At 43.2% G+C, this 72,089-nt stretch overlaps 1 protein-coding gene across 12 annotated transcripts; it reads left to right on the top strand.

Moving 5' to 3' along the window:
• Positions 1-30,221: 30,221 nt before the first annotated feature.
• tle3a (TLE family member 3, transcriptional corepressor a) lies at positions 30,222-52,850 on the top strand. 12 transcript variants are annotated; one of them, XM_037767247.1, is made up of 22 exons: positions 30,222-30,772; positions 31,212-31,371; positions 31,876-31,976; positions 32,133-32,196; positions 34,186-34,230; positions 38,358-38,420; positions 38,662-38,766; positions 40,434-40,463; positions 42,231-42,432; positions 42,851-42,858; positions 44,369-44,491; positions 45,695-45,745; positions 45,834-45,986; positions 46,453-46,585; positions 46,690-46,865; positions 48,065-48,138; positions 48,215-48,464; positions 48,958-49,205; positions 49,321-49,468; positions 49,577-49,727; positions 51,145-51,221; positions 51,494-52,850. In XM_037767247.1, the coding sequence occupies exons 2-22, from the start codon at positions 31,348-31,350 to the stop codon at positions 51,599-51,601; spliced, it is 2,334 nt and encodes a 777-aa protein (XP_037623175.1). In that variant the 5' UTR covers positions 30,222-30,772; positions 31,212-31,347; the 3' UTR covers positions 51,602-52,850. The 12 variants fall into 12 exon arrangements, with proteins under 12 accessions (XP_037623175.1, XP_037623176.1, XP_037623182.1 ...); XM_037767248.1 differs by having other exon boundaries at positions 40,437-40,463; XM_037767254.1 differs by having other exon boundaries at positions 38,662-38,736.
• Positions 52,851-72,089: the final 19,239 nt, after the last annotated feature.

Raw genomic sequence — 72,089 nt, forward strand, 5'->3', positions numbered from 1 at the left:
TGCAAAGAAATTGAATCATGTCCTTAAAGCTAAACACTTGAGGATGAAGTTTTTCTGAATCCCCAACCTGCTCGTGTGATTACAGACAGATCGATACCTTGTGGTGTCCCCAGCCAGCTCACCCTGCTGGCACAGGAAATGATGCGATCCATCCGGCTCTGACATTGACAGGCCCCAGAGAGGCGACGGCTTCACTTACTAGAAAAATGCTCTCCATTAGCTCGGCTGGGTGGCTCTGCCCTGTCATTGTTATGCTAGCGAGGCTGTGACATTTGTGTTACGTGGACGGCAAATGCCTTTCTAATCATCCGCTTGCAGCACAATTTGAATTTTCATCAACTTTGACGGACAGCTCCCGAAGAATTATCATCAAGAAAATGAAAATCTTCCCTGACCCTAAATGCCACGGCTGCTGCCACTCCCTGACGGCGTCCCACGGTGCTGGCGACAAAAGCTGTAGACGGTCGCACAGCGTCTCCCTCCGGACTGCTGCCCTTTAGCTGTTGTGCTGCGGCTCAGAGGTTGAACCTCCTGACTCCTGAGGCCTGCATGGTGATAGGCCGCGTCCTTTCTCAGACCTCACAACCCAGCCCCTCTGCCCAGGATGTGGTGCTTATATTCATGTCAGAGAACAGCAGCACTTTAGGGCACGTGTTTTTTTTTATGGCTGAGCCAGCGTCTCTTAAACCCAAGCACTTGTATTGACCCACCTCCCATCTCTCTCCTCTCTCTCATCCCCCACTGTTTCCTTGTTTGAAACAATATAGCCTGCCTGTTGTTATTGATTCCAGAAGATTGGGCCCCGGTAAGTGCTCCTTTGAGTCTGGTGTTATATTAAGCAATTGTTCCAACAGCAGATGACAGGGCTGGGAAGGTTTTGGCTGGCTCTAATAGGCCTGGTATTACCCGTGTGTTAATTGATTGGGCAGCAGAAGGAGGGAGGAATTGGCTGCACTGAGAATTCAAGGCTAAGCAGCTGATAAATAAACACTAACTCGGAACATTCGCTTACGTATTGTGACAAAATAGTTGCTGCCCAAACAGCTAAATGTGGTCCTTTCATACTATTAATATGCCTCATCACTTTATAATCATGAAAGCACAAGACAACAAGAAGCATGACTGTGAATAGTCCTGCTCTTAAAGGAACAGTGTGAAACATTTCAGGGATCTATTAGCAGAAATAGAATATAATGTTCATGTTTACGTCAGTGTATAATCACCTGAAACTAAGAATCGTTGTGTTTTTGTTAGCCAGCAGGGGGCGACTCCTCTGGTTGCAAAAAGAAGTCAGGTTGAAAAGAAGTCTATGAGAAAGTGACCCTACTTCTCACTTGATTTATTACCTCAGTAAACATCGTGAACATGAGTTTATGGTCTCAATCGCTAGTTTCAAGTCTTCTTCAATACAGCATGATGTTCATTTAGTAAATTATGGTCCCATTTAGAGTCAAATAGACCATAAAGCAGGGTATGCTTTAGAGCGTGGCTTGTGATTGACAGGTCGCTACCACGGCGTCGTCCGGTCTGGGAGTCGTCTATATTTTTATCTTACAACTTTAAGTGTTTTAATAGTATGTTTTTATTTCATGAAAGTTAATATTAATATTTTGGTTGCATAAAAATGTCTTATTCAGCATTCAGTTGTACTCAGTTGTAGCTCCACCCTCTCGTGTCACCTCCGGTTGCAAAAAGCCAAGATGGCGACAGCCAAAAAAAAGACGGCGACGGCCGAAATGCCTAATTCGAGGCTTCAAAACCACAGTCCGCAAACCAATGAGTGACGTCACGGTGACTACTCTACTTCTTATATACAGTCTATTGAATAAGTTTTTCATATCTACATAGGGAGCAGGTCCTCTTCACGGAGTCTGCCATGTTGTTCCGCCATGTTTCTACAGTAGCAAAGAATGGACAAACCAAACCGCCGTCTGACTTCTGTTGCTCTTAAAGTACTGTTATTATGGTAAGGATGGCCACTGAGCGATGTGTACGGCGTTACCATGGTTTTACACTCGGCGGCTCACGTTACCGCAGTTTCACAAGCGTGTCGAGAACTATGGTGGCCTTCAGGTAACATAAAAACACAAAAGGCTCTCACCAGAGCCAGCGTTTGGTTTGTCCGTTCTTTGCTACTGTAGAAACATGGCGGATCCATTCATACTCTGAATTGTGTTGGCATTAGTGAAGCCTTACTTTATCTGTTTGGCCCTGCAGAGTGTATTTGCTAAAGTGTCTGAGCTGCACAGTCAGTAGCCAGACATTGTCAGCAGTACGAGGGCAGTATTGCATGCAGGGCTGTTTTATGGAAGCCACCCGAAGTAAATGCTCCATTCATCCTGTCTGTCTGCCCTGGCCTCCATCTCCTCCTTTGTCACATGCATGATTAAGACCAGCTTGAAGCATTTATCACAAGGCCAGAGCATTGGGGGAGGTGGAGTTCAAGCAAAAGGAAACAGAGCCCACCTCACTTTTTGTTTATCTAACATCCAAACATCTCTCACTTCTCTGAGTTGTCAGTAAAACGTCAACAGTGAAATCCCCCCTCAGTTCTCCTGTCAGAGCTGCTGCACAACGCTCCAGCTCGACGTCTGTGGAAGTGATGACATTATTTTGACAGCCATAATGCATTATGCATCTAATTCCATTAGCAGTGAGTGGTCATCAGTTGTTTTCAATGAATTCATTGTGTATGTGTGTATGTTTTTATTTTGGTCAAGTGAATCCCATTAGATTCCATTTCCAATAACAGCGTGTTCTGCTGCGGTTGCATCTCAGTGGAGAGGTAATTTGCTAATGGCATGGCCCTTATTAGAAAGCAATTATTATTAATTACCAGTGGGTGATACAAGAGCTGATTTAGTCCTTAAAGCCCACAGTTTTTCTGCCAGTGTGGCCAGTGTGTGTGTATATTTGTGTGTGTATGTGTCCATGCTGTCTTTCTCAGAGATGATTGCCAGCCCCACACCATCGCCCTCACCTCCCACTGGCCTGCTGCCAAGCAGCGACATTGTCATTATCAGTGTGCCAGAGGGCTGGGTAAATGTCATTATTGTAGCTTGTGGATTCCTCCGGGGAATCAGCAGCTACCCGATTAATTTCTCTAACAGCCCGGGAAATATTTGTTGCATCACCAGCCCGGTTCACGGCAAACATCTATCGCCGCTATGCAATTAACGACATAGATCATTTACATAGTCACAGAGCTAATTTTCATAATGTTCCCTTTATTATCAGAGGAAGAAATTAACCCAGGAATTTATTTACACACCCACTGCAAATGGTAACAGTGTGCTAATTGGCTGTTAGATGATTAATAAGCTTATAGTACATGCTAATGAATGGTGCACTCACTGTTTCAGAGGTGCTCCAGCACTGTGCTTGTGTTTTGGCAGCTTAATTAGACGGATAATTATGTACTTGTTGCTTTCGCTTTCAAGCAAATACCATCAAACATTAAAAAAGATTAAACTGGCTTGCATCGCTATGAGCTCGTGTTGGTTCTCTAATTTCTGTTTTGTTATAAATGGTCACGTTACATCAAGGCTCTGATTTGTTAGCACCTTTGTGTCTCTAAAGTAACACTGGGCTCTAGTATATAGGCCACCATTCAGAAAACTGGTGCAGTTTAAAGGGACTGTGTGTAACATTTTGGGGGATCTATTTGCAGAAATTTAATATAATATTCATAACTATGTTTTCATTCGTGTATAATCACCTGTAACTAAGAATTGTTGTGTTTTCGTTAGCTTAGAGCCATTTATATCTACATAGGGAGCGGGTCCTCTTCACAGAGTCCGCCTTGTTGCTCAAACCAAACACTGGCTCTAGAGAGAGCCTTTTGCGTTTCTACGTCACCTGAAGGCCACCGTAGTTCTCCGACACGCTTGTAAAACTGAGGTAACATGAGCCGCAGAGTGCCAAACCGTGGTACAGCCAGCCGTCGTCTGACATCACTTGCTCCTAAAGGAGTATTATTATTGAAATGATGGCCTCTGAGCGAGGTGAACGGCGTTACCACAGTTTTGTCCGATAAAAATGTTATCTAGAGTTCGGTTGTAAATTCAGCATTCGGTTGTACTTGGCTCCAACCTCTCGTGACACTTCTGGTTGCAAAAAGCCAAGATGGCGATGGACATAAACCAAGATGGTAATGGCCAAAATGCCAAACTCAAGGCTTTAAAATGGCAGTCCACAAACCAATGTGTGACGTCTTCTTATATACAGTCTGTGAAATAAGCCTTTAATTTCTATATTTCAGAGTCCGCCATGTTACACCGCCATGATTCTACAGTAGGCCACTGTAGTTCTCCGACACGCTTGTGAAACTGCAGTAACGTGAGCCGCAGAGTGCAAAACCGTGGTACCGCGGTTGTTATGGTAAGGATGGCCTCTGAGCGAGGCGAACAGCGTTACCACGGTTTTGCACTCGGGGCTCACGTTACCGCAGTCTTGGAAAGAGAGGAGTCTGCGGAGGGGTACTCAGTTGGTTGCAATCTGCAACCACACCCGAACTGTACCTTTTAATTAATTAATCAAATGTAAATAATTAAGAAATTTGTGAATATATCCAATAAATGAAACGGATGTTCTTCTCATTGTTGCATAATTTGTATGGAAAACAGCTGAATCACTAAAAACACTTACATTTCAGGTTAAATTGCCTCTATAATTTGCTGATAGCACTTGAAGGACGTCTAGAGACATCTACAGCTCTAATCCCTAAAACTTTTTTATTGTTTCACTTTGTTAATACAGTGATCATGTATTATTCATTGTGCTGTTGCACTTAAAAGACTATGTCCACTCTTAAATTATGCCTCAGTTCTTTGGAGGGAAGACCAAACACTATCTGATGACAAGGCTGAATTTGTCTCAGGAGACTGCTTTCATTGACTGTATAATACTGTTGTGTAACCGTGTTTAACATGTTGTTGTCTCGCTGGTTGCAGGGGGAGGATGGCAAGAAAGAACAGTTTTTTCCTGTTTAAAGTTCTGTTTTCTCAAAACATAAAGCAGCACTTTGTAGATAATTACTGCAGTTTGCAACTTTCCTTACATAAGACACAATTTGGAGCAGCTCGGTCTTTACAGAGAATTCACTCTGTGGTTTTGTTTTCCATCTGCTCGGTATAGAATAAAAGTCAGTGGTTGTCTGCGGTGGTGAATCCTCTGGGAAAGCTGGCTATGAATATTTGATGTAAATCCTCCTTTTTTATCACTGACACGGCTCAGAGCAGCAATCCTCATTGATCTGGTGTTATAATCACAGATTAAAAGAACTCTCCCCAAACAATTCCCTGATTAAAGCCCTGTTTATACGCTCCGCTCATGTCCAAGAGAGATTCACACACAGGCACTGAAGAAAGCCCCCGTAGGATAGCAGAGCTGGGAACACACAGTCTTTAATGTGGCTCCCACTGGCTATTGTGAACATCAAGTCTCTGGATCTGCTTCAACTCATTAGCTCCAAAACTTGGCCTGAATCTAACATGTCATGCTTATGAATTGAATCCGCAGAGAGATGAGGGGATAACAACAGAAAAAAAAGTGAAAGAAACATTTTTCTAGGATATTCAACAGATTTGTTTACTGTGGATTTTTATGCTGTCTTTTTCACACGATATGTAAACTGTTCAACAGATGATACCAGATCTGCAGATTAGCTTCTCTGTCACATGTACAGAGCAGGAAGACGAGATCTAATTTTAAGGGTGCTCTATACGATATTCAGAGTAGCTTCAAACAACTATTTGCTATGTAAAGATATAGAGGAGTAATGTCTACCTGAGCAGAGAATGAAGTCGCTCTCCTTCTGTGTGTGTTGTAATCTGAGTTTCTCGTTGCTTTGTTGACGTAGCCGGGCTGGCTGCGCGTGCTTTTAATGTGAGCTTGCCAGCGTGCCCCACTGGCTAGCTCACAACCGCCGCTCTGCGCTGCTCTCATATGGTTACAGCATCCTGACCGACGGCGCCGTTGTGAAAACGTAGCAGCCACCCTACGGTTCCCCCCCAGGTTAACACTGTTAGCTCTGTCAGCACTGTTGCCTTGTTTTGACTGTTAGCGCTGTTAGCACCGTTAGCTACGAGCTACCAGCTGAGCTGTCGTCATGTTTAGAGCTATGCAAAGGCAATAGAAATGCTCCCGATCTCGCAATTAGCACCTTAAAGGCCCTGACACACCAAGACGACGGTCAGCGAGCGTCCGTTGGCCTAGTTTTTGCAGTGTGTCCCACACCATCGGCTTTAGTCTGCCCCGAGTCTGAGTTATTTTGGCCGATTCAGCATGTTGAATCGCCGTTGAATCGTTCGTCGTGAGAGATCTCAATCTGATTGGCTGTTAATCTTAAACGAATCAGTGCACGAGAAGAGAAACGGAAGTGAGGAAAGCAAGCAAATGAGTAAAGTCAAGAGGAAAAACACAGAAGCTAATTTTTCATCTTCATCTCATCATATCATTCCAATACACGGATATTTTCACAGCGACATGGCCATCTGGAATGAAGCTAAGTAGTGAGTGAGAGTGGTGTGAGAGTGGTGTGAAAATGGTCAGCAAACGGCGCTTTGTTTCATGTACGTACGTATCATAACAACGGCTTGTATATCCGCAGTCCTCGGTCTTCCGGGTTCCCTTTTTGAATGACATGTACAGACTATCGCCACCTGCTGGTGTGGAGAGTTATGTTCAGGTGCATCTTTTGTGCCAAGACAAAGGCGACGTGAGGCGACCCAACAGGCGGCCTTCGTCGCCTCTAGTTTCTTGATGTTGGGTAGGTGTGTCTGGGCCTTTAGATTAATTTACAACTACACAAAAGTGATGTATTTTCCTGCATCTAATTTCAATTCAATTTCAGCGTACATGTTTTCTGCTTTCTCTGATATATTACTTTTACTCAAAGGTTCACTGGAATCCCAATCCTGAATGCTGATTGGAGAAACTGAAATACTTTGTCCTGCAGAGAGAGATAAATGTCTAAACTGCAAGCCAATGGTATTTCAATGGGCTCTTGGCCTCCTGTCAAACCTCCATTTGTGAGCTTAAATGATTGGTGAATTTCATCTTAATTACAACAAAGACGAGCCAAGCCCAGAGTTCATTCTCATCTTGTTCCGTTTGCCAATTATGGATGTGGCTGGCAACGCCGTGGCTTCCACCTCTCATTTCTCAAACCCGTATTGTCCCCGGAGCAGAGGAGATTGGTGCGTGCCCGACATCCCGCTGCTGTGCTCAAAATGAAGCAGATGAGATTACTCCGTGTGCATGAAGACGGTTTCACCTAATATCAACTCCGAGCCTGCCCCATGCATACTAATCATATGGATATGTTCTTTCATACGAACTAGCTCTCACCTTCATTAGTGTCTAAAAGGAAACATTGTTTTTTTTTTTTCACACGATTGATATTCCAGAGAAGTTTACCAAGAGACTTCTGAGACTGATAACTGTGACAAAGCTAGACTCACTAGCTTCTCCTTCACAGGTCTGTCTGTACTGAAGAATAAGCTGGCTGTAGAGCACATTAATACATGAGAAATCAGGACAAAGAGGGGTATTTTTGCTTGCATTTGGTTGCAGTAAGAGGGACTCGTGTTTTCCCATATCAGATTAAATTTGCTTTCTTCATGCATGTGCTAAAGATAATCTGTTCCAGTGCTCAGAGTTATGATTATCCTGGTGGCAAGGACAGAAAGATAGAGAGGCTATAGCAGCCCCAAGTAATTAAATTAGCCCTGAATGGCTAATTGGATCAATTTGGAAGGCAGACACTGTCAAGGATAAGAGTAATCATCTATGCAGTAGCAATCTTTTATTGCCCAGACACGTCTTGTAAAAAGACAAGGTGTGATCCCGAAGGTTAATGTAATTACTGTCCAATTCTCTCACTCACTGTGCACAATAATGCTAATTAATCTAAGATCTCTGGACTATAATGAAGCGCGACAAGCCAGGTAATGCTGATTATAGTATTTAGGACATGGCTGAATATTCTCTGCTATTTCCTCGTCCCAGGCTCGGTGATGATGCTACAATTAGCCCCCATCATTTCTCACACTTTTTTACAAGACTATTGGCTTCAAAGTGTTCGATCTACTCCAAAGTGAGTATATTTTGTTCTCATCTGCATGGCGTTTTAGTATGATAGTCATGCATTTTACCCCAATAAAGCAGTGATTTACATTTCATCCAAGGCGAGCTCTCCGGGCTCAGCGAGGTGTAAAGCAATGTAATGAGAGAGAGACTTGGCTTATGAACAGAGCATTCATATTCATTAGCAGCAGGCATTAACATATGATGCCCGTGACAGATCTGTGATGCATGTTTTATGAATGCAGTTAATGGCACGCTGACAGCACGGCAGGCCATAAAGGACCAGAGCAATCCACCAAATGAAAGCCACAGAGTAGTGGGATGATTATTGATTCTCCCCTGTGTCCTATTGATCTCTGACGTTTTCATCTGGCACAGAGCTGCTAATCTGCTGTGTATCAGAGAGACACCCACAGTGCAGCCCATTGACTCTACTATCAATAGCCACAAAGCTGGATATCATTAAATCCTCATCACTTTGTTTCCCCCGGCCAGCCGCCACAGACGACTGAGCACTCTGCGTGACCTCTGAGTAACCACTGTCCACTGGCTTGTTTATGGCCCCGGCTTCTGGCGTGTGACATTTACTGCCTCTTTTTTTAATAGGCCAGTGTAACGGCTCCGCTGTACACAGAGCTGATATTGACCACCGCCTTAAAGTGTGTGACTGGACACGGTTTTATCCCATCAAGGGAGCACATATACTGTAGTATGTCACCCACCGTCAATAGGAAAATACACTCAAGCTTTGTCAGCAGACGTGGGCTGCATCTTTCTATTTGTCATCAGGGCAAATGTTAGAAATACATTACAAGCGTATTGAAAATTGAGCAGGCTCTTCTCATACACCGTTCGTAGCTATAGCTGTAATCCACGTTATTGGGAACTAGGAAGTATAAAGAGTGATAAAAGCCGTGTAGGGTCCAATGTTATTTTAACCAAAACCACAATCTTTTCCTAAACCTAAGTAGTTTTGTTGCCTAAACATACCTAATAGAGTTTTTCCATACACATGTGTTGGCTTGGCCCGACTCGGTTTGACTCGGCATATCAGCCCAGCACGGCAGGGATTTGCATCTCCATTACAACAAGGATACCCGCTTCAGGTTTGCTCCATGGCTAAAGGAGCAGCTGTAAAACGGTGGATCAATAAGGCTACATTTTCTTTCCATAATTCTTCACAATAAAAGTCCCTCGTTATTTTTGCTGCTTGTTCTCTTCCTCTCTGCAGTATTAGACGTGTTTTTATTAAGAATAGCCGCTAACAAAGCTCCTCTAATTCAGAGATATTTAATTTCCTATAAATTGTTCATAATAAATGTCCTCCATTATTTTGTTATTTAAAAGCTTTTATTATGAAGCAAAAAAAACATTGTTGGGTTTTCATCAGCAGCAACTTAACACGACTCTTACAGCCTATAGCTGAAAGCAAAACGGTAAAATAAAGCAGATATGTGAAAGTACAAATAACAGGAACGGAGGAGAGAAACTAAACCTCTAATCACAGATATTTGGTTAAAAGCTACATAAGTACTGAGAGCTGAACACACACAACTTCCTCTGGTGTCCTGCACAAACATGTTGAGTCTCGTAACACACGCTTGTTTGAGGAGGAGAAGGGGGGTCGTCACGGGTTGGCTGCAGCCAGCAAGACGTCACCACAAGGTCAAGGTCCATTTAGAGCGCAGCGTGCTAAAACTGTTAGTGGAAACGCAAATCAGCACGGCAAAAAAATGCTAATGGAAAAGCCCTATAAGTAGTTTTGTTGCCTAAACTAAACCAAGTCGATCTTTTTCTAAACGTAAGTAGTTTTGTTGCCTAAACAGACACATGCATCACATGTTGCTGGACATTCGTAGGAAAACGCACAAAAAATTAGGGATAACTTTTTGTAAGATATCATACGAACTGTTGTTTGAGGATATGTAGTGAAAAAAACAGTTGAATAATGTCTTTTGTGGATCTGGAGGGAGCGCGCCAAGAAGTATAAGAAAATAACCCCGAAGATATCATAGTGATGTCATCAGGGTTATCACTGCATGGTCACTGCATGGAGACAAATTTATAACAGAAAGGCTGTGTCTCAAACCGGAGGTGCAGAGTTCAAAAGATTTGGTTGTGTACCAGGCAGGGAAGGTCAAAGAAAGATGCTGTTAAGTTGCATTCTGGGAAATGTAGGATCTTAACCCATACTAGTGACAAAAGGTAAGAGTATCTCCTCCTCCGCAGCTTTGATTTTGACCATTCTTTTTCAAATTTGTCTTTCACAAGCCCTCCAACTTCATGGTAGTGACATATAGGGCTTGGTATTGTTTAAAAAATTACAATGCCAGTACCAATACCAGCACCCTTAAATTGATACCAATACCAATAGAGTACTTAATTTGATAACCATCGTGTGAATGGAAACTTTGTGTGTCCCACTGGCTAGCTAATCGCGGCAGCACTGCACAGCGCTCATACAGCGGTTACCGTTGGTAACACCGTCCCCTGACCCACTCTTGGGAGACTGTGTTGTCGCGGAAGGGTAACGGCCACCCTCCGGTTCCCCCCCAGGCTAAGTGTTCATCTCCGTTTTCAGAGCCGTGTGCAGGCAGGCAATCTTGGCTGTAAGCGGTGTACAGTAGCTTCTGCGGTAGTGGGCCAATCACACGTCGCAATAAATCGAAGAACGCTCGAGGTGATTGGCTGGATCTGGGCACGAAAATGATTGATTACAGCTTATCGTTTGACCGGAGAAGTTTTGATACTACTTGTTACTGGGTTGTTTTGGTCGATACCTTAAAGGTATCGAGTACCGATACTCAGCCCGAGTGACCTTCTGAATTTCTGGAGTAGCCCTTTAACAAAATGAGGAAGCTTTAAGATATAAAGAGGAAAATCATGACTCTTTTCCTGTTGGCTTACTTGAGATTGATAAGCATGAATGTGTCAGAGGTCAGAGTATGATGATATGCTCATTATTGTCTCCAAACTACCGTTACCGGGGTAACGGTGGTTTGAAAAAGGACAGAGGAGAGACTCATCAGCAGGGCGACACCAATGAGGAACATATTTCAGTGCTGACAGTACAGGAGGAGCCACCCTCCTCCCCCAGAGAGCAGAGCACCAGGGGGCAAGGACGGGTGATGTGGGGATCGATGGTGCTTAAGGTGTGGGGGTGACAAGGACAGGTGCAGGGGAGTGCCGTACCACGGTCCATTAGAGACGGAGACTCCCTGCTGAGAGGCGACAGCATGATAAACAGCTCCAGCTCTGATAATAGTGCAGCTGATCAATAGCCTGTCCGCCCGCTGTCCCTAAGGGACGCGCCCGAGCAGCAGCCACGACAGCTGACCCCCAGGTCGTGTGCGTGTGTGTGTGTGTGTGTGTGTGTGTGTGTGTGTGTGTGAGTGAGGGCGGGGGAGGGTGGTTTGGTATAAAACTATCACTGAATCAGATGGAGCATCACTTTGCCCTTTTGACCTTTCTGCCTAACCTTATCTTCATAGTGTAATAGAATCAACCAAGCATATCCAATTAGTATCTGCATGTCCTTCACTTAAGCTCTAATGGTTTATTCATAGTAGTACATAGGAGACATTCTCACATCCTCCCCTGTCATTCTCACTGAGAGTACTTTCTCCCAGCTGCCTCTGTCCTGCTCTCCTCTACCCTGTGGAGAATTCATCCCAGTGACTGTACAGATGGATGATTGTTACCTAAGTCCATCAATGAATCTGCAAATTATTCTAATTATTGATTAATTGTGTCATGTTTTAAGCAACAATGCCAAACATTATCTAGTTATATCTAATTACATCTTCTCAAACGTGAGGTGTTGCTGCTTGTTTTTGTGTTTTGTGATAGTGAATTAAATATCTTTGGGTTTTGGACTGTTGGTCGGATAAAATCACAAATTTGAAGATGCACTTTGTGTTTTGGGAAATGGTAATGGAGACATTTTATAGACAAAAAGACAATAATCATCAGATTAATTGATAATGAAAATAATCGTTAGTTGCAGCCCTAATTAGAACTGATACATGTAGAGACACTGATGCAAATTTCTACAGTAATGGAAAGCAAGTTCGATGTACTGTACTGAAGTACATTTTTGAGCTACTTGTTCTTACCTCCATTTCCATTTACTTTTTACTCCACAGCATTTATTTGACAGCTATATGTGTTACTTTGCAGATTCCACATAAAAATCACATGATCAGTTTCTAAAATATGATGCATTGATAGAGATTTAACAACTCAATACGGCATAAAGTAATTAAGATTAGCTCCACCTCAACCAGATACAGCCCTTAAAATGGTGTTTACACATTAATGCTTCATTAATATTATATATGATCACTGAAAGTGGACTTTCTGCTCATAATACTTCTGTTTTACTTTACAAAAATACTTTTGTAGCATTTTTTTTTAAGTGAAACACCTGAATAATTCTCCCACCACTGATTGTTTTTATAATTTAAAGGTGCTCTATTCGATAATCAGAGCATTAATATAGCAGCAAACAACTATTTGCTATGTAAAGATATAGAGGAGTAATATCTACCTGAGCAGAGAATGAAGTTGCTCTCCCTCTCTGTGTGTTGTAAACTGCGTTTTTCCATGCTGTGTTGACATAGCCGGGCTGGCAGCGCATGCCTTTTAGTGCATGTGAGCGTGCCCCACTGGCTAGCTCATGGCCGCCACTCTTCACTCCTCTCATACGGAGGTTACAGCTGATACCGGCGGCGTCGTGGGAGCGTAAACACTGTACGCTCTGTCAGCAGTGTTGCCATTGTTTTCACTGTTAGCGCTTTTAGCACCGTTAGTTACAGCCATCGCCATGTTGAGAGCCCTTGAGAGGCAATAGATATGCTCTCAATTTCAGGTTTAGCACCTTTAACAAAATATTGTCACTCATACTGTCCAGTAAAAGTGCTTTGGGTTGTATTAACTGTTAAGCAGTAGTTGTTTGAGCGTCCTCGCTGTGACTCTGAGGGAATATGAGGGATTAGTCCCTCAGTGGGATTACAGAACAAATATCAGAGACTGGATCAGTGGTACTGGGTACACTGGGTGTCTGACAACCTTTGACCTAATGTGGTTGAAATACACTGAAACACTGATCCGAACCAAGATTTTCAAGACGTTATTGAATTTCAGAAATCAAAGGAGCTATGTGTCGTAGTGGCCTTGGAGTGAAATATAAAAATGTCTCCGTCTGTTGTACAGAAACACAATTAGTATATCCATTTTTATATTCATTACGTTTGTCTGAGTACAAATACATTCATTTTGCTAGTTTGTCAGGACTGCCTAATTAATTTATTGTCACAAAAGAACCTAAACTCATTAAAAAACTGCACATTTTTGTGATAAAAGCGAGTATTTGAAAGTAGAAATAAGAGGAAGCAATAGTGTTTCAGCAAGTGGTTGCAGCAATACATCAGTAGGTGGATGTGGAAACAACATGAGCTGAGACACACACGCACACACGCAGATACACACACTGTAGTGTTGTCACTCACTGAGTCAAGACCACATGTGTGCTCTGAAGTCCTTTCCTCTTAACGTGCCTGCGTTATCTCACAGCTACAGTTGTGGCTTCAATGGCGGTGAGACATCCTGACTTGGAAAGTGAGACTCCATATCTTGAGCAACCCCACAAGCCATAAACCACAGGCAGCAGCTTCTGCAGCCCAGCTTGCTGTGACTTCAAACACTAACAAGCTGGAATAACATTTTGCTTGGGGTGGCTTCCCTTGACGGCTCCCAGCTGCTGGCAAGCTGATGGAAGGAAGACAAGATTTATTACAGGCCTTGTCGCATTTGGATAAAACCTAACCACATCGTATAGAAACTGTGGGATCACAGAATGTGTCATTACTGCTTTTTTTCTCTGTAGATCAGCGCGAGATCCGGGGTGGAATCAATCCCTTGGAAAATCAATTTCCATGTCTGAGCTAGTTGCGTCCTGCTGTCGGTGGTTCTTCTTGAAAGCTGTGTGTGGAATTAAATTGACATTTGAGGCTGATGGTGAATTGCTTTAAAACCTGCTTCAATTTAAATGATACCACAAAGCCAGAATGAAATGCTTTACTGTTAAAAAATTCAAAAGCTAAAACGCACTGTGAGATAAACTTCCATCCTACATAGTTTCCGCTCTTAGGGTTTGTTAAGATCTGTTTTACACTGTCGGATGTCGTGCTATTTCATAACAGGAAGCGCGAGGTGATGACGAACCGACGATCTGACCCAAAAACACCCTCCCTGTGGGACTACAGATGGGATGACAAAGTGCAGATACGTGGGAGTCTGGATTTGAAAAAATGTATACGTAATGGCCCGGGGGACATCGGCAAACTGTCTCGGCTGAATCACCCTCTCAGGAATGAATGTTAAATACACAAAAAGGATCCTTACCTTAACTCAACAGGCCTGAACACATCGTGCTGTCACAGTTCACAGTGTTACTTCATACCTACAAGGAAGTGAAGACACAAGTGAGCAACGCATGTTTCACCACCAGAAAAACAAGAAGTGGGTTGAAAGTATATGAGGAGCTTTTCAGTTATAAGAGCAGCTTGTGAGCTGTCATCGCTGCTGTTGAAAGGTCAAGTAGTGTGTGTGTGTGGCTGTGTGTGTGTGTGCACTGTGTCTGCATATGGTAGGACATCAGCTCTGCTCGGCTGCAAACACTCCAGCAGAGCAAATCTATTGCAGATGCACCAACAGACAAACGTCTCAGGGCTGGGAGATGATCTGACACTCTAACTCTGCTTCCATATTGTTTTCTACACGTAATCTGTTTTACCTTCTCTCACCCCGACTTCAATGTGTAATTCAATACAGCAGTGGATCAAATTACGTTAGAGGCCGTAGCTGCACATGTGTAGATTAAAACGCCACGCCGGCTTCTTTCGATTTTAATGAAATTATAATTGGGCGGTTTGTTTAAAACGCATCAACAGGAGTTGATTGTTGCAGGATGCGTGCTGTTTATCCTCCTGTGAAATAGAGATGAGAGGACGCTATAGGACCACCCACCTCGGCTTGAATACGAGGCCGCGGCCGCAAAGCAACGAGCCCTCTCTAACCAGATAAATCTCTTGCTTTCATGAACCACATGAGAAGGGTTTACATCTGCAGAACATTTCAGCCGACGTTTGGACTCAGCACAGCTTACAATTTAAACATCAGAGAGCTGTGAAGAGGTGGAAATTAGGGATTTGGGGTCTGTGTGATGGAAAGTTGTGTGGTTACGCAAAACAGGATGAGTGAAGGACGGTTATTCATGTGAGCCGGGTGGATTAAACAGGACACCTGTCTGTCTTCTGTCTGTCTGCATCACTGTGCAACTATTAACATCCCTGAAGACAAGTTGTAATGAATGATCTTAGACAGAGCTTGTCTTTGTCATCAATAACACACCTATGCAGAGTGTGTGGGGGTGAATCCTCTCAGACAGGCTAAATGAAGTTAAGAAAAAGGAGTTCATGTTTTTTCTTTCCACATTATTTTGATTCATAACTGCAAGTCAGGCTGCACTGCACTAAAAATAACAAAGCAGCGCTCGCGGGTCTGTGATTGTATTGATTTTGATAGCCGGCCCGAGTGTTTGTGTGGCTCGGGGCGTATTTTATCGAGAGCAGTAAAATAACAAAGGAGATGGGCTGGAAGTTCTCTATGTATACCAATCAGAATTTATAAATTGCTCCATTACCTTTATTTCCCTTGGTTACTCTGGGAACATTAGCAATTATTCTCTCATGGGCTTGGCTCATAAAACTAATAATCTGGTGATTTAGTGCCTCGTGGCACGGTGCACCCAGCCTAGCCCACTCTAATCCATTCATCTTGCCACCTATTAGTTTTATTTTGGAGGGACAAATTGCTTTCCAAGAGAAAATGGGTCAATAGGTGTCCTCTATTAGAAATTGCTAACAATGTAATGTTTTTTTCTTCTGTGCATATGTGTTTGCTAGAGTGGTGCAGGCTGATTATCATTCCATTTGCATACTGGGAGGTTGCCTCAATTATCTTTCTTGGGCTGCATGACAAATTGCAAATAGCCAAGGTTATATATGCAATGCTTAATTTATTCTGTATTTGCTTCTGTGCAAGTGTGTGTGTCTGCATGAGTGTGCATGCTTGTATGTGAACATCTACGTGTGCTGCAAAATGAAGTCAACATTGTTCTATTTCAGTTTTTCTTTTTTCTCTTTCGGTGTGTGATCATGGAGATGGATGTCAGGGGCCTGTGAGCCGAGAGGACTTCTGCTGCATGGTGGCTCCATCCCACTGTTCCATTAGCGGCTCCCCAGGGAGAGAAAGACCTGGGATCTGGAGAGACAGACCCAGATTAGCTCATAAATCACCGCCCTGGGGACCGAGGCAAAACAGTGACATCATCACTCTGAGACTCTTCTTGTCCTGTGATCCGGCTGACGGTGCAGTCCAGCAACGGTAGCTCTCAGCTGATATGAGCTGGCAGCAGACTGCGTTATAACACATTCCTCCCAAAACTGCCAGGGTGAGTTGACGTCTGTATCACGTTACTGAGTTTGTCATTTCAGTGACTTAATCTGTTTATTTTTTATTATTCCATGTAGAAATAAACCAGCCATACATACAAGTATGCATTAAAAAACATTAGATATGCCTGATTGTGATTGATAGTATCACACAAGCGTACGTTCTCATGCTGTCACAGAACAAATCCTGCAGTGTTTCTGCCGCTGCTCGGTGGCCGCCGCTGGCTGTGAAGTAGCTGTTTGTGAGGCCCAGTGTGTAGCCGGGTCTGTAATAAGGCCTGTGGACGCCTCCCTCCCTCCCACATACACACACTCAGAGGTCTGTGGTCACACAGCTGGCCCCGTCTGGCCAACCACTCCAACCTCACCACTTCCCCTCTCTGGGTGGGATGACAGACGCAGGGAGAGAAGTAGGAAAGGGGGACGGCCTCCCATTGGCCGCTCCCCAGATGTGGCCTGTCTGTCTCTCTGGCTGGAATGTGCTGTACATACATGAGACGGACAGAGAGACATTTAGACAAACAGAGAGGGTGTGTTTATGTATCCTAAAATGAACCTCTGACAGTCACATGGCACCTTTGTGGCCCCTGGACCGCAGGGGGCCCGCCCCGCGTCAGCTGGTCAGTCCTCCTCCTGTCAGGACACACACAGCTGTAATACAGACGTTTATCCAAAGTGAGGCACGCTGTCCACTAATATCACTATCACTGCACACAGTATGCAGCTGACGGTGAAAACAAATGCTACGGGGTGAACGTTTTGGACTAAATGGAAGTTGACAGTTTTAATTCCGGTTCCTTTGGGGACTCACTTTAACTGGCTGAGAGGAGCCGTCTCCCACAGTACACTCCGGTCCTGCTTTGTTAGTCCATGAAGGGTGGAGGGGATGCATTTGTCGCATGAGGGGAGTCATCACGGTCCCCCGGCGGCCGGCCTCTGTCCCCAGCAGGCTCTGCTGATGTAATCTGCCAGACTAAAACTTACATTTACACAGGATCCACCGATGAGATAAGAGGCCCCAAGGCTGGCTTATCTGCCGCTATCAGAGGAGAGGAGCCGAGCCAACTTTCCTTCTCCTTCTCCCCCTGTGTCCTACAGCCCTGTTGCTCTGTCAGACTGCAGCAGATTTGTGTAATGACATCAGAGGGAGACTGAGGCCTGGCGACAGTGGCCCAAAGGCGCCCGAATCGTAAACCTAATTGGTGGCTGTCGCAAGTTAACTACATAGCAAATTTCCACATTCTCCCTGCGCTGCTTTAGTATTTGAACGGCTGTGATCTGGGAATAGTGACTTTAAACAGCTTGTGCCATTTGTAAGCAGCTTCTGTATATATGGGCGGAGGTTGCATGTTGTGCAGAGGTATTTATATGTATTTCAGCACAAGAATGTTGCTATACGTTTATTTCTTCATCAGTACGATGTATAGCCTTTGCTCAGCTTGTTTCATGGTTAACTTTTCCTTGTAGTGAAGTTTGGGCAACATGAGGAAAGGTAACAAGGACATAATGAGGGAAATGATGTGCACATTTATGAAGGATCTTTGGCTCCTTTGCCTGAGGAGCCATTATAATGATGTGTAGGCCGCCTTGGTTACACAGCCATAGTCATTGCACGCAACCACAGTACCTCTGCCGGAGGCAGCCACCACGCCACCACATTCAAAAATACTGTGTTTGGCCCAGCCAATCGGCTGGCTCCACGGCCCAGGGTTAAGCGGCTTCCCGACCTCAAAGCAAGGGGTCAGTGTGGAGGAAAAACATCACACAAGAGCCACAATTGCAGCCCTCAAACATGAAAAGTCTCTTTTTATTTTTGACAGGCTTCCCACTTTTAATGGCCGGGTCTACGTGCTGCATAAACAAACAGTGAGGCTCGGTCTGCGCAGGCAGCCAGCAGCGGTGGCTTTGGTGGTGAGCTGGATTACAGGCTACGATGGAGCTGTGGTTACGATGGCACACACTGAGCTCCACTCAGACTGTGACAGTCAATCGAGCTCTCTCCCACTTTCTAACAGCTCAGTGGTGACTGCAACATTTCCAGATGTCAGAGCTGTGGCTTCTACAGGAGCCAATCCACACTGGAGGCTCAGTTAGGTGTAAAATATTTCCCGCATCTGCTGTTTAATATAAACTCAGTTGACTTTATTTCTTTAGGCACTTGATAGACTGCTGTGTGTGTGTGTGTAAGTGTGTGTGTGTGTGTGTGTGTGTGTGAGTGTGTGTGTATATATACAGTATATATGTTTAAATCCTACACCTCATATCACTGTTTTCTTCCTATAGGAGTAGATATATTGTTAATCTTAAAAGAAAGCAGCCTCTGTTTTTGAGTAAGTCAGCTTTAAAGAGGATTTGTATCACGGTATAAACTTTAAATGCAAAGTCAGGAGTTCCCTGTATACAAAGAAGTTATATCTAATCCCCCTTGTCACATATAGCTCCTGTGTGTGTGTGTGTGTGTTTGTTTGTGTGCTGCTGCCACCGCTCTGATGGATCTGCCTGTGTTTTCTCCTCCCATTCCTGCTGCAGCGCCTCCTCTTTCCAACACTGCTAATGACAGTAAGTTTAATTAGTGCCAGCAGATCCCCCCACTAACTGTAACTTCATTAACCGCTGTCAACAGGCCAAGCAACGTTACACATAAACACAGCTCATTATGACTCGGCCCTATCTTTTGTCTCCTCCCTGCTCCAGAATCCCACACTATTTATCTCTCTCTCTCGCTACATATACATATATAAATCTCACACCATAATGAGGGTCCTCCAGTTGGGATGGATGGGAAACGGTAAGGTCATTTTTCACTCCCTGCACAGACTGTGGAGCAGCAAGAGCATGCAAAACCCAGGCTTTTGTTTTAGCTTCCCATTAAAAGGTGGAAACAGCTGTGATGTGGCATGTAGAAAATCCAGCATTTGGCGCTTATTATCCAAACAGTAGATGTGATGGTTCATATCAAACCAGTCCTAATCATGAGACAGTAAATTACAGTCAATCAGGCTGTTGAATACAAGGTGGAAACCCATGTGAAATCCATCACATATTGATTTATCCTCTGACCCATAAATCTAAAACATATCACTTTTAACTTCACATCAAACTGCATTGATTGACTCCTGCACGATCTTTAGCAACAAGATCAATTCTCCCTAATAAGGATCTGTGATGTTCAGCGTAGGTTTGGTTCTGGCAATGTGTTCGTAACATTGTGCCAGTAAATCCAACCTTAGCCCACAGAGGAGTGATTTATAGACTGCAGAGGGTGAGCTTTCATGACTTCATTTTCTCTTCTGGAGAGCTGGGTATATGACATGTAAATGTGTTCATTTGTCTGGTCAATTATCCGCCATCCGTACTCTGTTTGGCTGACATTGTGCAGTGTTTCAGCGCTGTTTGGCTGCGGATAGAGAGATAACCCCGAGCCTTGTTAGATTCCTGACAGGCGCGGCTTGTCAGTCTGTGGTTCTGAAACCTCCCTAATCAAAAAATCTCTTGGAGCGAGCCGGTGGATTCTGCAGGGGTGAGCGTCATCAAAGCCTTTCATGTTCCCTGGCTAAAGAGAGAGAGGGAGAGAGAGAGGGAAGGGGAGAAAGCTTTAGCAGGTACACTGTGCTCTTTGTTTACCCTTTCTCTTACCAATCTGGTGCACAGATGGCCAACAATTATTTCTCTGTGTGCGCATTGCCACTGGCGAGCCACCAGCTTTTCAGAGATTGGTGTAATCCTTTATTATTTATGATTGTCTGGGATTTTTGGATCAAGATTGAACACAATCTGTTGAATAACCGAGAGGAGCGGGAGGCAGCAGAGTAGAATGAAATGCAAACAAAGAGAGAGTGGAAATGGAGAAGTCGGGGCATCCATAATGAAGATGTGATGCTCACTGTTAGTAGAGCTGCTCCTGAATCCAGCACACTCTAATCCCATTAACACTGACTAAATATACCATTTGTTTTAAGCTTGCCAGTGGTGGTGTTTATGCTAATAGCCTGGTCGCTCCGGGCAATTTCAGAAGACTTTTGGAGGGCACTGGCTAATAATTAGATTTAATAAGGAAGTCAATTTCTATCCTCATTTGAAATAAAAATAAGAGGCTTAGCCTCTCATAGGACAGGCATTAATTTGTTGATTTGCTCTCTCTTTCTCTCTCAGGGCTTCTGGCTCCATAATTCTTTAACCCGTTTGTGTCCTTGTTTAGGAAACAAGAATACACTGATAGCCACATCCTATCCTATACGATCAATCACTACTGAATCCCAAACTACTAAGGCTGCTGAACGGTGAACAGTGGTGGAACGTAACTAAGTACATTTACTCACAATAACTTTGTACAAACTCTGCTACTTTATACTTTTTACTCCACTACATTTGTGTGTCAGCTTTGATACTTTGCCAAGTAAGATTTTACACACAAACCAAATGATCAGTTTATAAGATATAATGTATTACAACGGATTACACAACCAAACGGTATTTAAAATAGACCAACTGCAACAGTAAAATGCTGCTTTAATGTTAATACAGTAATAAGTAATCAGCCATATTAATCCAATAGTATCATGTATAATAGTATGACACTCAAAGAGGCATTGAGTAATTTTACTTTTGATACTTTAAGTAAGTTTTGTTGATAATACTTACATACTTTTATTTGTGTAACATTTTCAATGTAGGACTTTTACTTGTAATAGAGTATTTTTCAGTGTAGTGTTGATACTTTTATAAGTACAGTGGTGGAAGAATTCACATCCTTTTTTAAAAGTAAAAGTACCAACACAAAAATGTGAAAATACTAATACTACTCTATTAAAACTAAAAATCCTGCATTCAAAATCCTACTTAAGTACAAGTACAGAAGTATTATCAGCTAAATGTACTGCAAAGTATGAAAGTAAAAGTACTTGTTCTGCAGAAAAATGGCTCCTGTGACTTATATTTTTTATATATGATATTATTATGTCATGTATAATGACATCAATGCAATGATTTTAACTACTTTAAATACAGTTTGGTAGTTTAGTCCAGTGGTTCCCAACCTAGGGGTCAGGCCCCTTCAAAGGGTCACACAATAAATCTGAGAGGCCATGAGGTGACGAATAGGGGAGGAAAGAAGAAAGTTATAATGTACAAAATTGTATTCATTTTTTGTGTTTGTACTGAATAGTTAGATAATATTAGATTATTTTACTTCTTTAGGCCTCAAACCGTTATTCACATGCAGCCAGCATGAAACCATGTGAGAAGTTCAGAGGGGAATTGTCTATTTGGTTGAACTGCGAACAACTCACAAACATCTGAAACATAACAAGGGGCCCCAACAAAGGACTTTTACTTTTAAGATCTCAAATAAATGTAGTGGAGTATAAGTAGAAAGTAGCATAAAATGCATCAAGTAACTAACTCAAACTATTTTGTATGTAGTTACCTTTCACTCCTGTTTAAGTGAAGGATTTGAATACGTCCTCCCCAACCGATGGTGAAGTGATGTGTTGTGGTGTAGATGTAGAGCTGATACACACTCCAGTAGGTGCTGCTGCTCTGACCTGTCCTGTACAGCAGAGCTCATCATCCTGGTCGACTGCTGGGCTCATGAGCGGGGGTTCCAGCTGGAGGAGCTCTCTGATCTGCTGTCAGACGGCGGGCTCACTCTCCGCTGCCCTGATAACTTCCTCAGCTCTCTATTATTCTCCTCTACCCAGTCAAGCTTTTTTTTTTTCCTCCCCATCCCCATCCCCTCTGCTCTGTCTCTCCTTTTCAACTTAATAATGGAATCAAGTACCCCTCCAGAGCAAGCAGCAATGCTGGCTGCTGGTTGAAGGAATCATTTTCGGCGAGCATGTGTCAGTCAGCAGGTATAGGAGCACTTGTGGAGTCAATTTGGCATGGAGGAGTGGAGCTATATTACTGTGTGCCAGGGAATATGAAATGCTCCTCGGTGAGGCAGAAGTGGTAAAATGCAGCATATAAGGAGATATTTCTGAGATACTAAAGCTCATATTGTCATTATGGAGGTAGTTAAAGAGCTCTGCTTACCATTCATTACACTCGGTGATAAATTCATCTCAGCATTGACCTCTACAAGGTTGCTTCTTCTCACCGCTAAGCTTTTTTCTCTGCCGTATGCGGCTCCCTCTCTGTTTGATGTAAGGGAATATAATGTTCGCCCTCATGAGACACTCAGCCTAACAATTCACAGACTCTGACCTCAGTAGCAAATGCACTTTTCCTGCATGGGCTGTTACCTTGACAACATATTTTCTTTTCGAGGCAGTCATGTGAAGTCATTCCCATGCCATGTGAATGTAATCATGCACCATAACTGAATTTAGGCCTAAAGAATCTTTTTAATCACATTAGCCATTTTAGCAAACTGGATTAGAGTAACACAATCTTTGCTGAGCAGCTCAAGGTCTTCTCAATCAACTGGTACCGCTTGATCCTCTGATCAGTTTAATCTTGGGTCTTTTCATAGCGTTTGTGTCCAGCAGGAGACTGGAATAATTCAGTGCACTTACTAGCTGTAATCTGCAGTTTGTTGTCAAAACAGAAATGATGCAGCTATGCATTTCCTGAGTTGAGGGTCTGTTGAACAAGCTCTCTCACTATACAGCAATTCTGTTTCTTGATTATGCCGTGTAGAAGGGTGTGAGTGAAATATGAAGTTTAGAAGGGCTACTGCGCGCTACCATCACCTCTCTGAAAGAACGCTGCTGAATTTAAGTGGATAAGAATATAACTGGCAGCCCTCCAGCTCTGCTGTGTGGTGGTGGACACAGAACAATAACAACATAGCAGGACAACAACTCTGTGTACAACGATGAGGCGGTGTGAGGAGGAAGAGGTGTTCATGTATCAGCTGCGTTGAGTCCTGCTGGTTCAGCACTCAAACGTGTTACAGATTGAACACATAGCTTCTGAGGCTTCCTGTGTTTTAATTTGTATCAGCAGCATATTTTTACCTGTATGGAATCAGTGTGCTGAATTAACACACTGTAATTTATATGAATAAACTGTAACTGAAAGACGGAGGACGTCATGGCGGCTTGTAACATGGCAACCCGGTCTCACGGGAAGGCGTATATATACCACAACATTACACGGACATTCCGCGTGTCATGAGTACGCATTTTAGCATTTTCGCATCTCATTTGTACGCCACGCAACTAAACTATGGTAATGTCTGTAGTTAGGTTCAGGCAACAAGACTACTTAGTTAGGTTTAGGAAAAACATCATGGTTGGGCTTAAAATAAGCATTTAAACTAAGTGAAATACATACAGAAACAACGTAACGCAACTGCGGAAAACACGTCACAAACCAAAACCAAGGACCCAACTAAAGACCGGTCTGGAACATCGTTCTCCTGGTTAAAAGTCTTGTGTTTTTTGGACCCATCCACCTCTCCTCCCACCCACCGTAAGTGGTCTTTCTCGTTTTTTATACTACACTGTCACTAACCGTTTATACGTGGAAATCAAGAAAGGCGTTCTTATTGCATGTTGAACGCCTTGCGCATTATTGTGTTATTCATACCTGAACATGGACAGATTAACAAACACAGACAATAAATAGTCAAGACAGTTTTATAGTCACCCTGAGCCTATTTTAACTTTTTTGGATGTTAACAATGTTCTGCACTTTGGTATGTTTAGTAAGTATGTTCGCATGTTAAAGCACTGACTGAGGTGTTTTTCCACAAACCAAAAGATGTTTTCTTTGAATAAATTTGAATGTGAAAGATTTCACTCCAAAACTTGAAGCTTGCATCATCGAGAGCCACACAAAGCAGAAGAGTCTTGGGAAATATTAACACATAATAATCTTGGCAGATGAACTAAGAGTACATACGCTTTTTAGTAATCATTTTCTAGACTCTATGCAATGTGTCTAATTTTAGCGTGTGATCTTACTGGCAGAATGCAATTAACTTTGAATCGTAAGCGTGACTTGCAACAGGAAAATGGTATATGTTGTGGAAAGTAAAACCCTTCCAACTATAAAATATTTTGGCACATTTTTTAGACATTTGAGACAGACCATTTTCTGCTATGGCAAGACACTGTTGTGAAGCTGATCCTCGTTATAGGTCGCTATAAGCCCCATAGATGTGGGTCAATAGGGGCCCACTGCACCTACAAGTAGGTTTTATCATCTATTCACATGGTAGATTGCCGAAAGAAAGTATAAAAGAACATGACAGCAACCTCTAGTAGTAAATATGTTAAGAGCAAAAAAGGAAGTGAGGCGCTGTTGTATAGACAGCATGAAGTGAGGGCGATGTATGGTTTTCACCCAGGAGACTAGAGTTTGCATCCGTGTGAAACCAACATTGTGTAGTTGTCTTTGTGTTCACAAGTGTTAAGTTTCACTTTCACATTTTCAAATGTCGTTATTTTAAGCTAAAACATGTTTTTCCCTAAACTTAAAATATTTTTGTTGCTTAAACCTAAAGAAGTTGTAGTTTTGTTGCCTAAACCTAAAGAAGTTGTAGTTTTCTTGCTTAAACCTAAAGAAGTTGTAGTTTTGTTGCCTAAATCTAAAGAAGTTGTAGTTTTATTGCCTAAACCTAAAGAAGGGTTTTTGTTTGTGTTCAAAACGTGACATTTCATTCAGTTCATTCACTTTTACAACATAGTAGGCGTAATAGGCCCCTACTGACCCACATCTATGGTGCTTATAGCGACTGATAACACCTATTTAATGGCTTGATAACAGTCGAATACGGTGGATCCACCAGGAAAGAGTTTGAGAAATTGAGAAAAGTGGATTAGTAAGTGACTGTTTTTGTTTCCAGAAATGAAAACTAAAGCTAACTTTTGAATTAGAACCATTAGCCTATGTTCACCTCAAGTTTTTCCTCGATCTTAAAGGGAAATCCCACACACATTTAGAAAACTCAATTAATGTCTGTCCTTCTGTTTATCAGTGAGGGGCGGTTGATAGCAGAGAATTTGAATTTAACTGGCTCAATGTCCTCCTCAGCCGAGGGCTAAATACAGCTGCATATTCTTGCCAAAGACCTCATCTTGTTGTTTTGAGACGCTCTTCTTGTCTGCATTTTTCTGCTTTGATAAGGACTTTCATCCTGTTTTCATTGATTACCGCCTGATGACTCATCCTGATAATACAGTACAGGCAATTCATCTCTCCACCACACACTGTAGCCCTTTGTTGCATGGAATGTGTGTGTGTGCGTGTTTCTGCCTCCTGCCTGTGAATGACGTGGCTGCGACACACAGCATGTGTGTGTGTTTGTTTGTGAATGTGCAGTATGTCTGTGTGTGCATCTCCATGTAAACAGCATGCCAGTACCCTGAAGAAGTGTAAGTTGCTGCACTACAGACCCAGCCCTTTGCAGTAAAACAGGGCCCTCATTTTCTGCTTCGTGAACAGGAAAGTGAGCTTGCACGAGAGAGAGAAATGGCCAAGTGGTTTATTAACTGCAAGTCACATTAATGAGCCAATACTGTGTAATCTCCAAATACATCCAATAGAGGTTGATGATTAATAGGTGCACCATATCGTTGATCTTTGCCTCGTTCTGCAGCTGCAAAACCAGTGAATTCAAACTGTAGTGGACCTATTTTTCCACAGAAATACATACATACATACATACAAATACATGCAGTTATAGCTACCTTTGGACAATAAGCCCCGCAGTAATTGTTATATGGAAGAAGTTAAATATTTGCTCACTAGCTGCGTGGAAAGTGAGCGGCTCCTCAGTTCAAAGTGGAGCAGGAGTGAGGACAATCCCTGCTCTGTCAAGAATTAGAGCCACCTCTGCAAATAGGCCAGTGTGTAATGCCTGAGGGTGGGAGTTTCACCGAGGCTGGGGTTTCCGTGTAAATAAACAGCGTGGGGGTCTCAGTGGGCGGAGGGAGGGCCCCCCTCTCCCTGGGGTTTGGCCCGGCCTTTTGTTGCCTTTAATCCAAGCACTCTCTATTGAAAAGCATGAGGGGGTGCCTGGCTGAGATTAGCCTGCCGGCTCTTGTGTGTGCTTGAGTTTCTCACAGACTGCCTCCATACTTTTGGAAATAACACAGTTATCCCACATCCTCAAGGTGGCTGACAAGAATGACAAGTGAGACCACTGCTGGGCAATCTCAGACCTTAACATGACAAAATGACCTTAGCGTTCCCAAAAAGATATTGTGTGAAACACGGCTGGTTGTTTAGCATTTAGTCACTTTATACAGCAGACCATACGTATATCATTAAACCTGCAGTAGGCAGAATATTTTTGGCATCATTGGGCAAAAATTCCATAAAAACCTTTCAGCATATTGTAATTCAAGTGTTCTGAGAGATAACTAGACTTCTGCACCTCCTCATGGCTCTGTTTTCAGGCTTTAAATAATTTAGCCATTGACGGGAGACTTTGGCCAATCACAGGTCATTTCAGGGAGAGAGAGTTCCTATTGGCTGCTCATTCAACGGTTGCAGCTGTCAATCACTCGCGAGCTCCGACCAAACGTCAAACTAAAATATGAAATAATCTGTTACTGTAATGCCTATTTCTCGCCTCAAATGTTTTCAGAAACATCTTGTAGTGTATTGTTTAGCTGTAAAATGAGATTGTGACCCAGCAGCCATGTTGAGATCTGCTGAGGAAATACCAAGCACCGCTCACATGACCTGAGTCCAGCCAATAGGAACGCTCAATAGGAACGCTCTCTCTCTGAAATGACCTCTGATTGGTCAAAGTCTCCCGTCACTGGCTACATTTTCTAAAGCCTGAAAACAGAGCCATGAGGAGGTGCAGAAGTCTAGTTATCTCTCAGAACACTTGAATTACAATATGCTGAAAGGTTATTATGGGATTTTTCACCCAATGATGCCAACAAAAATTCTGCCTACTGCAGGTTTAAGCTCCATTTTGTACATATTATAACACTCCACGTCTTGTTTCTTGCTAATTTACCAGCGTTGAATATGTGTTATACATTAAAAAAAGAATGGTGATAAAATAATTAGGCTGCTATTTTTACGCATCTGGCTGCTGCTGTTACTCCTCATTTCACAAGCTTGTTATCACAGCCGAGGAAAATAACATCCAACTGATTTAAGCAGCAAAACAAGAAGACAAGAAGTGTGTTATTTTGGTTGTTTTGATTGTGGAACATCCCATTTAACATTGATATTACACTCAGGTTTATAATGTTAGAACAGGTTCGACTGTGATTGTTTACCGTATTTACATGACCCTCATTTTGTGAAATGTTTAGTAATATATAACGCTACTTGCTTACTTATTTCATTTGTTTTTTTTATTTTCAGGGGTACTTAATGGTATCAATTATGGCTTTGTAGCTTATATTTCGTAATATAGTTCAATTTCAAGTTACTGATGAACCAAACCACACTTCCAGATACTTTTTATTTAACCAATAAGGTAGGGCTGGGCAATAAATCAATACTATATTGATTTTGTAATATGAAACTAAATATAAAAAAAAAGGTAATGAAAGGTAAACAAGGACCTTTTGTCTGCTCCTTACATACACTGTTAAGAATTTCCCAGTAAAATAACAGTAAAGAACTGGCAGCAGGGTTGCCTTTACGTTACTGTAAAATTAACATTATTATACTGTCGCTGAAATTTACAGCTTTGTACTGTTAATGAAAAATACAGTTTGAACTGTTTTTTTTTATTAATTTCACAGTATTTTACAGTTAATTTACTGTTTAAAGATACAATATATAGCTACATATAGTATATATGTATATATATACATTTTAATAAACATTATTTTTTGCCTAGATGAATAGACTTAGCAGGTTACAGAGACAGGAATAGTCACACTAAATACAATTAAAGGCACTTGTTAGGAAAAAGGCTATAATAGACTTGTTGACACTTTTCCCAAAAATGTCTGTCTATATTTGGCTACAAGCACAGAATGCAAACCATAACAACATGTGAGTGAAGAACAGAGATAATTCACTGATTTTACAATCATGTACAATGTACAAGCCTCACATGTGCAGATCAGGTCCCAGAATAAAAAAAAACCTGCATGAAACTGTTACTGATGATACTTTAGACGGTTGATCAGCAGTAAAGTGATGTTTTTTAAGAATGCATAATAGTTCAGTTAAATGAGTGTATTTTAACAGGTTTTCTTTTGTATCAACAGTAAAGCACAGTAAAGCTTTTAGCAATAACAGGTTAATACTGTTGAAATCCTGCTGTAAATTAACAGCAATTGTTTACAGTGTAGGCCCATATGTAAAAGAGAAACTACAGGTTGTAATGTTACAACTGTTTGCATGCTTCCTCTTTCTTCCTTTGTTTAATGTAGGCTCTCATTACCACGTGGTGGTAACAGATTGTTTGAACTGGAGAGAAAAGCCATTGGAAGCTAATTAAGCAGCCATTGCCGGCTCTATTCACAGGCAGAGGACCGAGGAGCTCGAGCTCAGGCATTTGTCAGCGCTTGACCCCGCGTGGTATTGATTGACAACGCTGCAGCCGTGAATGACAGGCTCGACGCCAGAGAGCCAATGAGAAGCCGAGGAGTAAGTGCACCGCGCTGTGATTGGTCGAGAGGGTTCTTAAAGCTGCAGAAGGAAGTCCCCACGTGGGGCGAGAGTTGAAACCTTCAAAACAAGAGCTGCTGCTGCTCAGACATGGGCTGATGTTCATATATCAGACAAAGGCAATCATCCTCTTCTCTTCTCCCCCTGCAGTGCAAACTATTACACAAAATGCTGTTGTGCAAGATATGCACCACATATTAAAGGCGAAAATGGCTTTTAATTTGGTGAATATTGTGGATCGATTGGTCATTATTGTGTCCTTCATGGTGCATTGGAGAGGGGGAGTTTATTAACCCATGCGTTTCTGAGTTGCGCTCACACATTTTTTATACCCATATATTATGAATGAATGACTTTATTTCGAACAAAAAAAATAAATAAAAACAGATACAAAATAATAACAAACAAGAGTAATAGTGTCCAGAAAAGAAGTATAGGTAGAAGTAAAACTTATATTTCCCTATACCCCTTTCTCACTTCTCCTCTAATAACTCATATATCATAGAATGATAATATAATATAATATAATATATAAACAAACCCAGATTACAAACAAGCTTCTTTTTTTTTTTCCTTGATAACAATTCGTGTGAAATACTTTTTGCTGGGAAGCTCCATTAAAATAATAAGTTATATTACATTTAAATTACAATTATAAAGAAGAAATACTTTGTACAAGGGCATATTAATAACATATATATTAAAAAACATTTACAGTATATACAGTATAAGATATATTTTGTGTGAGAAGGTGTCGTATGAATTATCTATTTAAAAGTCTGATGACCTGGGGGAAAAAAAATGATATCCCCATGTATTACAAACAAGCATCCTTTTATTCCTTGATAACAATTCAAGTATGCATGTTGCAGCTCGTCTCCCCATCCTTTACTAGTGGTGGTCTCACCCCAAAAAAAAAAAATCATCAACTTTATTTAGAAAAACACCCTTAATGATATGCACATGTGGAATTTGTGCTGTCTCTGTCAAAAATTTGGATATGATCGTCTGCAACATCAGACCCTGCTGCTGCTGCTGTTGTTGTTGTTGCACACGGTGGGACTGACGGTCGGACGGATGATGATGCCTTGTGGATCCTGCTGGATGATGTCATGTATCTCGCTGCACCCCCACGTGGGGCCCGTCGCTCTCCGATAGGCAGATGTGGTCTTACTCCTTCCGAGTAATCCGATTGGACAGATAGAGGCGCTTTGCACAGGCAGTTCAGCCCTGCTGCCTGTGTGTGGCAACCGGGGGTAAAGAAGAAGAAGCTGGACAACTAGGAGAGATTGTGGAGAGAAGAGAGAGAAACCATGTTATGCTTTTAAAGAATCTGCTTCGAGACAGACCGATTTTGGATATTTTTTCTTCTTCCTTTTTTTTGGTGGATTAAGCAGCCACACAATAAGAGAGGCGCACATTCCTCGGGAGGTTCGCTTGGTGGAGAATAAAGTAGTTTTAATCGAGAGAAGCGACCGCACCAAAGGCTGGCTGGGTGCGCTCCGGAGAGAGACACAGAGAGAGGATGCTTGTCGAGATCCGCGTCCACATTAGGAGGGATTAAGCGCATGAATTATAGCCTTGCTCTTGTTTTTTTCTTCAGGAACACAAAGTCGGACGCACGGGTATGTATTTCCCAGAGAGCTGTTGATTTCTGTGTGTGTTTTTTTTGGTGCGTTTGACGCTCAAACAGCAGCGCACCGTTTCCATGTTTCCATCAGCTTTACGCGGAGAGTCAAACAGAACAGGAGGTTTTTTTTAGTGGAAGCCAGCTGCTGTCTGTCTGTCCGTGGCCTGCCTTGCTTTGGAGACGTCCTTTTGGGTCATTTTTGTGTCTCAAACTAAACGAGCGTGTGAATTTTGACGGAGAAAAAGTAGCGTCTCTATTCTCTCTGTGGTGTGTTTGTATCACTTTAGTGACCACTGAGAGAATAAGGTCACCAAAAAGAAGACTAGTGCTGCTTTCTGACATGGCTGCAACAACTAGTTGGCTGTTCTGACTACTTATTGCTTTGTATTGTGTCGCCCAAAAGATTAAACCACGTCATTTTTTTTTCAACACAGGGATTTTCCCCCCCCAACCCTCAACCCTCAACCCTCAACCCCCTGCCTGCCTGCCTGCTGAGACCGGTGAGCACATTTCAACCATTTTGCCAAAGGACCTGCACACTGGAGAGATAAACAAAGGATACATTTCAAGATGTATCCACAAGGCCGACATCCGGTAAGAAGCGTTTCCTCCTCTCTATATATACTTATCTGACAACACTGATGTTTTGCTCCCTGACTGTGCTTGATTCCCTCCTTAATGCAGCTCCTCCATCAAACCTGTATGGTTATATCACAGTGCATTTATGCTATAGAGCACTTAGTGGTAAATGGATGCAGATGGTTTGCATGGCTGGAGATATTTACTCAGCCATATACACTAACATATGATATGACTCTGCTGAGGATGGAGACAGGTGGTGGTTTGATTTTTTTTTTTTTTTTTTTTTTAGATTAGATTTCATTTTCAGTGTGAAAACCTATTCATGTTGTGTTATTAGCTCCTGGAGGTGTGAAGTATAGACCCACCTCTTTTCTCTGGTGTGGTAATAATAATGTCTTACTTTACTGCAGAGGAGATATTATCTTGAAAGTAGTCTATAATGTGAGAACTATTCAGCAGGAAATGAAGGGTACAACTTTCTCCTGTGACTGATGTGATTTTTCCTTTTTCTTTCAGGCTCCACATCAGCCTGGTCAGCCTGGCTTCAAATTCACCGTAGCAGAGTCTTGTGACAGGATTAAAGATGAATTTCAGTTCCTGCAAGCCCAGTATCACAGGTAATAATCACCAAAAGTATGACCGTGTTTACTCTCTGTTGGTTAATAATAATAAATACTAAACATTTTTTTCATCCCGTGCTGTCTAGTGGTTAAGTGTGAGTGAGTTATTGAAGAGAGAGATGCCTGAAATTGACACCTTGTCTTCTATTTTAGTCTTAAGGTGGAGTATGACAAGCTGGCCAATGAGAAGACGGAGATGCAGCGCCACTATGTCATGGTGAGATTATGTTACAATAGGGAGCAATTATGGTTCCAAATTGCAAGGCTTGTTGGAGATCTAGTTGGGGTGGAGCGAGACGGAGCTATTGTGATCACCTGCGTGGTGGTTAGGGCGGGTTGAGTGTCAGGTACAGGCCTGTGAACAGCCCCAGGGGGGTTTGATGTAGCTGGTTGTTATACGCAGGAGCTCCTCCTGACAGGCAGTGGGCCGAGGCTCCATTATAGCGCGCCCCTGATCTCCAAGGGTCGACTGCAGCGTTGCCCTCTGTGTGTGCTGATCTGATTATTCTCCTAGGAGACTCCACGCTCAGACATATGCATGGCCATAAATTAGGTGTGAGCTGATGGTGGAGGGGGGGTCAGAGCAGTGTGTGGGAAAAATGCACCATGGCAAACAAAATGGAGGAGCTGGTGGAACCTGCTGCAGCTTCTTTTGCACCTAAATTATCAGCTTTTTTATTCCAGGAAAACATAGGCGTGCTTATGACGCAGGAATTTAGCTCAGACGTGACGTGATCTGCTGTGGCAGTGTGCTCTGTTGTCCCAGGTAAACACACCAGGGTTGACTTAAAACCAATACACGCAGGCTTAAGTTAAACATTCTTTTCACAGGAAAACAACATGTCAGCCTGACAGGGAGGAGGTTAGGTAAACATGTAGGGAAGTATCCCACAGCCAGCGCTGGGTGTCAGGTTACGCCACGGCTGTGGGCCTCTGATCTCAGACAGAATGGCTCTCTTGTTTGAGAGTAATTTTCGAAGAAGCTAATGGACTGAATAATGCATTGGCCTCATCAAATAGACGCTGACTGGAAAGCCATTTCTGCCCCGACTGCCACTTGTGGGCTCCATGGATTACATTTCAGCCAGACAGACTGACCTGGCTCGAAATATCAAGAGTGTTGAGCAATCACGTTACGCTAAGTAAATAGACATCCTGGAGATCTGAGGGCTTAAGATGGTGATCGATAAATCCAACCCTATCTTCTCTGTGCCCGCACTATAAACAACAATATATTGATTTATTGGCTGCTCAAAGAACTCCTTTTTTGTGTCTGATCTTAGTTTATCATATTTGCCAGCAGAAGCTAGATTGTATTTAGGTTTCAATCATAATGTTTAAAACCGTTTGATGATGTAATCAGTGTTGTGATCAGTTAAAATATTGATTTGTGGCTATATACAGTATGTGAGTCTGTAAGAATTAGGGCTGTCGATCGATTCAAATATTTAATCATGATTAATCGCATTTTTCAACTGTTCAAAATGCACCTTAATGGAGATTTGTCAAGTATTTAATACTCTTATCAACATGGGAGAGGACAAATATGGGTGCTTTATGCAAATATATGTATACATGTATTATTGGAAATCAATTAACAACATAAAACAATGACAAATATTGTCCAGAAACCCTCACAGGTACTGCATTTAGCATTAAAATATGCTCAAATCAGAACATGGCAAACTGCAGCCCAACAGGCAACAACAGCTGTCAGTGTGTCAGTGTGCTGACTTGACTATGACTTGCCCAAAAACTGCATGTGATTATCATAAAGTGGGCATGTCTGTAAAGGGGAGACTTGTGGGTACCCATAGAACCCATTTTCAGTCACATATCTAGAGGTCAGAGGTCAAGGGACCCCTTTGAAAATGGCCATGCCAGTTTTTCCTCGCTAAAATTTAGCGTAAATTTGCAGCATTATTTAGCGTCCTCCGCGACAAGCTAGTATGACATATTCGGTACCAATGGGTTCCTTAGGTTTTGTCGTTTAGCATGATACCACTAGCTTCACTCTAGCTTTAAAACTGAGCCCGCTACAACCTAAAAATCACAAGTTGCGTTAATGTGTTAAAGAAATAAAACAACGCGTTATCGCATTAACATGGTTAGCCCTAATAAGAATATTAAATGCTGTCACAACTTGATTGCAAATCTGACTTTTTTGACTTCATTAATCACAATTAAATCTTTGCTTTCGTTTCAGTATTATGAGATGTCCTATGGGCTGAACATAGAGATGCACAAACAGGTATGTACCATCATATTTTTTCAGCTCAGTGGTTTTCCACAGTGTCAGGGGATGTCGGACCCAGGAGGAGCCACTCGTAGGCTAGGCTGTGAACTGAGCATCTGTAATGGGCTGTAAACAGACAGATGTACTGCACACAAACAAGGCAATACATTTGGAAACTTTTACCACCACTTGCTGTGGCCCCTTTTTTAAAAAAACAATACCAGTGGTGTGAAGCCTGGATTTGTCTAAGCCTTTTGATAAGATTAAAGGTAGACTTTGACAGGCTCGGCCTTTGACTTAATGATTAAAGAGAGAGAGGATTGCTGATGGGTCAGTATTTCTTTTTAAGATGAACAGTAATTACATGAGAGGGGCAAAAGTCCTTTATTGTGCCTTTATCTTATCAAAAGATCCTATCTCTCATTGCTCCACAGATCAGTCACACTGATGCTCGCAGAGATAAATATTGTATGAATGAGTAATCCGGAGATTCCTCCACTCTTAAGCCAGCGAGGCTGTCCCCTCTTCTGCGACAGCCTAGCCTGCTTAATGACAGCGTTGGAGGCATGGCGGATTGGTGTGGTGGGGTGATCCATCAGTGTCTGGGCCGTGTGTCACACTGCCACATGTCTGTCAGGGCTCGGGCCGCTCTGATAGCTTCTGTCAGGCACTTATCGCCAACCAGAGGAAAGAGGAGGGGGGATGGGAGACGAGTTGGAGAATAGAGCTGGGGGAGGGGCAGCGGCCCAGCTCTGTGTAAACAGGTTAATCGACTGATCCATTTTAGCGCCTGACTTTTATCAGGAGCCTCAACAGAGCTGATGGAAGCGCTTGAATAATTCATCAGTGGGGCCCTAACCTGCTGAACGGCGTGTTTGTGAGCAAACAGTGTGGGCCCCGTCCATGCAGCTCCCCCCAGCTCACAGCTCAGGCAGGAGGCAGGAGGGAGGAGGAGGAGGAGGAGGAGAAGATGGGGAGTGGTTAACAGGCAGGGTTGGGATGGATTATTGGATGCACATAGGCATATTATTTTCCTGCCAGGAGATTTATTCCATAGTGAGGAAATCCATTCCTCTTACTGTGCCTTTTTCATTACCGTGCGGGGACATAATTCAGATTTCAGAAACGCACACAGCGGCACAGCTCGGGTGTACTGATGTGGCGGTGTTATCTGATCCCCCTCTATCAGTCGTGACAGCATGTAGATGCAAACGGCTAATTTCTGCTGTGTGATGGCAGCCAGTAATTGCCTTCATCTGGTGCTTGTTTCCAAGAGCTGAGCAGGGTTTTGGGTGTTGGTGAGGCTCAATCAGATTTGGCTGTTACCTGTAAGTCGTAACACAGACACATGGCTGCCGCGGGAATCATTTGCTAAGTAGCAAACTATCTGCCGTACCGAGGGCCAAAACTAACTCGGTCAGCCAGCGGACGATCTGCAGTGTTCATACAAAAGAGGCGTGCAGTGAGAAGTGGTGGGAGAAACTGTGGCTTCATAAAGCCATAAATGCTCCCATATCCCCAATCTGTCACATGGGACTGGAGTGTAATGATTACAGGGTGTGAACTGTTGGGTGTCAGGTCCACTTATATAAACAGAAAGTTATTTTTGTTTTAAGATATGGCATGATGAAGAAGGTTATGATTTTACGCTGTTTTTGTTAGAATGAGTTTATTGTTTTAGGATCACAGCCGTCCTTTATCCAAAACCTGACTGACTGCTGCAGCTGACAAGGTTAATCACAGTAATCTCATGCATCCATTTAGGTAGATCAATACAAATGCCAATTAGAAATTTATCCTGAGCTTCGTGCTTCACATTAACAAAAGCTCCGAGGCTTTGTGTAACTTCTCAGTTAAGTGGAAATGTGTCATTTCCTGGCTTAGACGAGCCGTTGGTGAAGTGCTAGTCAAATTTTCTTCCTACTAGAAAAATCAGGAAACGCTGTCATCTTGGACAAATTGGAGGCCTTCTAAATCTGACTAGTCAAGTATTGTTTATAGATGGATCATGTGACCAGAGCCACCAGTAGTTTTCCCTCCGTATTTAATACTCATCAATGTCTCGACTCCATTTTCCCGCTGCTGATAGCAACAGGCGAATACCTTTCTGCACGCCATTGACAAGCCAGCCTGAGAGTGCTCTTAAAGTGGTGCTACACAGGTCCGAGTACCTGTAATTGTGTAGCAGCAGCAGCGCAAAGCTGGCCTCTCAAGGGCCAAGCTGTCATCTACTTAAAGTGACAACAGCCCCCCATTTTTATCTGCCAGCAGAACAAAAAAAAGAAAAAAACCTCTCCCAGCACTACACTGTATCTCTTCTGACAGCGGTGGCGAGCTGAGTTGATGCCTTTTCCATGTATTTGCATGTTGTGAGAGTGCAGAGGCTGCCAGTTGTTTAGGGCGCAGTGGATCAGCCACCTCCTGACCTCTCCCAGCCAGCTGTCACCATGACACTAAGCTACAGAGGAATGGACTGTGCGCTCAAGGCCTTTTTCACAAATCCTGTCAAATGTTCGACTGCTATTGACATGGCTTATCTCAACAAACATGGATTATACAGGCTCTCTAGCTTTTCAACCATTTCTGAGGGCGTTCTTGAGCTCTTTTCTCGAGCACTTACGACGTTGCATTAATACTAATGCAGATAAAACCTTTTATCTAAACCCTCTCGTTGCTTTATTGGTCGTAGGTCACATTTATTGTGTGTCAGAGGAGGCTGGTAGTTCAGCATCTTTCTTGTCCGCAGAGTAATAATCAGTGTTGTCTTGTGGACTTTCTGTAACATGCTACCATATATTTGTTTCACATTATTGCCTCTGATCCCAGGCTTTACTCCGTCTCATCTGATATTTCATCTTCGGCTTGTTGTTTGTCCTGCTGGCTGGCTTGCCCGGCTAAGTGGCTATCCATGTTGCAGCTTGGGTCAGCAGGTCTCGTTCTGTTGGACATTACTCTCCAATCTCTCTGGCTCTGCTCAGAGGTAATACGTCTGGGCTGCCAAAACTGCCTGGCATTTCTGCCATGTGTAATAAATAAGCTGGCGGTCTGCAAAGTACATTGTGTGTGCTGCTCCAAATGAAAAATCGGAGAAAATCCCTGTGATGTGTTTGTGTTCCGCAGTGGCCTTGGGTTGAACTGCAGCTCATAAATTCCATAGATGATGTAGCTTTGGCACTGTTATTTTTTCTGCTCCCAGTGCAGAGCTCCAACCTGAGAGTCTCATCTCCCATCCCTGGAAGAAGGAGGCAGAACTGTGCAGTATTTTTTTTTTTTTTCTACAGGGAAGGGGGTGTATCACGCCTCCTCCTCCCATTGCTCTTTTTATCCAGCGTTCATTCGCTACGTTCATGTGATCGACAGGCTGAAAATTCAATTTAATGACCTGCCTCCAAGCACGTAATATGATTTTAAAGCCTGTTACGGTCAAGCAGAGGTGCCATTTGCATAATGATCCCAGCAAGATAGGGCTGCAGCCGTTGCCATGGCAGTTGGAAGACAAGCAGAAGAATGGAAGCAGGGCTGTGTGGATGGATGGGAGGTTGGGAGGGTGGTGGGCTGGGCAGCTGATTGCAGCGAGAAATGGCCCAGGCTTCAGTCTTGGAGCTCTAGCGCTCTTAATGTTTACAGGCTGGTAGTTGTCTTCTAATGGTATTGATCATAGATTTTGAGGTGTGTTGCCCTCGAGGTCGTTATGGTTTGTAATCTTTGCTCAAACTGCAGTCATAACCCTTTTAATGTACCTCCGCCACTGTCACATGTAAGTAAACAGAACAGTCTCACTTCCTGGGGTGTGGTTGTTGTGTGGTTTAACTCTGAGGTTAACTGCAGGACAGCCGAGTTGCAGATGAGGGGAAGCGGGGCAGAGTGAGAGAGGATCCTCTCAACACAGCAGCACTCTGCCGGCTCATATCCGTTTAGCATGGAGTGCACTCTCAGCACAGCTGTGCTCCATCCCCCTGGGCTCTCCTAATGTTTTAAATATTTCAAATGTCAATATCACGCTGTTTAGAGGATGTTGAGTCAAGCAGTTCTGATTGCCGCAGTAATTGACTTAATCGGTGTAAACATTAAAGGCGGGGTTATGTGAAGTCACTGTCTGTTTCATACTTATCCGTCATTTTGCTCATCTTTTTGTTTTCCAGACGGAGATTGCCAAACGGCTCAACGCAATTTTAGCTCAAATTATGCCTTTCCTGTCACAAGAGGTGAGTTTTGAATGTTGCGCTCCACAGTTTGGCACTAAACTAAAGTCAGTTATTGTTGGCTGTATTCTAAAGATACTACTTCAAAACAACATTCAGGTTAAGCAGTTTTGAGTAATTGTGCGTGGCGTTTGCCCTCACTTTTAAAAATTGCAGCAGGCACTATAAAAATTAAGTGTGAAATTCACAGATAAGTGAGTGTGGGTTGTGTGATAGATCATCTTTTGTAAATGTCTTCCCACAGCACCAACAGCAGGTTGCTCAGGCAGTGGAGCGGGCTAAGCAGGTGACTATGACTGAGCTGAATGCTATCATCGGGGTACGTGGACTTCCCAATCTGCCTCTCACCGTGTGTATACCCCCTTTTATTCCTTTATTTGACCTGCACATAAGATGATCACTAGCTATGAATACTTTTCCATGTCTTCTAAGTAGTCAGAATGTGATAAACCATCTGCTAAAGTTACAGTGCTGAATCAAAATGTGTTGATATATTTTGTTTTATATTCTTCACCAATACATTCAAACTATATACAATAAGTGTAGCTCTCCAGAGCTGGTCTGTTGCTCCGGCTTTGGTCTCGGCGGCATCTTCACTGCCTTGTTGTGTGTTTATAAATGCGAGCCTGAGAGCTCTTGAGATCCCCTCCGCAGCCCGTATTGCTTTAATTGGCTAAGGTTTTAACGAGGAGCCTCATCCCTCACTGCTGACCTGGATAGCTGTGGGAATTAAAAGGCTGAGGGTGAGCAGAACACAGCCAGCGCCGCGAGCAAGCTGAGACAGCGCAGACAGCAGTCAGCCATCATGGCTCTGCTGCTGCTGCGCAGTTCTGTTTGCACACCGCAGCACTGAGCTGTAATGTATGGTGTTCATCACTGCTTCAAAACACCATCTGCTCCTCATTGATCAGCTGTACTCGCCCTGCCCTCCTGAAACACTAGTGATGGGTGTCACCCTCGATACAAAGCTCAGGCTATCCGTGGTCTTATTAGGACAGTTGAATTTGCAGAGTCTTTAGCATGCAGAAGAGGCTGGCCCAAAAGGCCGACTTGATGACTGGAGGCACATATTGGAATTCAATTAATGCCCCCTTGGTGACCTTTTGTTCCAGGATAATTGCTCCCTAGAATTTGTCTGACTAAGTGTCTTGAGGTGATGGAGAGCTGCTTGTTTTTTTTATTTATCTGTTGGACTGAAGCAGATGCTTTATTACACTTTCACCAAAGCAGAGCAGCTGCAAGCTGCAGTTGTTCCTAAGAAAAGCTAATTTGATTTGTGGCTCCTTCCTGTGGATGTGATTTTCACATTTGGGATAATATAGTGCTGGAATATTTCTGTGTTTTTGAATTTGTGCCTGTGAGTCTTTCACTGTGGCTCTCTGTTGGTTGTAATTTTAAATTTGTAGCATTAAAAGTCTACACCTAGATTTTTATAAAATATTGGACGAGCCCATTCATGATTTTAGCATATGGTCTTATTTGGTGCCGGCCTGTCTTCAGGCCTCCACACAAGTCACGACGGTTGCTCATGTCAGAGGAGGTGGAAATGTAGCTACTGTATGTTTTACTCATACCTGTCCATTAGTTATTCATTGAGGAGAAGCTCTGTAGGCATGCCAAAATCCTCATGCATATTGTAAAGCAAGGTGGGGTGAAAGAGCGTGCCAGGCAGACAGGCAGCATCCAGGAGCCAGCTGCATACTTTATTGATGGGGCTGAGGGCCATTAATAGGATGCAACTAGGGCAGCTGCATGCGTAGAGATGAACCTGACTGGTGGCGGCTCCTGTTTGATTAGAGAACACGCAAAATATTGAAGTCAGCCAAGAAGAAGTAGTTCAGATAAGCCCACCTGTCTCCCAGCGACCGGCCACCTGGATAAACCTACACAATGGCTTTTGTTTTAAAGTAAAAGCTATTTATTTTGTCTGTAACACCATTCATTGCAGTATATAATAATGGAGAGAGAGCGTCTAGAACAGCTGTTGCCCTGACCGTTTTCTGTCCTCCTTTTCAGCAGCAGCAAGCTGCCTACCCTGCTCTCATGGTCAGTGGCATTCACACACATCTGTATGTGCCATGCTGTTGTTAATTGACTAGGTGTGTGTGCACACATCTGGGCTTGAAGGGCTTGTGCATGTTGCATGGCACTTTTTCTGTCCAAGTGCTATGCGTTTCACTATAGTTAGCGTAGTTAGGACGCTAGAGACTACTATAATACATTTGCTCAGTTTTGCCTGTGTGTATGTTTTTTTTTGTAGCTCCACACAGTCTGAGAAAAAAAGGGCAAAGAGTAGGTCTTTATCTTGGAATATTAAATTAGAGGAAATAGGCCAGACTCCTTTCTTTATTTATTATTGTCTTCATTTATGGCCCTCTAATGAGGGCTCTTGCTGATCAACCATGCATATTACCCATCAGTGCCTCATTAAACACAATGAGCGAGGATGGCTCTCCCCTGCCAATGAACTGGCTCCTTAATTTCCCTCATGGACACAATATTCTAACACACTCGCTCGCTCTTGCTCTCCTTCTTTCTCTTTGTGTCCTGGGTACATTTTGTAATTGGATTGACATCTGCCCTATGGAGCAAAGGACAAGGTTGCAAGTTAAAAACCTCACTATTTTCCAATCTAGTCTTCTCTCGCTTCAGGGCAGATAATGTAGAAGCAATTAAAAAGACCCTTCAGATAGGATGTTTTAGAAGTAGGTGCCCTTTGTAAGACCTACGATTTGAAAGCAAGTTCCTACCGAGTTAATTTATTTTTAACTATGTGTTAGGCAGGTCCGCCATGTTGTACAGTGGGTTGTACCAACTCCCCAGTCATTACAAAGCGCCTAATATTCCTGAAATGGCCATAAATGGTCACTGATTGAAGTCCGTCTTGTAAAAGAGAGGAGGTGCGTGCTGTTACAGCAGCTGAATTATTCAGCTGGCTCGCAGACGGGTAATAAATTGCTGATGTTTTTATTGGTGTCTCAGCTAAGTATTATTTAACCTTGCTTTAAACTGCTTACTTCCATGCTGAGTGCCTTTTAACTCCCATCCATTTCCCCGTGCCTTTCAAATATTGATGGTGAATATTGGAGGGTTGACTGAGTGCCAGCTTGGGACCCCTGGTCCTGGCTCCCACAGCAGCCTTCCAGACGCACACACACACACAAACGCACACTCAGAGTGAGAGGGAAGGAGTGCCAGCTTCTGGCACTTAGTGTTCCTTCAGTCTCTTAAAGTATGGGTGTGCAAATGATTCATGTTCTGTTAATCCAGGAACATGAATATGAGAGGAGTAAATAGACGCTGGTTGTGTTTCTCAAGTGTTTTAAAAGGCAGGTAGTTGTTTAGCCCACAGGCTGACAGATTCCTACACAGCTTCATGTTCCTTAAGAGGATTGCTCAGCTCACCGATGGTGCTGCAGTATGAAATGTGCTAGTTTACCTGATGTGAAATGATTCCTCTGCATTAAGCGGTGGTCGAATCAAACTTTGCTTTTCTATTTATTTTTCAACTCAACATGCACTACTAATGCGGTGCGATTGAGTGTCTCTACATCTCATGCATTCGAAGTGTTGAGCAGCTAGTAACTTCTACTCTCCTCAGCACAGATCTAGGGCTTATGCCACCCTGGCCTGGTATGGAAATAGCACTGAGGGGGATTGCTGTCGTATCCTGACAGTAATAGATGTGTGAATGCGCTAATATCATCCGGGGTTTAACTGATCAGCCTCATGTTTAGTGTGTGGTTTCTCCGTGCGTTTTCCCTCCGACCCACTCTTTTTCTGTCTGTTTATCTCCCTGTCTACTCACAGCAGCAGCAGCTCCAGGCGCAGCACCTCTCCCACGCTGCCCACGGGCCTCCGGTCCAGATGCCACCTCACCCCTCGGGCCTGCAGCCGCCCGGCATCCCCCCTGTGACGGGCTCCGGATCAGGCCTGCTGGCACTGGGTGCCCTGGGCAGCCAAGCCCACCTCCCAGTGAAGGATGAGAAGAACCACCACGATCTCGAACACAGAGGTGAGGTGTTAAACTCGGTCGTATTGCTGTCCAATATTGCTGCTTAAGTAGTTTATTTAGAAGAATTGAAATGTATATTAATGTTATTGCATAGATGTTAAACAGGGAAAAAGCAATTTAGTGCGGCGTGCTTCTCACTCTCTAGAGCTGAATCGCAGGGCCCTTAGGTGAGGAGCACATCCTGTCTGTTCACATTCTGTCTGGGTAATGAGCTGGTACATTCCCAGCCCATGACTGCATAAGCTATTCAACAGCTCCAACACACGTTGATAAGAGGGGCCTTGTGCCCTGCAGCTGATTCTCACACGTTCAGCCAGAAGCATCTGTTATGATATGCTAACTGACGTGTTTTTTTCTCTCTCTGCTCCACTTGGTTTCCTCCTCACCTTCGGCCGCCATTGTGATGTCTGCGATACAGAGAACACGGTGAGTGTCCAAACCCACAACTATTTTTGATGCGGGGCGTGTTGGTTTCATTGTTCATTGCACTTTCATATCCGCCGCCAATGTCAAGTAAAAAATGCCTGCCAACAGCGTGCTACTGCTGATTTCATGCACAGTTGTAATCTGCTTTCAATAAAATGATTAATTGGAAATGAGGCTTGGAATATATAAGTCCTGTGTGTTTAATCCAGAAGGGAAATGACTGGTATCATGCTGGAGAGATTAGAAGCCTTGTAATTTCATCACAATTAAAGAAAGACTTTGACTTCCCCTTCTTAAAGGATTTATTTGATCCCTTCTACTGTCTCCCTTGTTCACCAGCTCACTCTCCTCCTTGGCATGTGATGAATATTTATGAACACAAATGGAGAATTGTTTTGTTTTCTTTTTTTTCCTCCACCCCCGTCTGGTGGACCTGCTAAAGCGTTTTATTGGAATGGCTGCGATCTCTGATGGCTTGTGATGTGGCTGTGAGATTGTGTTTCTGTAGGCCGGGCCAGCTGAATGGGTGCAGTCATGTCTGAAGAAATGGAACTCCTGGGGCGATTAGCAGGCCTGTTTTGTTTCTCTGCTCTTGTCCCAGGTCATCTGATAGCAGAGTGGTGACTTTGGTTAATGAGTCACGCTAAGCATCTCTTTAAAGGTCAGCCATTATGCAGACAGTGGCCCTTTGCCCAGACTGCTAGTCCATCGGCCATTGTTCACTCCTCTGGGCCGCCGCTGACTTAGTCCATGTTGTTGCTTTGGTCTTCAGAAGAAGGGACAGCGGGAATCTTGGCAGTTTACAGGCAAATGGCAAACTCCTGTGAAAGCCGCTGGACACCTGCCTAGTTCCTCCCGTTCTGTTGACGTTTGGAGTGAGCTGTCCCAGCTTGTGTGGGCAAGCAGGCTCCACGAAGAAGAAGCACCAGTCAGTCCCACGCTGCTGTGCCTACTGGCAGGATATAGATTCTCTTTCTTTATCAGAGCTCAAAGCCGGAGCTGACATGGTGCCCAAGCGCGCTGCGGCAATCAATGCCCACAACATACAGTTTCTCTCTCTCTCTCTGTCTCTCAGTGTCTCTCCACCATCTCTCTCTCTCACGCTTAGCCTGACTGACTCCAGAGAAAAGGCCCTCTGTTCAGCCACAACACACTGCTCATGTCCCTGTGAGGCTGTTTGTTGTCCAGTTATGAGGAGGAGGGAGCCCAGCTCAGAAAACAAGCCCTCCTCCTTTCAGTTCAGATAACGGCCCCATTCTGTTGTTTGGCCATGGACAGGCTTGTGTGTGTGAGATTGGGCTTGGCTGGTGTCAGGGTACTGCTTGGAGCTGGCCCACAGCTGCATTTTAAGAGTCTGCGGCATCCATCGTTGTGTGAATGGGGCATTTTTAGTGTTTGGATTGGCACAGTGTGTTCTCTCTGTGAATTTGTAACAGATGAATGTCTCCCTGCTCTCTTTTACAAGGAAAGACAGAGTGGTAATAAAGTATGTTTGGTTTTCTCTTTGCAGAATAACTCTGTATCCCCCTCCGAAAGCTTACGCACAGCCAGTGAGAAGCACCGCAGCTCCTCTGACTACAGTTTGGACTCTAAGAAACGCAAAGTGGAGGAGAAGGACAGTATGAGCAGATATGTAAGTCATTAAAGGAATTGTTAGTGACATTTTGGGAAATACACTTATTCGCTTCCTTGCCTGGATCAAGAAGGTCGATACCACTCTTATGTCTGTCCGTTAAATGTGAAGCTACAACCAGAGTTGGTTAGCTTAGCATAAACACTGGAGGCTGGGGGCAACAGCTACCCTGACTCTGTCCTAGCGTTGTCACGATACTGGAATTTCTTGCTGTAGGAGGGAAGAGTGAACAGAAAGCGCAGCGTGTACCCATGTATTGATACTGCGGAAAAATAATATTGAAACCGTTTCAAATAATTTGATATTTTTGACAACACTAATCTGTCCGAAGGTTAAAAAAAGAAACCTTCAGCTCACTATTTAAAGCTGAAGTAGGAAAGTTGGCATAAATATGATTTAGAAAAAAAGTTATTTTTGTAAAACGGTCACTATATCCTCACATTAGTTCATGAGACAGTTAATCTGAAAGAAATCATTTGCCTCTGTGTCCTCTGTGCTCCTAATGGCATCTGCAAGATTTCACAGACTGGAGGAAAACAACCAATCAGAGCCGAGCTTGGAGCCTGTCGTCTCTGAGCAGCTGTCAATCACTCACGAAACACTAACGGTCAAACTAGGCAGCGCTGATCAAATATGAATCAATATTCTGTTACTGTAACGCCTATTTCTCACCTCAAATGTTTTCAGAAACATCTTGTAGTGTACTGTTTAGCTGTAAAATGAGAAAGTGTGTGACCCGGCAGCCATGTTGAGATCAGTTGAGGAAATACCAAGCACTGCCCACCAGCCGGAGAAAGCTTTTCAATGAGGAGGTGCAGAAGTCTAGTTGAGGAAGTCATGGAATTATGGAATTTTTGCCCAATGATGCCAAAAATATTTTGCCTACTGCCGCATTAACAAATTATGTCTCGTTTTTCCGCACAAAAAGCAGTGAAACAACAGCACATTGTGGTTTTATGGGGGGTTATGTGCTGGACAATTTCTGGCTCCCTGGAGTCTCGGCTGGTTGCCTGGCAACCTCACAATGACTCCAGGAAGTTACTGCTCCTGGCTCCAGGCTCATCCAACTCTCGGTTAGAAGGCGAATAAGCGTATTTCCCAAACTGTCAAAAACGTCTCCTGTGGTCAGAGACGTATTTCAAAGGTTTAATTGAAAAAACAAAAAAATTGTCAAGGTGACTAATTTGCCATTTATCTTTACAGGACAGTGATGGAGAGAAAAGTGACGACCTGGTGGTAGACGTGTCTAATGAGGTGAGCGGAGCAGCATGTAGTTATAAACAGCATATTGACATGTACTGAGATGTAGCTGTTACATAAATCTACCGCTGTGTTCCTCCAGGATCCTGCCACTCCGCGGGCAAGCCCGGCCCATTCGCCACCTGAAAATGGCATTGATAAGCCCCGCCCTCCAAAGAAGGATACACCCAACAGCCCTGCATCAGTGGCGTCCTCTGGAAGCACCCCATCATCCAAGGCCAAGGAGCTCAGTCATGTAAGACACCGAGAGTTACGAACAAACTAGGACAGAAAGGGTTTAAATGAGAATTGCAGAGAGAGCAAAGGGATATGTTCAAATAAATCTGGGACGTTTTCTGCAGTGGATTAGGAATGGCTGTCGGTGCTTTAAGTGCATGACTAAACGTCAGGGATAATATTGTCCCGCATCAGGATCAGTCAGGTCTTCTCTGTTAATAGCTCAATGTATTTAACTCCTCCAGGATTTTTTCCCCTCCGCCTCACTAAAAGATTAAAGCCAAAGCAGTAAGGGGATAAAAACGGCCCCATCTCCATTGTGGCCATAATAGGTTTTAGAATAAATAGCAGTTTATGGCTCTGCAGGACTATGAGGGTTGTCAGAATTAGATTGGATTAAGTTCAGTTTGCTCTCAAATTGTCAGTCCGCACAGTGCCTGGTTTCCGGGATTGTGAATGTGCTTGCTCTCTCGTTCTCTCGACAGAATGACAAATCCTCCACGCCTGGCCTCAAGTCCAACACCCCCACCCCCCGCAACGATGCCCCCACCCCTGGCACCAGCTCCACTCCCGGGCTCAGACCCATCCTGGGCAAACCACCAGGCATGGAGGCTCTAGGTTGGTACCACTCTCTTTCCTCACTAGCAACTGACATCATTTTATCTCCATCCTCACCCGATGTACTGTTATGTCACATATCCTTCTCCTGTCTTGGTCTGTAGCGGCCCCAGCTTTACGTACCCCTCTGTCCATTGCCGGCTCCTACCCTACCCCCTTTGCCATGATGGGCCATCATGAAATGAACGGAGGCCTGACTAGTCCTGGTGTGTATGCTGGTCTTCACATCTCCCCTCAGATGAGCGCTGCCGCAGCTGCAGCCTACGGACGCTCCCCCATGGTACAGTAACACCCTTTCCTGCCCTTTATGTAGCTGTATTTGGGATCAACTAAAAGCACTGCACATAGTTAAAAGGATAGTTTGACATTTTGAGAAATCGTTCTCTTCTCTTGCCCAGAGTTAGACGAAAAGATCGATACCTCTCTGTATCTGTCTTTTTAAAGGTTCCCTGTGGAGTTTTAGACCTCTAGTAGCAAGGATTTTTATTTTTATTTTACTTTTGGACACAGCCAGGCTAGCTGTTTCCCCCTGTTTCCAGTCTTTAAGCCAAGCTACGCTAACTGGCTGCTGGCTGTAGCTTCATTTTTAACAGACAGATTATAAAGATTTGAGGATTATCTTTCCAGATATTCCTGTGGTGTGAAGTGCGTTAAGAGTGTTTTTTTACATCCCCCGATCGGCTCGGAAGTCCGTCCGGGCCGCATCGATTTCAAATTGTAAATATTAAACATGTTCAATATTTACGACTGGATCTCCTGCTGTGTGTGGGGAACCCCGAGGACAGCCAATGATGCAGTCACGTGGGAAAGAACGATAGCCAATTAGGAGACAAGCTGACTGAAGAAGGAAGGACAACAACTGCCGTCATGGCGGCTGCGGATAATGCATGAGCTAATGCAAAACACAAAGCATAAAGTAGTAGTAAGATGGACCTCAGAAATGAAGGACCAGCTTGTTAATTTCTGACAACAACGCAAGTGTTTATTTAACATGTCTCCATGACTTCATCCGTCCATCCTTTGTCAATTTTCAGTACAAAGCAGTGCAAAAACTAACATTGCTAATTTTTCTTGCCTGTCGTCTGCCACGTTTATTTACACTAAAGTCACGTTTGATCGTGAGAGATTTCACGAGATTTAAATTTTTTTTAGTCGGGACTCTTGTTGTCATGAATGGAATCTGTCAGTGTGGTGTGCTGATTTGATCAAATCGTTGCTCTCCACACACTGTAGGAACAAAACTGTTAAATTTAACATAACATGTCGTTGTGTGTGGGGTCTCTCACATTTTCAAAATCTGTTAAGATTTTAAAAATCTTTGAGTGTGGGCCAGCCTTAACTCTGGGCAAGAAAGCAAATAAGCGTATTTCCCAAAAAGTCAAACTATCCCTTTTAGAAAGACACCATGTGGATTTGACTGTGATCGCTGGTCTGTAACAGATCTGTAATTCAAAGGTTTCCATCTTGTCCTTTTTTCAGGGGTTTGATCCTCACACCCACATGAGAGCTCCAGGCCTTCCAGCCAGCCTCACATCCATTTCTGGTGGCAAACCGTAAGTGTCTCACCAAATGTGTTTTTAAAAACAGCAGTGACGATGAAACACTAACACTTTGTGTCTTGTCCATCAGGGCTTACTCCTTTCACGTCAGCGCAGACGGTCAGATGCAGCCCGTGCCCTTCCCACCAGACGCCCTGATCGGTCCCGGCATTCCCCGCCACGCCCGTCAGATCAACACGCTGAGCCACGGCGAGGTGGTCTGCGCCGTTACCATTAGCAACCCCACACGTCATGTCTACACTGGTGGCAAAGGCTGTGTCAAAATCTGGGACATCAGCCAACCTGGCAGCAAGAGCCCCGTGTCCCAACTGGACTGTCTGGTGAGTGCCGCGGCTGATTCACGTTTCACTCATCAACTACTTTTTTTTACACCTAGCTATGTATGTGTAGTTGTTTCAAAAGGTAATGAACTGTATACACAACCTCATTCCATTCACAATGGGATAATCCTTTGATATACACGAGGACCACAACAGGCACATCCCACTGACACCGTTTTACAGCAAATGTACTGGTACACAAATGCAGCTGATGCTTTCACTAGTACTTTTGGCAACAATCAAAGAAGCAAATGCTAAACATCAAATGACATTTTCAGATAAATTATAATTTGAAATGTGAACTTCACCAAATAAATGTGTAACAAGCTAAAAACTCAAAATCTATCAGGCAGCGTAGGTCTGAGAATGCCCTCAGGTTGGTTTATTATGACAGAAGGATTTTCATCCTCTTTCCCACCGACTTGTTCCTAAATCTCTCTCTAGCTCCACTGACCTGAACACGTATTGATTCGCTTTGTCCTCTGTGCAACAGAACAGGGATAACTACATCCGCTCCTGTAAGCTGCTGCCTGATGGCCGCACATTGATCGTCGGAGGCGAGGCCAGCACATTGACCATCTGGGATCTGGCCTCTCAGACACCCCGCATCAAGGCAGAGCTCACCTCCTCAGCCCCGGCGTGCTACGCCTTGGCCATCAGCCCCGATGCCAAAGTCTGCTTCTCCTGCTGCAGCGACGGAAACATCGCCGTGTGGGACCTGCACAACCAGACTCTCGTTAGGTTGGAAGAAACCACTTATTCACACTGTGTGGGCAACCGGATTGCTGCTGTTGTGTGAGCAATTTTAAAAGGGGATGTCAATAAATGTTTGTACGCTTTCTGACTTTGATTGCAGGCAGTTCCAGGGTCACACGGATGGCGCTAGCTGTATCGACATATCCCATGATGGCACTAAGCTGTGGACAGGCGGTCTTGACAACACTGTTCGCTCCTGGGATCTGAGGGAGGGTCGACAGCTGCAGCAGCATGACTTCACTTCACAGGTACGACCCTGTAACATAGAAGAGATGGATAACACACATCCACAGTGGAGGGCTGTTTCCTTTCAGCCCCAAAACTGTCAGTAATTACTGTTCTGTCCAATTTTCCAGATCTTCTCCTTGGGCTACTGTCCGACCGGAGAGTGGCTCGCTGTGGGCATGGAGAGCAGCAACGTGGAGGTGCTCCACCACTCAAAGCCTGACAAGTATCAGCTCCACCTGCACGAGAGCTGTGTCCTCTCCCTCAAGTTCGCCTACTGTGGTATGAACACACACACATGGATAATGCCGACTGTTCTTACCCGCAAAGGGGCCTTAGCTTGTCCTACTTTACTTAGTGCTAAAACTACAGTGCCCTTTGTGCAGTCTGAATTCCTATAGAGCGTTGCAGGGATGACGTATTTTTGTAGGCAAACCAGGAGGTCAGCATCGCACTGGTTCCCTCGAGAAAAAGTCAATGGGATTTTTCCATTGGGTTTTGGATTATTGCAGAAAATTAGCTCTATGGCAAACAAATTTACACACAATACTTACATGTTTTGATCTGTCAGATAATCTTAACAAATGAACACCACTTTTATTATTTTTGAAGCGTAAATGCAGTCGCCAGAAGTAAAAAGCGTTAGGCTATAAACAAACTACACAATCGCACGACTTCACGTCACCACCACTAAGCTAAAGGTGGACTAGTGTTCGGCTTGATGATGTTTAGTAGTTTTAAGAAGTTTTAAGAAACGTAAACGCTTAAAAATTCACAAGTGGGATATTGACGTATTTTATGTTGTAGAACAAAAATCTCTTAAAGTAACAGTAGGCAGTATATTTTTTATAAAATTTGTATAAAATTCCATAATAACCTTTCAGCATATTGTAATTCAAGTGTTCTGAGAGAAAACTAGACTTCTGCACCTCCTCATGGCTCTGTTTTCAGGCTTTAAATATTCTAGCCCATGACGGGAGACTTTGACCAATCACAGGTCATTTCATTGAGAGAGCGTTCCTATTGGCTGTGCTCCGTTCATGTGACTGGAACTTAGTGTTCCTTCAACAGATTTTACAATGGCGGCCGCGTCACAAACCTTCTCATTTTACAGCTAAACCGTGCACTACAAGATGATTCTGAAAACATTTGTGGCGAGAAATAGGCATTAACGTAACATAATATTGATTCATATTTGACCAGCGCTGTCTAGTTTGACCGTTTGGTCGGAGTTCGCGAGTGATTGACAGCCGGTTCTCATAGACAGCAGATGGACAGCAGACCTCAGATCAGCTCCTACTACTTGTTTTCCTCCGGTCTGTGAAATCTTGCAGATGCCGTTAGGAGCACCGGAGGACACAGAGGCACATGATTTTTTTTCAGGTTACCTGTTTTATGTACTACTGTCACGATATAGCGACCGTCTTATAGAAATAACTTCTTTTAAACATATTTGCTCCAATCACGCCTAATTCAGCTTTAAGCTTTTAACCACAGACCTTATTTCAGGCATCTAACTAAAAACTCATTCAAAAAACCCATTGACTTCCAGATGAGGCAACTCATTTCCGGGTTTTAGGACTCATTCATGCAGCACTCTATTGTGTTTTGAAGGTTACCTGATAACTCCTTTTGTAGGTATTTTTTATACCACTTCTTATTCCACAGAGGCCTGATTGCACTGTTGTTTCCTTTGCAGGTAAATGGTTCGTAAGCACTGGGAAGGACAATCTGTTGAATGCTTGGAGGACTCCTTATGGCGCCAGCATATTCCAGGTATGCAGATCAATACGCTCTGTCTGCAGCCAGTCCAAAAGTATGTCTCTGAGAGGAAGGGCGCAGCGACCGCTGTCTGACAGGACTCTCCTATCAGTGAAAACTGAACCTGAATTATTGACCTGACAAAGAAAGTCTTTTTGAGGGGCATCGGGCCAGAACTTGATGTCATTGCAACCTAGTCTTGCCCTGTAGTCAGCTAATCTTCTCCTCTTAACCTCAAATGTAGATGTTAACCGCCTCCAACGCTAACATGTTTTTATTTTCTTCAGTCCAAGGAATCCTCGTCGGTCCTGAGCTGCGACATCTCGACAGATGACAAGTACATTGTGACTGGCTCTGGTGACAAGAAGGCCACCGTATATGAAGTGATCTACTAGAACAGACTGCTTTGGATGGGAGCATGCTCGTGCTCAGGAACCGTAGACTCTTCCTCCATCTACCTTCCCTCACACAGACAGCATGGATGTTGCCTGCAGCCCCGGGGTGGATGGGCAGGACGTTTGGCAGTGCCAAACTGAAAGCGGACGTTGGCGCTGCTGTGGCCGTGGACGCTGTGACCTTCGGCTCTGCCCTTCCTCACTCATACGACTAACACTTGTACAGCAAGTGCAGTTCCCCAAGGCACTAAGAAGAAAATAATGTCTTGCTGTTTTTTTCTGTTTGTTGGATATTTCTTTTTTTTATTCGTCCTTTTTAATGTGGAGATAAAGTTCCGTGACACAACAAGAAGCGGCGCTTCACTCTGGAGCTTCTCCTCGGAGGTCCTGTGAAAAGTGTACATAATGGAGTAATAAAAGGCCTTTTATAGATTTATATTTTGGTGTCCAGTTACGCTTGTGATGGTTCTTTCTTGTTCTCTCCGTGATTTTCTGTCCCCTCTAGGGATGGAAATTAGATTAGGACTTTGTAAGAGGATATTCTATTTCAGTTTTTTCCCTCCTCTGCCTTTTTTTCATGTTGGTTGTCCAGAATGACCTTTTCGGAAATCTAATTTGGATTTTTTTTCTCCCTGACAACGGCATTTTTCTTCGCTATTTGCTGTAACACAGACGTTTGTCCCATGGATTTTAGCAGTGGAGAATTCTGGAAAGGCCCTTTTTTTCAGACTGGAAGAAGGAGGAAATCATGGTTTCCAGTTACGTCTACCCTTTGGCCCTGGTCAGCAGAAATTCAACTTTATAATGAAGACCTATCACTGAACACTGGCTGCTTTCAATGACATTAAAATGGATAACTATCACCCGGAGGACTAGTGGGTTTACGGAGAAACAGCTGTGACTTGAGTTCAGTCTGTTGACTCGACTATTGTATGAATCTTAATTTCTCCACTCAGCAAAGTTTAGTCATCAGTCTAAGAGTTAATTATTGCCTCTCTCGTCTGACTCTCTGTGACTGATGTGCAAGACTTACACGGTTACTCATAAAGGTGGCAGGAAAAGCCATTACCACATCTGACACTCTGGGTATGCTCTGTTTGCTTTCTGCAGTATTTCATAATGTTCCACTAGACAGGAATGGTCTCTGCATAAACACACATTAGACTGTGTAGCATACACGTGTCATCATCCCTAAGGACTGTACAGTTGACAGTTGTTGATAAATCAATAAACTGTTTTTATATAAAAATAATCATCTTGGCTGGATTTCTATAGTGCGGGTGCCTTGCTACTGTTGCCTGTTTTAAAGGAACAATTTGATATTTTGGGAAATAAGCTTTTTCGTTTTCTTGCCGAGAATTAAATGAGAAGATTGCCAACACGATCATGGGAGTATTGCTAAATATGAAGCCAGTTAGCTTAGCTTAGCATAAAGAAAACAGGGAGAAACAGCTAGACTTGCTCTGTCCGAAAGAAACTAAATCTGCAACTCTTAAACTCTTAACGGCAAATTCACACCAGAGCAGCGGCGAAGTGCAGCCTGCGGCGAGCTATGAAAAGTTGGGAAAAGTTTAACTTTTAGCGGTGAAGTGCGGCCAGCGAGAACCCACAGCCAATCTGTAAACAGATCCTTTGACTCCTGTTACATGTTGACCGGGGTTACAAAGAATTTCTTCCCGCCTGAAACACATGAACACGCCACAGAAAAATGTAATTATTGTGGCGAGCCGCACTTCACCGCTGCCTGGTGTGAATTTGGCGCAAAGCTTAGTGGTTTCCGGAGATGACAGGACTCCAGGAAGCTCCTAGAAATATTCTATCACATAATCCATCATAAAACCGCAGCATTTTGTTTTTACACTTTGATTTTTGGATGTGTTAATTATTGAGTTTTGAAGGTGTTGATAATCAGACTTTGTTACCTTTGGACAAAGCCAGGCTAGCTGTTTCTACCCTTAATGCTAAGCTTACTGGCTACTGGCTGTAGCTTCATATTTATCCTACAATACATGAGCCTTTGAAGTGGTATCAATCTTCTCATCTCACTCTTGGCATGAAGACGCCAAAGCTTGTTTCACGAAATGTCAAACTATTCCTTTAAGTAAGGCCGTTTTAGATTTATTAATATATATCTATATGTTAATATTTGCGGTGTAAACCAGCTAAAGTAGCGACTTGACTGTGGGAAATACACTGATCTTGTATTGACATGCTGAATGTCTCCTGGCTTGACTGTAAATCAGAAATGTGTCCTCAAAGTGTACGTTGCCCTGTGCGCTGCTAGTGAAGGCTGTAGTCTGCTCCTAATGTAGATACAGACTTTACTCACAGGCTCTCCTTGACAGTAAATGGAAGTACATCAGTAAATGGCTGTAAATGCATCCAGATAGGTCTTGACAAGTGTCTCAGGAGAGTGGCAGACGATGAGAGGAAGACAGGCTGGGTGCTGTTAGAGAGGCTTTAACTCGAGAAAGTACTGACTTGTTGCAGATTTCAAAGTCACGGCGTACTGTAACAAACTGCGGCCACTGTCAGCCACCATCTTTTTCTCGGGTTGTATCCATGTATGGTGACAGCACAGCAGAGTGATACAATAAGGCCGAGTTTTTTATGCAGTGCCACTTCAGAAATATGACGCAAACACGGCTCTTGAGCTCTCCCAAGTGGTCTTTTGGTAGTTGAGTACTTTTGGACGGGATGAGGTGAATGGGCCCGGTCCTTCCACTCCAGAGCGAGGCTCTTCTAGGACCCTGTGCGTGAAGCTGTGAGCCCTTCATATGGCTGCCTCTTCAGAGATGTTGTTGTTAGATTATAAAAGCAGGGCCGGATGCTTTCAGCATGGAGCCAGCCGCCGCGCTCCGCTCTCACGGGCTCATTTGTTAAAAGCTATAGTCTTTTCTTTTCCCACATCGCTGGAGTGTGTACTTCCTGTGTGCGTTTGTAGCTTAAGCTCCTCGCTCAAGTTGAATTTTCTTCCTCACTTAATCAAACAGTGGAATATCTGCAGATGAAAGGTTGTACCTCTGAGTGGCTGTTGCTGGACACTGAGGGGGTCATTGTCTCGCCTTCCGCTGATCTACCTCTCAATGGAGGGCTTTCAGCGGGTTCTCATGCGAAAGCCCATGCTGCCTTGTTCTATTTAGAGGAGGGCTAAGAAACTAGAGTGGCCTAAGTGTTTTACAGCAGCTCTAAACATAATAGTCAAATTCTCTATTTCTGCTAGAGCCAAGACCCTACAGAAAACCAAGGGGGGGCTGTAACACCAATATGTGGGCTTGCACATGCAAAGCACTGTGAATTTTTTTTTTTTGTTGCCAGGCATTGATCACAGTCCACCAGTATTCTGGCTGGTTCTTTTGGCTGGCTTTCTGTTTTCCGCCCTCCCCCATCCATCACACAGAGAATCAGGGATTTTTTTTTTTTCCAACAGCGAGGGACTGGCACCGTGCTGAAATGCAGAATAATAATCCCCTAATCACCTGAGTATTGCCAGTCCTGGGTTTTATCTGCAATGGATGTGAAAGCCCCCAGTGCCTAGTGATTACAGCATTTGATCTGGGTAATAATGTCTTCACTGTTGCCCTGCCTAGGGCCCGAAGGCAGTGCAGCTCTAATCCACAGTGCATTCTAGTGGAATCGCATTACACAAAGACCACCAGGGTTCTCCTCTAGAGGGGGGGGGTTAAAGGAGGAGGTTGCCATGGAAACAAGCTCTCTCTGTGCATCTCTCACACACACACATAATACACACTCTCTCCTGGGATAGATAAGCAAAGGACAGGTTCTATGTTTACTTTCCATGGGCCCTCCAATCCCTGAGCAGGCTGAGCCCTGATAACACGAGGCCTGTACCGCCACCGACCACTGACAGCAGATAAGCACCCCAGCAGAGCAGAGCAGTCATCGCCCTCCAACCAGGATGAACAAACCTGGGAGACCCGGATTCATTTGGATTAAGCTGGATTGCTGCTTCCGCTGCTGTGTCCAGACTACTGATGTTCACACAGGACTTTCTACATGAGAACTTGATGTTGCACTTCACCCCCCGTGGTGGAGTCTCAGAGCTTAGTCAGAGGACACGGTAATGGACTGGATGCTATTTTAGATATTGAGGTCAAGGGACTGTCTGGACTGGGCAGGTTTGTGTCACTGCAGCTGGAAAAGCTAAATCCCTCCTGATGTGTCCTCCTGAGGAGCAGATGACCACACATTATCAGTATGTTATTTCAGCGTCTTCTCATTCCTGCCCTTTTTGTAATTTTCCACTGTGGAAGGCCAGTCGGGGCTTTCCTTTGTGTTTCTTCCAAGTATCCACTAAAACTCAGTAATTCAATACCCAGAGTAATTAGATTTGTATGATACTAATGCCCTGAGAAGGCACCAACATGCTCTTTGATGTTGAGATCAAGACAAGTACTTCTTTATAATGTGCATTATGCTAACACGGTAATTATATTTCCACACACATTCTTTGATTAAGGCACAGCTGGAGGTGTAGAAGCAACATGACTAATTACAGAGGAAATGGTGGTGTTGAGTTAAAGTGGTGGGAGCTGGGTTTCCCTTTGGCCCGTTCTTCTGCCTGTGTTTACTTGTAAGATATTATTTATTTATTTTTATAAATCTGATTAAAAACTTGAGCACATACTCTGAATTAAAAGGGCTGGACTTAATATCAACGGTTTGTAGTCCTATGTTTCCTAAGTGGTTAATATGGATTTATCTCAGTTTATGTCATAAATTATAGTTTGAGTTGATTCAACACCATGTAATAAATACAGTATAGGACCAATATATTACTTACTGTAAGTTTCCTAAACTGCGTTGGTTCTTCTGTCTGTTGTTCTCTCTGGGATTGTTGAATAAGACGGGATAACCATTTTTTTTATCTATAGCAGGGCTGCCCAAAGTGGGGCCAAGTTGGCCCCCCCATCTGGTTCGATTTGGCCCGCCAGATGTTAGTGAATTTTTTTTTAATTAAAAGACTTTACTGTCTTTCAGAGTTTGTAGCAGGCTCGGTTTTAGAGTAAGAGTGAAGTTAAAACCTAACCAGGGACAAGGTCTGTAAATTCGCTACGGCTAGCAGTCCTATATACATTGCATCGGTTGCACTTTCATTAAGTGTAACAATGCCTATATGTATTGTCCCTGTCATGCTGTACACAGGCCTACACTAATTATGTGAATGCAGCTGTACACTCATCGTAAATGTAAACACTGTTGTTGAAGTTGCACATCAGCATCCAGCTGCAGTTAAACTGATGCACCTGTTATCTGTTCCTGTTACTTTATGGCCTACCAAGTTTAATGTTATCGTTAACATTTTGGCCAGTAAGCTAGCTGGTAGCTGAGATTTAATCATACTATAAACTACTTACCCGACACATCTTGTAAACAGGCTAGAGAGCTAGTTAGCCGTGTCACGCTAAGCTAACCGGAAGTTTTGAATCGAGGCCAGAAGTAATGAATTTAGTCATATTCTGGTGAAACTATCAGCTTTAACAGCATACTGATTATACAGTTAATCAACAGAGAAGTGGGTTAAAGTGGAGGGGTGATATAGTATTTATTTATGGACGTTGTAATGCCCTTTTCTGCTGTGAAGAGTTGCCACTACGGGGATCCACTGCGGCCTACATGAATTCACGATGACCTCAGGTGTAACCTCACAGGTGTAACTTAACAGCAGCCACCTTTGAAGCCTTCAGCCGGTGAGTTTTTGATATCAGTTGATGTGACAGCAGCTCCAGATACATTTTTTTTTTTTTTTTTAACAATGTCTTTATTGTTTTTTTGTTATACAGACATCAGCATTATTATATAATATATTCAATACAGTATTTACTTTAACAAACATAACATACCCTACACACCCTTTTCCCTTTCTTACAGGGCCAAAATCAATATACAGCTTCATAGTATCAATCAAACAATTAAACAGTTAAATGGCACCTCTAACAAAATGAAGATACACATAAACAGAAAACAAATAATAAATAAAATAAAAAGATTTTCAAAAACAAGAATCCATTCCCTTCTGAGGGTCTACCACTATTGTGAATTTTTACGTATCTTCTCTTAATTATTCTTCCTGTAGAAGCTCACCAATATCACTACTTTTTTCCAGATACACTTTAAACTAACTTTGAAGAACTGAAAATGTCCAGACTTATGTCAAATCAACAGTCAAATCAAAGCTAACTCAGTGATCTGACTGGAAGAACAAGGCTCTGAAGAAAAAACCCTCATGACAGATTATTTTGAATTTAAGATGTTGAGTTTGTTGTCCAGATTAATACTTCATGGGATACTTTGTACCACTCCTGAGAATCTGTTGTCATCACATGGTAAAGTGGCTCACCACATAACGTTTTAAATAGTATTTGTTTTTATCAAGTAGCTAAATAAATCAGATGTCCTCACAACCTTAAACTAGTGTAACTTGTTAATATATGATTTGTGTTTAAAAAAAAATAATAATATGGTTCAACATTTAACTGATTTTCACAAAAAAAAATGTTAATTGGTTTAACCAGTTGTGGAAGAAGTACTCAGAACCTTTTCTTAAGTAAAAGTAGTAATACCACAGTGTAGAAGTACTCTGCAAAATGGCCCATTTCAGAATAATCTATATTATATTATTGTATTATAATTATTGTTGCGTTACTGTATACATCACACTAATATTATAATTTGAAATACTTAAATGCTTGGCATCTTAATCTACAATAATATATCATAATTTATTATTTTATTCAGATTATTGATACAAAATGTAAATCTGTAAATCAACTGAAGCTGTCAGATAAATTAGTGTATTAAAAAGTACCTCAAAATTACTTGTGCAGTACTTGAGTAAATGTTCTTACATTACATCACTGGTGTAAACTGATTTTCACTTTTATTATAATAATCCTAATCTCATCACAATCCCATACAGCATGTTAGTTCTTCTGCAGCTAAAAGGCACTGTTGACTGAACTTTACTGTAAACGGGGAACTCTCCTGATGTTTCTGGTAAAAATAAAAAAACAAAAATAATGGGCCCTGATTATCTGTCAGATAAACGTGACAAAAGCAACCCTAACTAAAAGTGTTGATTGTAATACTGATAAAAGTTATCCATGTACTGGTAGACTACTTGGAATAATCTGAATTGAAGAATGATTCATTAGTTTATGTCTTCTTCAGGGCACATATCCTAATTATAATTTCACAGGAACTTCTGAGTTTAAATATCAGCCTTGTATTTTTCTAACAGCAGCACAGCAGATAGACTAGTGTGAGGGAAAGGTCATATTTTGACCCATTATCTGAGCGATGTAACTGTCGCATACTGTTCGTAGCATCTCACCCTCAGTTTGGGAACACTGGACCTTTGGCTTTCCTCACAGCCAATGCTCTCATCTCAGTATTGCTGTGGTGGTGATGACTACCATCACCAGAGAGGTGCAGAGAGCAGGCTCCACTCTAAAGGCGTACACTTTGATCACAAGATTGTCCACTCTTGTCTCTTGGCTTTTTGGAAAGCTCTTACACATATAAGTAGTGAAGTGGCTGCATGATCTCTGTGCTGGAGAGCTCAGCCCTGTCCAAATACTCCGTATACTTCAAGCTCAAGTGTTATTCTCAGACACAAAGTGATACCTACTGGGCCTCAGGAACAAAACATTTTGTTTAACAAAGTTTCAACCCGGACCACCATTAGATAACATCCAGTGGTCAGTAGCACTGTTTAAAGGCTTCAACTAATGGTTCTTTTCATTGTCGATTAATCTGCCAATTAATTTATGTATTAAAGGGACTCTATGTAGGAATCAGAAATTGCTTGTTAGCAGTGACACCTGTGGCCACTAAGTCGACAACAGTCAGCGTCTTGTTGCTCGCGATCGCGCTTGTGCTTGCACTACATAGACGCGAGTGAACATCGGTCAAAACAGTGAGGCGACACACACGCAACTGAACGTGATTGGCAACTAAAACCGCAATATCACTATATATTTCACATGCTTACCAGTACTTTGTTAGCTTACCTGTCCAGTAGGTATTTTGCCAGCTTGGGGTCCGTTTTGATACCCAAAACCAAATGAAGGTCCCTCCATGGATCGAAGGCCCGGCTGATGTTGCTCCTAGTTTTCCCCCCAATGTCGGTCACATTCCTGTTTTGTAAGACGGGCTTCACTGGACATAACTTTGTTTTTTTTGTCCTTCCATGGAGTTTGTGTTGGAGTCTTAGTTGTGGTGGAGGCTGGTCGTTTGTTGGCGTTAGCAGACTCCCTTTCTAACAGAATGTTAGATATCGTTGCACACTGTTAGCCCTGTAGCGGAGCTGAAGAGAGTAAAGGCACTTGCAAGCGTGCATGGCGTTACATCCGTTGGATTTTCCCGGAAAAAACGGCCCGCATTCATCACATTAAAAGCAGTCTACAGTCTGATAGAGGAAACACAGAAAGTCATGGGAAGGTCTCATTTTTAAGGTTCGGATACAACCTGTTCACACATTGGCAATAAAAACAATTGAAAAACATTTATATGTGTAAAAATGTACATACATTCCCTTTAATGGATGCAATGTTAGAAAATAGTGAGAAAAAATGGTGAAAAATCTATTCAAATGCTATGTTTTTTTATGTTGGGTATTCAGGTTACTATCATATATTACAAACAAAGAAACACATTTGAGGTGCTGGGATTTCTGTCAATATATTAATCAGTTTGTTGCAGCTCTATTATTTTGCTCAAATGTACTATTTTTTCTTATTTATTGTGACAATTTTGAGTAAAACCATAGGCATGTTTTTACGAACAAGACAGCTCTGTAGGGTATTTACTTACAAAAAAAAATACATTTAAGCAAACCCAGGAAAATGTTGACACCAGACTAATGAGATTCATTTGATGAAATTGTTTGTGAAACTGGATTTCTTGTCCCCGCTTCCGGTCTCTGGTGATTTATTTTTTTTTCTTCCCGGTAAACACTTTATTTCTATTCCTGTTTGGTTCATTGAAGCATCTGTCATTCCCAGTGCTCCCACTGCGCCTGACAAAAGCAGAGCCATGTTAGATTGAAAAGACAGAGGGGCAATCTTTCAAATGGATCTCTTTTTCGAAAATATATTATGACATAATCATGTTTTCTTCCTAAAAGCCCAGGGGAGGCCTGTCTGTCAGATTGCAGTCCTCTCTTGGCTGCCTGGCCTGAACAGAAACAGCAGTTGTGTGTTAATAGAACCCAGAGGCACTCTGAAACCTTACCCATTCTGCTTTACGCTCTCAGCCAGGAGATTAAAGTCAGGGAAACATTACAGGAGGCTGGATAATTGCCCCTGTGTCTCCACCAGACAAAAGGCAACGCTCCGGCAATTCCCTCGGTAAATTGTCAAGAGAGGCTCAAGGATCCTTCAAGGCTGCAGCAAATTGTACAGTGCTGTCTAACAAACTACCAATCTCTGGATATTATGAGGCTTCCATATATCCTTGGCCATAATGACAGCTTGCTCTGCTATAATGGAGTGCAGGCACAAGATAGCTTTTGTGAACACACTTCCAATAGAAAAATTACTACCTTAGTTCCCAGTCTGCGCTTTTCTTTTTTTTCCTTTTGTTCCCATTTGTGTTTTGATTTATTCTGCTATCATTTTTTATTTTTATTCAGAGTGGCTGCTGCCACCAACAGATGATTGCAACCTTTACTCCTGAGGGCCACTTGATCCCCCGACAGGAAAAAAAAAATCTGCAAGCAGTTAATGAGTTGCCTAGTGTTAAGGGCGTCTACAAATTAACAGAGGCTTTTGTCAGGGCGCTCTCTCGCTCTTTCCTGCTCTTGCCACCACTTTCTCCCTCCTCCTCCTCCTCGCCTGCTCTTCAATTTTCTCCCTCTACCTGCCCGCTTCACGCTCCAGCAGCTCCGTGGCGGGAGCAGCGCTGTCTGGCTCTGGCTCTCTGAGCGGCGCTCATTGTCAGCGCGGTTCATGTTTAGAATTAGCCATTTAATGAGAACAAAAGAAATTAATTGGTGGTTTAAGCCTAATGAGACGTCTGTGAAATTAACGGGCCTCATCAATAGAAACAAATAAAAATCCTCCAGCTTGTTGTTGTGGAGCATTATTCTGACAAAGCTTTTGACACAATGATGAATAGCGGGTCAGGAGAGACCATCTGTGCTTTTTTAAACCCCTGCAGGAGGGGGAAGGAATGTGGGCTGGCTCAGAGAGAGATGGTGATAAAAGAGGGAGAGGGGGGAGGGATGGGAGAAAAGAGGAGAGAGAGAGAGAGAGAGGGGGGAAAAAAATAAATTCACCGGCTTTATTCATCGCCCTTTAGCATGATACCGCTGTCTAACCATGGTTACAAAGGAAATAAAAAACACGGGCATTAGCATGTGAAAGGCGCTGGGTCTCTGACTATGCGTCCAGAAAGCCAAAGAGCTCTGATTTCGAGGGATATTTAACCTCCATTCAGACAGCAACAAAGGCCTGGCTGTCGCGCTGAGAGCAGTGGTTCAGCCTGATTGGGGCTCAGGAGGGAGGGGAGGGGGACAGGCAGGATCACAGACCTCATTTGTTCCCCCTCTTTACTTTAGCCTGTCTCTATTCCCACTGAAGAGCAGCATTTCCTCTCTATAACCCCCCTCCTCCTCCTCCTCCTCCTCCTCTCAAAGTTGTAAATGTATGACCTGAGGAATAAATTGGATGGGAAGGAGCCGAGGAGGCAGCACCGAGAGGAGTAATACATCTCTATCATGTTCGGTGACCTTTATTTACCACGCGTTGAGCAACATTGTTGTCCGTGTTATGTGTCTGCCTCGCTTCCTTTGCTTTTAACGCCGCCAGTATGGAAGTTGCGGACGTGGTGGCGGTGGTTATCTGCCCGTCTTCATCCCCGCCAGCAGCCCTACCCATTGCTCTCTGCGGCCACCCAGCGGGGCCGGCCCAGCCCAGCCTGTTTGTGTATCATGGAGAAACTGTTTGCTTTCCTGCGCTGATCAAATAAACAAGCCATGTCTTTGGGGGGGGCGGGAGGATGGAGGAGTGGTGTCTGCGTGTTGTTTAGCTCTCTGGGTGTAGATAAGGAATTGTTTGATGGGGTAGAGAGAGAAACGAGAGCGATTCAGGTCAGCTAATCTGATTTACACAGAGATGGTCTGGCCGTTGCAGGGAGCAGTAATTACATAGAGGGATTAGAAGCCCCCCAAAGCTCCCAAACCTACAGAGAGGAGAGAGGGGTGGAGGCTTAAAAGGCCGGAGAACTGCTCGAGTATATTGCGGCAACAACAACAGCTTGAGCAGTTCTCGGTGCAGATTAAAAATGGCTGAGATCGCGCTCAAACAAAAGGGGGCATTTGGCTAAAGTAGTATTACTTAGCTTGTTTACACGCGTTTACATCTGCTGCTTTGATCCCACAGTTATCAGAATTTGTTTTCAGGGGCCAAATATTACAGTTGTGTCTGCCAGGGAATCCGGCGGTACCAGCTGATGTCATCAATTTACGCTCATCACATCGTTTTTTTTTTTTTCTGGGAACTTGTTTACAAAGCACACAGCAAAAAATCACATGCTATTTTCCCCTTATAGCTGCAGTGGGTAGAAATGGAACAAATATGATTAAAAAAAAGTTATTTTTATAAAACAGTCATTATATCCTGACAGTAGTGCATGAGACGGGTAATCTGAAAAAATCATGTGTCTCTGTGTCCTTCGGTGCTCCTAATGGCATCTGCAAGATTTCACAGACCGGAAGAAAACATCCAATCAGAGCCGAGCTGGAGTCTGCCATCCAGCTTCCGTCTATGAGAGCCGGCTGTCAATTACTCGCGAACTCCGATCAAACGGTCAAACTAGGCAGCGCTGATCAAACATGAATCAATATTCTGTTACTGTAATGCCTATTTCTCTGCTCAAATGTTTACAGAAACATCTTGTAGTGTACTGTTTAGCTGTAAAATTAGAAAGTTTGTGACCCGGCAGCCATGTTGAGATCAGTTGAGGAAAAACCAAGCACCGCCTACCAGCCGGAGCACAACCAATAAGAACGCTCTCTCTCTGAAATGACCTGTGATTGGCCAAAGTCTCCCGTCACGGGCTAGATTTTTTAAAGCCTGTAAACAGAGCCATGAGGAAGTGCAGAAGTCTAGTTTTCTCTCAGAACACTAAAATTACAATATGCTGAAAGGTTATTATGGAATTTTTTCCCAATGATGCCCAAATATACTGCCTACCCCCACTTTAAGCCACGTTCACACTACAAGACTTTCAAAGTCGTCAGATCGCTGTACTGTTCACACTACACAACTTGATGTCTTGTAATCGGGAGTCTTGAAGTCGTTGTGGTTTTCACACTCCATGACCGACCTGCGACACTACTACCAGATCTTTTACCCCCAATGAGGTCTTCAAACTATGTTTTGATACGAAAACACACTCGAGAAATACATGGTAAATGACGTGATACCATACGCGAAACACATTGCTGATGTAGTTGTTGGTACATGTGTTCACTACATAGTCTGTTTCCACACTCTTTTTTTATTATTCATTCCTCTAGGTGCAACAACAACAACTTTGCTCCGTGTTACAAATGCAACACATAAAGTAAAGGTCCTGTTGTTACAGGCGACCTCTCCTCCCCCAGGTTTCCCCTCAACCCGTGTCTCACGCTCTCATTGGCTGTAGCTCGTGGCCGGAATCCCCGACAGGTCCAGATATTTAGCATGCTAGATATCTGGAATGTGTCTGCTCGGCGTCGGCGAGCTCTGATGTGCGAGCGGCAAGCCAGCGCCGATTTGCCTCTGATCTGGGGCTTTTGTCGGAGAGTGTAAAATCAGGGCTAAAGTCTGCTCTGTATTTGAGTGCACTCATTATTTGCAGATTGATCACTTTCAGCCTTGACATTCTGCTCACTATTAGCTATTTTTCCATGTTTCTGCTAGGTACGGCGAGCAAATATCCAACGCTTCTCTCGTCGCCATTTGTCTGGGTATTTAAAAATGCACAGCTGAATAATTGCACCGCCAGAGCCATTACTTCATCCACAGGAATGACTTGCACGCTTGGCTGCCGTTTCTAGAGTGTGCTTGGCTAATCCACTCATTGCTTTGTGCATTCAGTGCTGTGAACCATAGGGCACCCGCTTGGATGCCCGTGCATAAATTACTGCCATGGAACATAAAGTGCTGGGAGGATTTTCCTTAACGATCGCCAACGCTTTAAACGCTTCTGCTTCAACAGTCGATACTGCTCAGCCCATTCAATTATTCAGCGGCCCGTCCCTCATTAACAAAATCCTGACCTTGACATGTCTGCCCTATTTCTCTCCCCTGACAGACTCGGCTCTCCAAACGACTCTGTTTGCTCTGATATTGGCTTGGAAATCCATGCATATTGATAAGTTGTTTGCAGTGTAATTGAAAATGTCAGTTATGAGGCCCCGTACAGACAAAGGTCGGCCCCAAGAACAAAAGCTGACAGGCTGCTATGTATGGAGCATATATAGTGTGTGGATGCAGGAGAGTAGAATGAATTCTGATTTATACTCTTGTATACATTTGTATATTACTACTTGTATGTGCCAAAAGTACTAGTAAAAACAGAGAGAGAATATTTTAATCTTGAGGTAATTACATGACTCCACTCTCCATTTTCATAAAGATTTATGGATCGGTTTGTGGTCACTTGATTGAAATTCTAATCTGTCTACAAAGGTCAAATTGTTCATCATTCATATCTCATGGTCTGAGCAAACATCCACGGCTCAAACATTCGATAGGACTTATGAATATGCTCATCAAATTGGTAACCCGCCGCCTCTTGAGGGAGTCACAGGTGTCCTGTGGGTGCTGTCTTATCTCTAGGATGTGTTGCACCTTTTGCATCAGTGATGCGATGTGTCAATCAAAAGCCACCACGCTCTGCATTAGAGGTGTAAGAAAATATCGATACACATGAGTATCGCGATATAATGTTTTTGATACTGTGTTGATTCTCCAAAACACTGTATCGACTTTTAATCAACCTTTTAAAAAACCAACGTCCCGACAGCAGACCCAGCTGCTATTCTGGCTTTCAGAGGTTTTAGCGGACTCAGTTTTAATGCTACAGATATCATATGAAACAAGAAAACGTAAGGAATCTATCGGTACCAGCCACGTCATATAAGCTTGTTGCGAAGGAGGTTAAATAATGCTCCAAAGTTACGCTAAATTTTGGCGAAGAAAAACTGGCATGGCCATTTTCAAAAGGGGTCCCTTGACCTCTGACCTCAAGATATGTGAATGAAAATGGGTTTTATGGGTACCAACGAGTCTCCCGTTTACAGACATGCCCACTTTATGATGATCACATGCAGTTTTGGGCAAAAATCATGCCGTTTTTTGCATGCAGTACAAATATGTTATTTTTGCCTCTTCTAAAATTGTGTATTTCTGGTGTGTTCTTTATATTATGACAGTTTTCCCAAAATGTTATATAAAAAAATTGCAATATATCGCCTTGCTTACAATATTGCAATATATTGAATCGTTGTATCATGATACGTATCGTATCACCAAATTCTTGCCAATGCACAGCCCTACTCTGCATCTCAGAACACTGGCACCCGCTCACAATCTGACCGTCTTAATCTGCTCCGCAGGGGTGGGATCCGAGGTTAAAGTGCTCGCCACTATTTCTACATAAACAAAGATTTGAACCTCAATCCCCAGGAGCCTCAGCTGGCCCGACAGGCCCCCGCCCCCTCCGTGCCCCGTCCTGCCTGCAGGCAGAGCGGTGACTGCCTGCTGGTTCTTTAATCGATTGCTAATGGGTTCAATTCCGTCGTTGAGGAGCTGCTTGGAACCTGGCCCTGAGACTGAATGAAGTGGAAATACCATTTGCGGCTTTATGAGCCGTTATACTGCAGCGAGAGACCTCTATTCGGCATGCTTCGTAGCGCTGCCGAGAGTTTTGCACCACCGCTTGATGGTTTTTCTTATGCCGGCTCCTACTGCTTTCGTCTCAGTGCTCTCCATTTACACTGTGCCCTAAAGCATTTACATCCATTCAATCTACAACAAAATTGCTTTGCTTTGCTGCATTTTTCACAAGGCTCGATGTGTAGGGTAATTACCATAGTATATCTCCCTTGTACACATGAGGGCCCAACAGATTCATCCCATCTTTAAGCTGCGATATTATTCATCAGTTTTGATCAGCCCCGTGTACCTATGGCCCCGTGTAACTCCGAGGCTTCTGGGATCACTGTGTCTTATTACCCACAGCAACGAGCATGCAGCTCAGACAGTATGAAATATGTGAGTAGTGGATAAGTTATGAAACTGCAGTTGATGTTTTATTGCAGTAACGTGTTTCCACCTTGTGTAGATGCAGTGAGAGAGGTTGTGCCTCCCCAGTTTACAGATCTGCCCAGATTTCTGCAGTGCTCTTATGAGCTTGCTCTGGCTGAAATGCAAAGCTAAGCAGCCAACACTGCTCTACATTTCACATCCAGTCCCAGCAGACATGTGCTCTTTGAAGCATTTCTGGGCCAGGGATACAAGTCTTGTTTGTTCAGTACTTCTTCTGGAGAGAAAAAAGAGAAAAATGCAAGCTATTTTTTTCCTTCACTGTGGCAGGGAGTAACATTCTTTGACGTCTCAACAGAAAGCCTTGTATTACAGCACTTGCTGCCAGATGCCTTGATAGAATCACCCATGTCAAACAGGAAGAGAAATAAATGCTTCATTGAACTAGAGCTCAGCTTAGTGATGGTGGGAGGGAGGGATGGCGAGGAAGAGCGAGGGAGGGGCGAGCAGGCTGCTGTGTGGGTGTCTGTGGGTGTCAGTACGCTAGCGCAGGGTTATTCTCAACCCTCAGTATAAGCACTTTCTTAGATGTGGTGTGAATAATTAGTGCGCCTGGCCTAGATAGTCCCATCAATGAACATCTAATCTTCTAAAAAAAATAGGAAAGCCGTAATCAAGGAAACCGGCGGTTTCGGTAGGCGACCTGGTGCCAGCAGGGTACAAAGCACATGTTTGTGTTTGTTCTTTCAGGCTCATCTTCCAGCGCCAAGTAGAGTATGACAGGATTTACATGCAGGTTTCTAATCTCTGTAAGCGAACCTGTTTCGGGATGTAATTCACATGGTATGTCTTTTGATTCGGATTAGTCTGGGCAATCCTCTTACCCGTGGCTCAGTATAACTTATCACTGACAAGGCCGTCTCGTGGAGCAGCGCAAATCCTCATATCCACCCCTCCCAGACTTCCAATTCTTAATTCTAATCTGTCCAAATCTGATCTGAGACTTTAACTTCCAAATACCTCTTGAAAGCCAGAGCTCGAGTCGAAGTTCATGCGAGGGCTTTGGATTACATAAATTGAGGTTAGGGATTTCCAATATGGCCTTATGTTTGAGAATAGAGCAGGATTTGGATGTAGGTTGTCAAATCTCCTGCATTTTTATCCTTTTTTCTCTCTTTAATGTTGAATCTTAAATAAAAGGATCATCACTCATGTTCTACCTAATATCCTTTGGTAATTGATATTGCACCTTTTATATGAATTAACATAAAATATGTCATTCTATACCTCAAAATATTCCTTCTTTTTTAAATTTATATTAAGAAAAAGTTTTCTTAACGCCACATACTTTACTTGATGACGTACTTTGATGTGAAAATACCATAAAATATTTAAATGTGTGAGTCACATCCCTGATCCTTTAAGGTTCTTTATAATTCAATAAACAGGATTTAAAGTAGAGCAGGCATGCTCCACTTTTTCTGCCTCAGCCGGAAGGCCACAAACGGGCTCTTATTAAACGTTGTAAGATTATGCCTTAATCTCACTGAACACATGTTGGGTGGAATAAAAGCAATTTTATTTCTGAAACAGTGCTCCACACAGCTCTCCCTCTCTATAATCTTATCCCAGCTTCTGCTGCAGAATGAAAAGTCTTGTTGGCGTGCCAGAGCCGCTGTGTGTTTGGAGGAGAGATCGAGTTCCTAATTGAAAGTTGTAACCCGTTAACGTACCTGTGCCCGACTTGGACGGCACCTACAGCCCAGAGACAAACTTGGTTCCCAGTCAGAGAGGATTTGGGTGCCATGTTCTCTGCTCTCGGTGAGACAGTGGTGTGAAGATGACGATAAGCCAAAGCTCTAAATCCCAGACTCAGCTGTCTTATCTGGAGCTGCTGGGCCGTGTGGCATGCTTTAATGGAGGCGGCTCACTGTCTGAGCTTTAGCTACAATCGCATTAAGATTCCCCTTCACCTCAACTAGGCTTGTTTGTTTTTGATTGAATCTTGTGAATTAAGGTTTCATCTCAGTTAAAGTCACCCCGCGGTTTAATTCCTCTGACTACTGCGTTCCCAGGAAGGAACAGTCTAATTTAATCTCTTATCATGTGAGAGAGTACGACAACTAATAAACACACTAATACGCTGTGTAAAATGGATTTGCCCTTTTGCCCTGTTTGTTTGCTGCAAAGGAGGAAACCTTAAATACAAAAAAAGTGATCACTCATTTTATGCACATGAAATGAATCTCACTTTTACTTCAAACGAAACACAACTTCTTTTAGCATCTAATGACGGGAAAATGGCTAGTTAACAACGCTCTTTGAAAACTGTACTGTGCAGTTGTTTGAGTAGTTTGAAAAAAAAGGCATTTGCTTCTTCTTCGCTCACATTTTATTTTCCTGTCACCTGCAAGTGAGACATTTTATTCAGAAGAAAAAAAATAAGCCTCACACAAGTTAAACAAGATGTTTATACAGCCAGCACTGAATTAATTCATGTCACATACGCACCTTCTATTTTAATTCAGAAGTCAATGATAATGTGAACTGAATGAAAGCTTAAAGGTTAAGATACAGGAATCCATATGAGAAACATACCTAAAATATATACAGTAAATACTGTTTTTAAATAGAAGCATCCTTTATAGTCAGATGTTGTCCTGACAGACTAACAGAAACATTTAAACAAATATTCCACAAGTGTGTCTAATGAGTTTATCTATTGTCTGTCTTACTCAGGTAAGTCTATTAGTCTGTATTTAATATAATCATTATATATTACTGTTCTTACCGGTCCTTATCTAGAGGAAAACATTGTACGTGACCAATCACAGTAAAGTTAGAAAGTGCCAATATCCTCTACCTATTAAAAATCATTTGAATAGTATTTTGTTAAAGGGACAGTGTGTAGGATTTGGCGGCATCTAGCAGTGTGGTTGCAGATTGCAACCAACTAAGTACCCCTCTGCTCACTCCTCTCTTTCCAAGACTGCGGTAACGTGAGCCGCCGAGTGCAAAACCGTGGTAACACTGTTGGCCTCACTCAAAGGACATCCTTACCATAATAACACTACTTTAGGAGCTACTGAATTCAGATGGCGGCTGGCGGTACCACAGTTTTACACTCTGCGGCTCACGTTACTGCAGTTTCACAAGCCTGTCGGAGAACTACGGTGGTTTTCAGGTAACATAAAAACGTGAAAGGCTCTCTCTAGAGCCAGTGTTTGGTTTTTCCGTTCTGCCCTACTGTAGAAACATGGCGGAGCAACATGGCGGACTCCATGGAGAGAGGACCCACTCCCTATGTAGATATGAACGGCTCATTCTAAGCTATCGAAAACACAACGATTCTTATTTTCAGGTGATTATACACTATTGAAAACATAGTTATGAATATTATATTACATTTCTGCTACTAGATCTGGGAAATGTTGCACACATAAGAGGTAATGTACAGCGAGCCGGTCATTGTTGTGAAATAAACCCTGACAGGGCGATATGCGTCCTGAAGGGGTTTATTTCACAACAATGACCCGTTAGCTATACATTATCGCGCTTATTACACGGCTACTTACTTAAGAAATCAATAATTTCACACAAAAACGGTCCTCTACAGTCCGACATCAGAGCTGCGTCCATAGCAACAGTCTGTTATACATAGCAACGGTCTGTTATACATAGTAACGGTCTGTTATACATCGTAACGGTCTGTTATACATAGTAACGGTCTTTTATACATCGTAACAGTCTGTTATACATAGTAACAGTCTGTTATACATAGTAACGGTCTGTTATACTGTACATAGCAACGGTTTTCTATAAAGAAATAACAGAACGTAGAACGCAGTGACCAATCAGAATCGAGTATTCAACAAAGCCGTGTAATAATGTTCCTTTAAAATCATTTGAATAGCATTTTGTTTTGACAAAAAAACTTTAATAAATAATAATCAATAATTATTTATAATCAATAATAAATAAATAATTAATTGCTAATGTCACATGACAGAAAATGTCAAACATTCTGGTTACAGCTTCTCAAATGTGAGAATCTGCTGCTTTTCTCTGTTTTATAATATTGTAAATTGAATATCTTTAGATTTTGGTCTGTTTGTCAGACAAAACAAGACATCTGAAGACGTCATGCCGGGCTGGGAAACTGTGATGGACATTTTTAACTAGCCTCAGGACGTGGACACTGTGAACAGGGTCAGCTGGCCGCCCCTCACAGCCATAGGGTCGTATAGAGGCAGGTTGGATTGACCTTGTTTCAAAATGATAGCCTGGCCTGGCAGCACCTCTGGCATTGTTGTGCTTTTGCTATTATCTTCCCTCTGTTTATCCCCCCCCACACACACACACAGACACACACACATGCACATGTGCACGCAGCACACCCATACCCCCAGTGGGTCCCAGTCTGTTTACTCAGGTGCCTGCTCGCTCTCGGTGCAGCGATGAACTCCTGTGCAGACTTTAACACTCCGCTGCCTCTCAGGCAAATGCCAAAACAAATCTTGTCATAATTAGCAGTAATCCTGCTCATTACCGTCTGCTTAATTATCCTATTAATAGCACTTCCTGGGAGAGCTTGTTTGCTACGCAGGCAAATGTTTGTTCCTAAATTAGCAGACAAGAAGACAGCTCCATTGTTCAAACAGCAGCTTTGACAAAGCAGAACAGGCAGGATTAACAGCAGACAGAACGGGCCACAAGCTCATCTCCGCTTGGCGCTGACAGGCAGGGAGGAGGCAGCCTGGGCCAACAACAGCACTCTTATCCTGCAAGCTGCTGCATAATCTACATAGTCAAGTACACACACAATCAGCACAAGCAACTTGTCATATCAGAGCTGCAGTGTACTATGAAATAAGGATGAGTGACGGGAATAGAACAAGCTACAGGTGCGCTAGGACTGTAACTGTACAGTTAATAGGGGTGGGAAAAAAATAAATTCACCCATGTATCGCAATTTTTTTTATTTTTTTTACAATTTTGAAATATATTTTTTTAATGCCAGAATCGATATATTTGCTTCATTTGAGTTTATACGGAGGTAGAGGGAAGTAACCGCTTTTATTGTTGACGTCTGACTAATGTGACATCATATCCGTTCCGTATCCATCAACCAAAGCAAACCGCAGTCGGACGCTACAACTGTGGCACACCCATATACTGACATTTATGTTAAATCCAATCAAACGGCCCTG

This window comes from Sebastes umbrosus, chromosome 4 (genome assembly GCF_015220745.1).
Source record: "Sebastes umbrosus isolate fSebUmb1 chromosome 4, fSebUmb1.pri, whole genome shotgun sequence".
NCBI lineage: Eukaryota > Metazoa > Chordata > Actinopteri > Perciformes > Sebastidae > Sebastes > Sebastes umbrosus.

Bases quoted from the DNA above. Each gene is read 5' to 3' on its own strand.
- tle3a (XM_037767245.1), top strand. From the start codon at position 31,348: ATGTATCCACAAGGCCGACATCCG. The intron at 38,767-40,433 runs GTGTGTATACCC...CCTCCTTTTCAG, and splicing joins TTCCCAATCTGCCTCTCACC to CAGCAGCAAGCTGCCTACCC. The intron at 48,139-48,214 runs GTAAGTGTCTCA...CTTGTCCATCAG, and splicing joins TCCATTTCTGGTGGCAAACC to GGCTTACTCCTTTCACGTCA.